The following is a 72,089-nucleotide window of genomic DNA, read 5'->3' as shown; positions in this document are numbered from 1 at the left end:
TCTTATATATTCCTTACTTATTGAGATTGAAGACTAGCTGGGAAGGCAAGAATATGAGATGCATGGCTGGGTGAATGATGAAGCAATGATGGGTGGAAGGACAACAGCCTGGGTGGGTGACACAGAAACTGTATGTGTCCATATACCTGGATCATGCTACTATCTGACTCTTAGATAGCATATGTGTATCTAGAGCAGGGGTACTCATAGTACGGCCCGTGGGCCGGTGGTGGCCCGGCAAGCCTTCCTTGGCGGTGCGCAGACCTTGCAGACAATCACTGCTCCCCCGGCCCCCACAGAGCAGAGGCTTTTTTGTAAAAGTTTGTGAGTACCCATGATCTAGAGAGAGTAGACGGTCAGTGGATGAACTAAGTGTAACTTTGAAGAGCATGTAACACTGCACCCGCACGTCCGTTCCAGTGTAGGAAAGGCAAGGAGAAGAAGTTTTAATTTTGTCCAAATACTACCATCAATAGTAGCAGTAGTTTGTATTGCAAGCACAGCATAGATCCGGTTATTAGGGTGGCCACTCCCTACCTCTCTTAATAAGTTTAGTAGTACTCAGTCATTCATGTGTGGATGTATCACTGGTCACTCAATAAAAAGCAAAGCACCTAAAGTCATCCCATATATAAGCAAAAACATCCCATGTGAAGTGATAGATAATCTGATTATTTATTTTCTTCAATTTTCCATTTCTAGTACTCATTTCCACTGTAGGGTGAAAGTTAAATTAATTAAGCAGTAGCCCTTGAGTTGTAACAGAGTATTCTCAGTGCCACCCGTAATAGAAAAGTAAGAGCTTCACCACCTGCATGTACTGGACGGGTACAGTAACGCAACGCAAGTCTAGGTCACTCCTCATGGCATGCGTCTCTTTTTCTCGGGTGCAAGTTTACTGCGCTGGCATTATGCCGGCTTGCAGAAGATAACGTACCAATTTTCCTAAACAAGAGACAAGAAGAAGAATAAGACTGGTGTACTTTCATAGTCGACTCCAATGGAAGTCCATAGTGCTCGTAGAATTTGTTCCTTAAACTCCCACTAATGTTAGAGCAAGCATGAAGAAGTGTGAGGTTAGATAGATACTGGCCTCAATAGTTATGTAATGCGTTTGCAAGTTGCTAGTTGTAGTGCAACACAAATTTCTGCTGAATGATTGAGTTAATCTTAAGGAGCATTGGTTACAGACTATGTCTTTCTTTCTTCATATAGGTTCTCCTTCCAAACGAACAAGGAGGAAGGAGCTGGCTAGAGCGGCCTGGCAACGGAGGATCGATGCCACTGTGGCCGAATATCGGCGGCTGGTGGCCCTGGAGGACGAAGAAAGTGTGCAGTCGACCACAACAACTACGTCGTCTGCATCGGCCTCCGTTCCCCCACGGGCTGCCAGTGCCACCCAGCACAGTGGTCCACCCAGACTGAGCCGGGCTGCCAAAGCCAAACGCCACCGCCGAGTAGCAAGGACAACAGCTACAGCTTCCTCTCACAGCCGTTGCACCTACAAGGCATTGAAGGCACGCCTGCGCCGCAGTACCCTGATGGTGTCCTGCCTCCAGCAGGAGCTCCACCACTTTTTGGGCCAGGAGCATGATGCCCTGGCCCAAAAAGTTGACAGCATCCGCCCATAGTGACCCTTGCCCCTTTTTTAGAGACTTTTGGGGGGTGGGAATTGGGAGTTGGGTTTTTGGGGACTTTTGAAGGACAATCGTTGGGGTTAGGGAGGGTCTTGCAGGAGATTATTTTGTTAGGGATATAAATATACTTTTTCAAACTTTATCTGAGCATACCCGTTTCTTACTGCTTGCCTGGTGGGTGGGGGTTTAACGTTGACTTTGTTTTCCTGAAAGTTTAGTTCCATTTTCTTCCTTTAAGTCTAAATGCCCAAATGTTTTCAACACTAAGTGCCTCTCACAGACAAAGTGAATCCAAGAGTCCTAGGACTTTAGTAGTACTACCTTCAGTCTCTCGTCTCTCGTACTATTACTCCATTATACCCCCAAACCACCAAATGCTTATCTTACCTGTAATTTGTGTTTGAAAGTAGGGCTAGACCCAGGGCTGGCTCCACGGGAAACAGCGAATATGGTTGGCAATCTTGGTCGGATAAAATTTCCTCATAGCGGTGGTACTAGTGGTGTGACACAGTGGCAGTTGCATGCCTATGAAAAAAAAGAAAATGAAATCTGGTTTGTCCTCCTGAGCAATTCAACGGTACAACTGAGAATATAGCAGGTGACAGAAGTACAGTAGAACAGTGCCACATTGTAGCCTAACAAATGGTAAAGTATAACTACTAATTCGGTTGAAGTTCTTTCACATTAGCAATGGTTCTTTGTCAAGCAGAGTAAGAATATATCCTCGGATTTCTTCACCAGCCTGTTGCTATCACCTTATCCTCCCCAGCAAGTGTGTGGATTTATTGCTGTCATTTAGTCACACACCAATCAAAACCACACAGCCCGGGGGAAGAGGGTTAGGGTTTGAAAAATGGATGGGTACGGGGGTTTTTGGGAAAGGTTTTGGGAGACAAGAAAAAATAGCACAGCATAGACAAACAATTGTGAACATAAACAAATCTTTGGGTACAAACCTATCCATAAATCTTTGAAAGTGCATGCACTACTGCATACATGTCAGTGAAAAGTAAGTAGTACATTCGACAACTGTGGAAGAAAGAATGCGACAGTACAGGGCCTGTGTGGAATTATTGATAACGATATTCAACATAAAGTCTCTGTACTTAGCCAGATACCCGAGAGCCTTGCTGGTCACTATAAATCCATTCACAACAACACTCAATGGGGTTGGTCTGGAAGGTATAGTAGATAGAAAAGGAGAAATTGCTTTTTTTCTAGGTGTCCCCTCACTCACCAGGGTTGCCCCTTGGTGACATGCTTCATCATTGGGGCCATCCCAGTCCTCTACGGCCTGGGGCGTGCTGCGACTTGCGAATTACGTAGGAGCACTTACAAATGACTATCCGCCTGATTCATCATGCTCCCGTTTTGCGAGGCCCTAATAGCGATTCATAGCGAATCGCTATTAAGGACTCGCAAAACGGGATTCAAGTAGGAATATGCAATAAAAATGCGATTCCTTACAATTCCTTATTTGCGATTAGCTAATTGCTAATCGCAAATAAGGAATAACTCGCCATTCATTCCTATGGGCCAAAAGGCCCATAGGAATGAATGGGGAGTATTCCTTATTTGCGATTAGCAATTAGCTAATCGCAAATAAGATTGCGATTTGAAGGGTGCCAGGGGTGTCCACAGGACACCCTGTAGCACCCCTCAAATGAAATTTCACACAGGTGTTGCACACACACATGTCCAAAGGACATGTGTGTGCGCAACATGCAACTTAGAAAAATGCTTTTAAAAGCATTTTTCTAAGTTTTTGCTATTTACCGAGAGGTCTGACCTCTCGGTAAATAGCGGCCCGAAATTGCGAATTAGCAATTTAAAAATAGTTGATGAATTGCATTTAAGGAATCTCAAATAGAGATTCCTTAAATGTAATTCCTCGCAATTTAGCGAATTAGCAATTACCGATTTTTGCATTTGGGATGATGAATCCCAAATGCAAAAATAGCGCTCGCAAAGGGCCAGATTCTCAGAATCTGACCCTTTGCGAGCCGATTTCAGCTTGATGAATCAGGCTGTATGTGTGGTGCAGATGTGATAGTGGAGTGGACTAAGTGATGTGTTAAGGGATCAATTTAGAAGCAGAGAGAGATCCAAGAAATGCAGTCACAGTCAGAGAAAAAGGCAAGGGATACTGTATCTATGTGGTTGTAGTGGTCCTGTTGGAAGTGGTAAGTAAGTTGCCTGCAGAAAAAAAATCCTCCTTTTAGCGGCACTCCTCCATTGCAGCCGACGCTTCGTCCATCGATGTTGGTCACCAGAAGACACCCTGTAAAAAAAAGCACAGCATAGACAAACAATGGAACATAAACAATTCTTTGGGTACAAACCTATCCATCAATCTTTGAAAGTGCATGCACTACTGCATGCATGTCAGTGAAAAGTAAGTAGTACATTCGACAACTGTGGAAGAAAGAATGCGACAGTACAGGGCCTGTGTGGAATTATTGATAACGATATTCAACATAAGGTCTCTGTACTTAGCCAGATACCCGAGAGCCTTGCTGGTCACTATAAATCCATTCACAACAACACTCAGTGGGGTTGGTCTGGAAGGTATAGTAGATAGAAAAGGAGAAATTGCTTGTTTTCTAGGTGTCCCCTCACTCACCAGGGTTGCCCCTTGGTGACATGCTTCATCATTGGGGCCATCCCAGTCCTCTACGGCCTGGGGCGTGCTGCGACTTGCGAATTACGTAGGAGCACTTACAAATGACTATGTGTGGTGCAGATGTGATAGTGGAGTGGACTAAGTGATGTGTTAAGGGATCAATTTAGAAGCAGAGAGAGATCCAAGAAATGCAGTCACAGTCAGAGAAAAAGGCAAGGGATACTGTATCTATGTGGTTGTAGTGGTCCTGTTGGAAGTGGTAAGTAAGTTGCCTGCAGAAAAAAAATCCTCCTTTTAGCGGCACTCCTCCATTGCAGCCGACGCTTCGTCCATCGATGTTGGTCACCAGAAGACACCCTGTCCACTGCCTGCCTGATGCTGAATTGTGGCTCGCTACTGTGAAGCCTGACTCCATCCTTTTTTTCCCATTGCAGAGACTGAAACCCGGCCTGTAATTATTCAACGAAAAACAGGAAGTGATATAATATTACAACACCACTGATAAATAAATATAAGGTATGTAGGCTGTGGAGTGCAAAAAGTCACAATTTGATTTTCCTAGTAGACAGTACAATATTTTTGAAAGTGCGTACTCTGAGTCACCTTTTGAAGGATAAATAAGTATGGGCAAATTAATGTAGCGGATCTTGCCCCTCAAGCTAGGTGTACTGTAAACTGTGTTTTAGAACAAAATTAGATCTTCCTAGCAGTGCTCCCACCCAGACCCTTACTAAAGCCAGTCGCAAAAATGTAGAAGACCCCCAATCAAATCTCAAAAAACGAGGCCTAGCAGAAAACTGGTGACAAAACTTACTTTGAAAGTAAAAGTAGGCCGAAGTACCCCCTTCCTAATTACCCCTTACCCACCGTGGATTGCATTCAAACCACTTGCAAGCAACCAAGCAAAAGTAGCCATAGCCAGCATCGCTCCAAGACTCGAAATCCCCCCCACTCAAACACATGCAATAGAAATACTGCTAACCCTAACGAACCCTAAGTTAAGAATAGTGGCAAAGGCTTTCTTTAACTATGCCAAATCCCCCCTTTCCCACCATGGATTTTCTTCAAATGACTTGCAACCAAAATTACACATTCTCACGAGTGCTCTAAGACCCCAGAACTCAGTTGCAAAAATCTAGAACACCCCGAAACACATGCAATCCTGCTGCTAGGGCTAACCCTAACGAACCCTAAGTTACAAAAAGTGCCAAAAGGCTTTTCCGCGAGGATTTTGTCCCAACCACTTCTACCCGGTATTAGACCTTCCCAGGAATGCCCCAAGACACGCCAACCCACCCGCCAAGAAGCATAACACCCCCAAACAGGCCAAAAGCATAATCTCATACTTGCAATATTTCTCGGCCTTCGGTCCAAACGCGCTGCGTAGCTAGGCCATAAGTCGGGGTTGCCACGACGGATTTCCTGAAAAGCAAATGCAATCAAGATTAGAGTGTCCCAGCAGTGCTCCCAGACCACGAAACTCACCCACAAACACCAGGAAGCCCCCCAAACAGGCCCCCGAAAACGCTACATTGAGCAAAATGTCAGAAATAGCCAAAAAAAAATTGGCCTGGATTTTGTCCCAACCACTTCTACCCGGTATTAGACCTTCCCAGGAATGCCCCAAGACACGCCAACCCACCCGCCAAGAAGCATAACACCCCCAAACAGGCCAAAAGCAAAATCTCATACTTGCAATATTTCTCGGCCTTCGGTCCAAACGCACTGCGTAGCTAGGCCATAAGTCGGGGTTGCCACGACGGATTTCCTGAAAAGCAAATGCAATCAAGATTAGAGTGTCCCAGCAGTGCTCCCAGACCACGAAAGTCACCCACAAACACCAGGAAGCCCCCCAAACAGGCCCCCGAAAACGCTACATTGAGCAAAGTGTCAGAAATAGCCCAAAAAAAATCGGCCTGGATTTTGTCCCAACCACTTCTACCCGGTATTAGACCTTCCCAGGAATGCCCCAAGACACGCCAACCCACCCGCCAAGAAGCATAACACCCCCAAACAGGCCAAAAGCAAAATCTCATACTTGCAATATTTCTCGGCCTTCGGTCCAAACGCACTGCGTAGCTAGGCCATAAGTCGGGGTTGCCACGACGGATTTCCTGAAAAGCAAATGCAATCAAGATTAGAGTGTCCCAGCAGTGCTCCCAGACCACGAAAGTCACCCACAAACACCAGGAAGCCCCCCAAACAGGCCCCCGAAAATGCTACATTGAGCAAAATGTCAGAAATAGCCAAAAAAAAATCGGCCTGGATTTTGTCCCAACCACTTCTACCCGGTATTAGACCTTCCCAGGAATGCCCCAAGACACGCCAACCCACCCGCCAAGAAGCATAACACCCCCAAACAGGCCAAAAGCTAAATCTCATACTTGCAATATTTCTCGGCCTTCGGTCCAAACGCGCTGCGTAGCTAGGCCATAAGTCGGGGTTGCCACGACGGATTTCCTGAAAAGCAAATGCAATCAAGATTAGAGTATCCCAGCAGTGCTTCCAGAGCACGAAACTCACCCACAAACAGACGGAACCCCCCCTAAGAGCACCTCAAAGGCAAGCAAGTCATCAAAAACACTAAAAAATTTCCGCCTGGGATTTGGTCCAAAACACTTTTATCCGGTATTAGAGCTTCCCAGCAATGGCCCCAGAGCCGTCAACCCAGGCGAAAACTAGTAGAAGACCCCCAAACAGCCAAAGAGCAAAAGTACAAAAATGGGGACTTAGTCAATTTTTCACAAATTTCCCAAATCACTCCGCGCGCGCTCTGCAGCTAGGCCCTAACTCCCCTCTGCCACCATGGATTTGCTTCAAACCTCTTGCAAAGTAAAGTATATATAGCCAGCAGTGAGCCCAGACCCCGAAACACACCCACAAACACCAGGAAGCCCCCCAAACAGGCCCACGAAAACGCTACATTGAGCAAAATGTCAGAAATAGCCAAAAAAAAATTCGGCCTGGATTTTGTCCCAACCACTTCTACCCGGTATTAGACCATCCCAGGAATGCCCCAAGACCCGCCAACCCACTCGCCAAGAAGCATAACACCCCCAAACAGGCCAAAAGCAAAATCTCATACTTGCAATATTTCTCGGCCTTCGGTCCAAACGCGCTGCGTAGCTAGGCCATAAGTCGGGGTTGCCACGACGGATTTCCTGAAAAGCAAATGCAATCAAGATTAGAGTGTCCCAGCAGTGCTTCCAGAGCACGAAACTCACCCACAAACAGACGGAACCCCCCCTAAGAGCACCTCAAAGGCAAGCAAGTCATCAAAAACACTAAAAATTTTCCGCCTGGGATTTGGTCCAAAACACTTTTATCCGGTATTAGAGCTTCCCAGCAATGGCCCCAGAGCCGTCAACCCAGGCGAAAACTAGTAGAAGACCCCCAAACAGCCAAAGAGCAAAAGTACAAAAATGGGGACTTAGTCAATTTTTCACAAATTTCCCAAATCACTCCGCGCGCGCTCTGCAGCTAGGCCCTAACTCCCCTCTGCCACCATGGATTTGCTTCAAACCTCTTGCAAAGTAAAGTATATATAGCCAGCAGTGAGCCCAGACCCCGAAACACACCCACAAACACCAGGAAGCCCCCCAAACAGGCCCCCGAAAACGCTACATTGAGCAAAATGTCAGAAATAGCCAAAAAAAAATTCGGCCTGGATTTTGTCCCAACCACTTCTACCCGGTATTAGACCATCCCAGGAATGCCCCAAGACCCGCCAACCCACCCGCCAAGACGCATAACACCCCCAAACAGGCCAAAAGCAAAATCTCATACTTGCAATATTTCTCGGCCTTCTGTCCAAACGCGCTGCGTAGCTAGGCCATAAGTCGGGGTTGCCACGACGGATTTCCTGAAAAGCAAATGCAATCAAGATTAGAGTGTCCCAGCAGTGCTCCCAGACCACGAAACTCACCCACAAACACCAGGAAGCCCCCCTAAGAGCACCTCAAAGGCAAGCAAGTCATCAAAAACACAAATAATTTTCCGCCTGGGATTTGGTCCAAAACACTTTTATCCGGTATTAGAGCTTCCCAGCAATGGCCCCAGAGCCGTCAACTCACCTGCATAGAGGTACAACAACACCCCCACAAGTGCTGAGTCTTTCTTCATAGGGCGTAAACCAGCCCTCTGGTTTGATGGAAATAGGAGTCTGGAGGAGGAGGATAGAGGAGCATGTTCTTCTGAAATTGTGAACCTGAGGAATGCAGACTGCGGCAACTTCAAATCAATTAGCAAACCAGTGAAGACAGTTCTGCTGATGGGCTTGATTTTGTGATTATCTGATTAAAGTTTGTAATATATTAACTGTGCACAACAAAGAAAGACAGACAGACAGGAATAAAAGTGAATAGGGACGAAAAAGAAAGTTATTGATTCGTTGTCTCATTTTCAGGGCTCGGTATCACGGTCCAGGAATAAGAATAAGGCTTCGTCATCATACTCTGCGAATTCAGGCAGGGTGAGCTCAGTGTCACCTGACAGAGTAGAAATTCCCTCATCTATGTTGCTGGCCACCTCCTCTTCATCCGGCACGCTTTCTCGTACTCTGAAATCTGGTGGTATGAGGTGCTGATTCATCTTGATCATTGTTAACCTCTCCACATTTTTGGGCGAGAGGCGGCTCCGTTTGGGAGTTACAATGCCACCAGCAGCACTGAAAACCCGTTCAGAAGACACGCTTGCGAGTGGGCAAGACAAGTAGTTTAAAGCCAGGTTGGTGAGCTGTGGCCACAATTCTTTTTTCCCATGCCAATACGCCAATGGGTCAGAATTAACATAGACCTCTGTTGAGTCATTCAGATAGTCCTTCACCATCGACTCAAGGTCCTCTTCCAAGGTTCCTCCACTTTGCTTAGCTCTTGCTGTGCCTCTGACCTTTTGAGAACCAAACCCATGCAGAGCTAGCCAATCCTCTTCAGCCTCCAATGTTTCTGTTGTGTCTCGTGCAGATGATCCGGTTGCCGGTGTCTTTAACGGCTGAGAGGTCACTTGTGCCACAGCCACAGGTGCAGAAGTGGATTGTTTTGACTGGGGATGGCCTGCTGATGTACTGCCATTTCCTTCAATTTTCAGCCGTTCTGTTTCAAACTTCTTGGCTGACAAGGCTAGCCAACGTTTGTACTTTGGAACATGTTCATCATCAAAAGGAAAGAATGCTTGGCCTGCCAGCGCCTTTTTGTAGCGTGGATCAAGAATAGTAGCACAAATGTAATGCTGTTCTGAGTGGATCTTTTTAAGACGTTCATCACCTTGTAGGAGCTCTAATAATTGCTCAGCCAGAAGCAAAGAGTCTTGGTTTTTGTCATCTTTTTCAAACACAGAACACACCTCCTTCAGTTGGTCCTCCAGCATGTACAACAATGGGATAGCTTTTCCCAAATTAGAGTCCTCCTTGCTGACTGCACGCGTGAAGAACTCAAAAGGACGAAGCATGCGTGTCAGGCCTTGAACTATGTTCCATTGCGGCCCACCCATCCTCAGCTCCTCTGTACCCTCTGTAAGGAAATATTGATCGAGTTCCATATACTGCTCATACAGACGCTCAAGCATGTAGAAGGTTGAGTTCCAACGTGTTACCACCTCCTGGATGAGTGCTTTCACTGGCATTTTACGTTGATATAGCAGGCTCCTCAGCTGCTTCCGGGCCTTAAAAGAATGGCTGAAATGCTTGCACATTTTTCGGCAGGTGTCCAATACACTGTACGCTGCACTGGCTTTATTAGCCAAGAATTTTTGGACAACCAGGTTTATACAGTGCGCCAAACACGGCACTCTGAAATAGTAACCGTCCCTCATGGCCTTAACTATATTGGCGCCATTGTCCGTGGAAACATAACCAACCTGGCGTTTTAGTGGGGACAGCCAGTTAAGGACCTTTGTGTTAAAGACATCCAAAATGTTTTCTGCTGTGTGACGTTTCTCCAAACCAAACATGGCTAGTGTTGCATGTTTCCGAGCAGCTTTAAAAACAATGTCCGTGTCAACACCTGCGTTTAGCTTTGCTTTAGCCCCTGAAAAAGAGACCCAGTGTGCAGTGATGCACATGTAATCAGCGCCTGCGCCACTGGTCCACATGTCTGTTGTCAGATGTATAGTGTGAACAGCACTCTTCTGCAAAGCTGCCCCAATCACCTTCAGAACATCTTCATGTAGTGCTGGAACCGCAACTCGGGCAAAATAGAACCGGCTAGGAACCTTCCATTTAGGGCAGAGCGCTGCCACTAATTCTAGAAAACCAACCCCTTCTACAAAAGAAAAAGGGAGAAGGTCCAGAGCTAGCATTTTAGCCAGCTTAGTGTTATACAGACGCGTCATTGGGTGGTTGCGTTCATATTGCGCTTCTGTAAACAACATCTTTTTAATGTTGCCCTGGACCAAGGATTTACGGGATGATGATGATATCTTCGACCCAGTTACGCTCGCTGATGAACTTTTCCACATTGATGTCTCACTCTCTCCCACACTCTTAGTGTGGCTCACATGGGGTGTGCTGCTGACAGGGGTACTGGGTGTAAGTGAAGTGTTTGAATCATCTTCTTCCTCCTCGTCATTATCAGATGAAACAGCATTACGTGCAATTCCGGCATCCTCGATCGCCTGTAGGTGCGCAAACCATTTGACAGTGTGCTTTCTTTCAAGATGACCTCTCTGGCCTCCGGTACCATAGTTGGAACCCAACTTACCACGACTAACTCGAAGCTTACACATGCTACAAATGGCTATGGTTTCATTTTTTGGGCAAACACTAAAGAAGTCCCAAACTGCAGACTTGAAATGTCTTTGGGGGCCGGAGGAGGCGGCGATACTGGTGGTGGTGGTCCTGCTGCTAATGCCAGATGAAGTGGAGGATGTGGATTGCCGAACTTCAGTACGTTTTGCACTTTCACCACCACGAATTGAGGTCGAGGACGAGGTGGGTACCTTCTTGCGAGGAAGAAATATGGAAGCGGTAGGTTTTGGTGTACTACTTAACTCCAAATCTAATGATTCCATTTCCATTGCCTCCTCGCCGACATCATCATCACGCTCAGCAGCTTCTCGGGATAGGGTCAAAATGTCTCTTTGCTGCATGCCCGGTGGGGCTGCAGTGACCTTTGTGATGACTGGCTCGTCGTCATCGTGAGAGGCTTCATCACCAGCAGTATCTGTCACTTCTTGTTGAGCCTCATCACACTCCATAGGTATGAGTTTTTGGACGACCTTCCTTTTACGCTTAGGTACCTGTGTCAGATCATGGTGTGCCTCACTGTCAGACCGCAGTTGTGGTTCCCAAGACAGATCACTTGCATCAGAACAAGGTGGGCTTGAAGATGATGTAGACACCCCCCTTGATCTTTTCCTTGCTAGGGATGTGGAAGACAATGAATGATCATCAGGAGGAGTGGCTTCCAATGATACCTCGGCTTCATTGTCGATTTCCTGATGTGCCCCTACTTCGGGAGGAACAACTATTGTGGGCACTTGTGAACCTCCATGCACCTTTGCTTGCGCATCTCCTTTTGCTGCCTCTCCTTCCACATGTACTTGGGCGTGTACTTGCACATGGTGTTGTTGTTGCGGCTGTGGTTGTTCAACACTTGTCAGATGAGTTACAACAACCTGTGTTGATTCAGGGACATTGCTGCTACTTTCTTGTGATGAGCCAACATCACTGGTCGATGGTGATTGGAGAAGTACACTGACTGCCTCTGAAGCACTCAAGGGCTTTGACTTAAGTTGGCGTGGTGGTGGAGGCACTGAACCCAATGGAGCAGGGGTGCTGCTCCCAGCTTGTTCCCCAGCAGATCCTGCTGCTGCAGGCGTACTTTTTTTTTTTCTCCCAAAAAACGTGGCGGGTGGCACACCAGCCTCCTTGGTAACTTGCTTCTTCTGCTCCTTACTAGCAACTATCTTGCTAGAGGAGCTACGGAGACCTTTCTTTGGGGCCATCTTCTTCAGAGCAGGTCAGACAGCAGGCCGCAGTTGCACGAATTGTAGAGTTGTCTGAGGCCAGACGTGACGTCGCGTGACCTTATGCTGCACACACACACCGCTGCAGGACTTCTTCCTGGCACTGGTGGTTCTCTTGAGTCTTGTGCACCTAAAAAAAATGGAAGACAGAGGAACATCAGTTCAGTTATACAGCACAAAAAAATCGAATAACACTGCAAAATCAGCACAATCCCAATCCATCCATGCCCTCCATAATGTTTAAATTCAAGACAACCCACAGAAAGACTAGGCCCATGCAAGACTCACTACCCCTGGGCATAAATAAAGGTTGAAAAGTAGGCAAAATGGTTGCAGGCCTAACAACAAAGCCTGCATTCAAAATGGCCACTTGCCTGCCAGCACATGGCCAGTGCCTGTAGCTGCACTCAAAATGGCCACCAGCCACATGGCCTGTCCCTCCCCATGAACACCCCCAAAAATCGAAAAACACTGCAAAATCAGCACAATCCCATTCCATCCATGCCCTCCATGATGTTTAAGTTCAAGACAACCCACAGAAAGACTAGGCCCATGCAAGACTCACTACCCCTGGGCATAAATAAAGGTTGAAAAGTAGGCAAAATGGTTGGAGGCCTAACAACAAAGCCTGCATTCAAAATGGCCACTTGCCTGCCAGCACATGGCCAGTGCCTGTAGCTGCACTCAAAATGGCCACCAGCCACATGGCCTGTCCCTCCCCATGAACACCCCCAAAAATCGAAAAACACTGCAAAATCAGCACAATCCCATTCCATCCATGCCCTCCATGATGTTTAAGTTCAAGACAACCCACAGAAAGACTAGGCCCATGCAAGACTCACTACCCCTGGGCATAAATAAAGGTTGAAAAGTAGGCAAAATGGTTGGAGGCCTAACAACAAAGCCTGCATTCAAAATGGCCACTTGCCTGCCAGCACATGGCCAGTGCCTGTAGCTGCACTCAAAATGGCCACCAGCCACATGGCCTGTCCCTCCCCATGAACACCCCCAAAAATCGAAAAACACTGCAAAATCAGCACAATCCCATTCCATCCATGCCCTCCATGATGTTTAAGTTCAAGACAGCCCACAGAAAGACTAGGCCCATGCTAGACTCAAATACCCCTGGTGAAAAGGCCACAAGTACAGGCCCAAAAAACGAAAATCACTGAAAAATCAGCACAATCCCATTCCATCCATGGCCTCCATGATGTTTAAATTCAAGACAACCCACAGAAAGACTAGGCCCATGCAAGACTCACTACCCCTGGGCATAAATAAAGGTTGAAAAGTAGGCAAAATGGTTGCAGGCCTAACAACAAAGCCTGCATTCAAAATGGCCACTTGCCTGCCAGCACATGGCCAGTGCCTGTAGCTGCACTCAAAATGGCCACCAGCCACATGGCCTGTCCCTCCCCATGAACACCCCCAAAAATCGAAAAACACTGCAAAATCAGCACAATCCCATTCCATCCATGCCCTCCATGATGTTTAAGTTCAAGACAGCCCACAGAAAGACTAGGCCCATGCTAGACTCAAATACCCCTGGTGAAAAGGCCACAAGTACAGGCCCAAAAAACGAAAATCACTGAAAAATCAGCACAATCCCATTCCATCCATGGCCTCCATGATGTTTAAATTCAAGACAACCCACAGAAAGACTAGGCCCATGCAAGACTCACTACCCCTGGGCATAAATAAAGGTTGAAAAGTAGGCAAAATGGTTGCAGGCCTAACAACAAAGCCTGCATTCAAAATGGCCACTTGCCTGCCAGCACATGGCCAGTGCCTGTAGCTGCACTCAAAATGGCCACCAGCCACATGGCCTGTCCCTCCCCATGAACACCCCCAAAAATCGAAAAACACTGCAAAATCAGCACAATCCCATTCCATCCATGCCATCCATGATGTTTAAGTTCAAGACAGCCCACAGAAAGACTAGGCCCATGCTAGACTCAAATACCCCTGGTGAAAAGGCCACAAGTACAGGCCCAAAAAACGAAAATCACTGAAAAATCAGCACAATCCCATTCCATCCATGGCATCCATGATGTTTAAATTCAAGACAACCCACAGAAAGACTAGGCCCATGCAAGACTCACTACCCCTGGGCATAAATAAAGGTTGAAAAGTAGGCAAAATGGTTGCAGGCCTAACAACAAAGCCTGCATTCAAAATGGCCACTTGCCTGCCAGCACATGGCCAGTGCCTGTAGCTGCACTCAAAATGGCCACCAGCCACATGGCCTGTCCCTCCCCATGAACACCCCCAACAATCGAAAAACACTGCAAAATCAGCACAATCCCATTCCATCCATGCCCTCCATGATGTTTAAGTTCAAGACAGCCCACAGAAAGACTAGGCCCATGCTAGACTCAAATACCCCTGGTGAAAAGGCCACAAGTACAGCCCCAAAAAACGAAAATCACTAAAAAATCACCACAATCCAATGCCATCCATGCCCTCCATGATGTTTACATTAAAGAGACCCCACAGAAAGACTCAGTCCATGCACCACTCACTACCCCTGGGCAAAAGGCCCCAACAGCAGCCAAAAAAATCGAAAAACACACTAAAATCAGCACAATCCCATGCCACCCATGCCCTCCATGATGTTCACATTAAAGAGACCCCTCAGAAAGACTCAGTCCACCCACCACAGAGTACCCCTGGGCAAAAGGCCCCAAAACAGCCCAAAAATCGAACATTCCAAAATTTTTGTTGCAGCAACTGTAATGCCCCAAACAAACTTACTTGTAAAATTTCTAATCCAACAATGATCCAAAGAAAGTCAAAAAGGCCTCAAATCCAAATATCCAGCAGCATCCACAAAAAGTATTCCTTCCAGCTCCAGACCCAAATGAAAAGTGACCAGGAGATGGACAAAGCACTGGGAGGAGCCTGCTGGACAGGAACAGGAAGTTGAAGACTGTGGGGCACTTCCTTCCTCCCACCCCCCTCCCCCCTCCCCAAAATGGACTCCTCGCTAAAAAAGTGCATGCAAATGTCAACCTAAGGAGTTATTCAGATAAAAATCATCATTTAAAGAAGGTTTATGCTGCTTGCTGGTGGATTTCTTGTGCAGAATTGCAAATTTTATATTTTCGTTTGTGCGAGATTCTTGCTGCATCTCAAATCTCGCAATTGCGAAGTACCGCGAGACGTGATCTCGCTGTACTCGCGTTGACAAACTCTCGCTCGCAAGCCGCGATGACGTAATCGCGCTCGCCAAATCCCGCGGGATCACACAGCAAGATCCAAAATGGCGCAGCACTCGCAAACTATCGAGAAAAACAACCCGGCAAACGATGATAAACGCCGCGCGCCGCAAAAATTGTATCACCAACGCCGCGCGCCGCAAAAAAAATCCGCTGCGTGCGAATTTGCGGATTTTGCGAGAAATTCGCAAATCTCGCGGATTGCGAATTTCCCGAAAATCCGCAAAATCCGCGAGCGTAACGGATTTTCCGCCCATGCTTAATTTTTTTCCATGTTTACTGATAATTTTCTTAATATTGTGAAAAAACATATGAATAATGTAAAATATACAATAATATTTTAATATAATTATGTATTAATTATTTATTGTATATTAAAATATGTTTTTGATTGTTAAATATTTTTCTCTGATGTTCAAAAACAAGCACTATATTATGTACATATTTTTGAAAAATACAATGACATGTAAATTAATTAACATATTAAGTTTTAATAAATAATATTAACATTTAATATACTAATTAATGTAGAAAAAAGTGTATATATGTTAAAAATTGCAATTTAATTTGTAAACAAATAATTAGTTAAATTTGTAATCAAATCATAAAAATGTTTGCATTAACAAATGAAAGTATGAATAAAAAATGATTGTACAAAACTAAATAACTACTTTATTTAATACATGTTGAAACTTGTCATATGTATGTAAAAATGTTTCAAAAATGTATTACATTTTTATTGTTTAAATTAATATTACAACATGACATATATTATTATTATTATAACTTTTAAATATATATTTTTTAAAAATATAATGGACAGTAAACCATAATAATTTACTATTCTAACTCCTAATATAACATTACTCAGGGAAAGTGCTGGATAGTAAACATTATGAATTTACTATTCTAACTCCAATCCAACATAATTCAGGGAAAGTGCTGGATAGTAAACCATAATAATTTACTATTCTAACTCCAAACATAACATAACTCAGGGAAAGTGCTGGATAGTAAACATTATTAATTTACTATTCTAACTCCAATCCAACATAATTCAGGGAAAGTGCTGGATAGTAAACCATAATATTTTACTATTCTAACTCCAAACATAACATAACTCAGGGAAAGTGCTGGATAGTAAAGTATAATAAATTACTATTCTAACTCCAATCCAACATAATTCAGGGAAAGTGCTGGATAGTAAACCATAATAATTTACTATTCTAACTCAAAACATAACATAACTTAGGGAAAGTGCTGGATAGTAAAGCATAATAAATTACTATTCTAACTCCAATCCAACATAACTCAGGGAAAGTGCTGGATAGTAAACCATAATAATTTACTATTCTAACTCCAAACATAACATAACTCAGGGAAAGTGCTGGATAGTAAAGCATAATAAATTACTATTCTAACTCCAATCCAACATAACTCAGGGAAAGTGCTGGATAGTAAACCATAATAATTTACTATTCTAACTCCAAACATAACATAACTCAGGGAAAGTGCTGGATAGTAAAGCATAATAAATTACTATTCTAACTCCAACCCAACATAACTCAGGCAAAGTGCAGGATAGTAAATCATAATAATTTAATATTCTAACTCCAAACATAACCTAACTCAGGGAAAGTGCTGGATAGTAAAGCATAATAAATTACTATTCTAACTCCAATCCAACATAACTCAGGTAAAGTGCTGGATAGTAAAGCATAATAAATTACTATTCTAACTCCAACACAACATAACTCAGAGAAAGTGCTGGATAGTAAACCATAATTATTTACTATTCTAACACCAAACATAACATAACTCAGAGAAAGTGCTGGATACTAAAGCATAATAAATTACTCTTCTAACTCCAACCCAACATAACTCAGGGAAAGTGCTGGATAGTAAATCATAATAATTTACTATTCTGACTCCAAACATAACATAACTCATGGAAAGTGCTGGATAGTAAAGCATAATAATTTACTATTCTAACTTCAAGCTTAACATAACTCAGGGAAAGTGCTGGATAGTAAAGCATAATAAATCACTATTCTAACTCCAACACAACATAACTCAGGGAAAGTGCTGGATAGTAAACCATAATAAATTACTATTCTAACTCCAATCCAACATAACTCTGGGAAAGTGCTGGATAGTAAACCATAATAAAATACTATTCTAACTCCAAACATAACATAACTCAGGGAAAGTGCTGGATAGTAAAGCATAATCAATTACTATTCTAACTCCAACCCAACATAACTCAGGGAAAGTGCTGGATAGTAAACCATAATAATTTACTATTCTAACTCCAATCCAACATAACTCATTGAAAGTGCTGGATAGTAAACCATAATAATTTACTATTCTAACTCCAAACATAACATAACTCAGGGAAAGTGCTGGATAGTAAACCATAATAATTTACTATTCTACTCCAACTGTACAATATTCAAATTTTATAATAACAATAAATAATATTTGTGATAATATTTTTTTACAATTTCGATTTTTTTGTTTACATTAAATTTAATATTTTATTTATCTTTCAATTTTTAATATTATTGTTATTAATTATTACCATATATTATACCTAAAACACATCAATAAATACTACAAATATAAATTATTTAATTATTAATTGAGAAATTTCGATTTATAAATTAATTTCTAAATTTTCACAATTTAAATTTTCGAATTTCGCATTTTTAATTTATTTATTTACTTTTGAACATTACATTTCATTATTCCCACAATGTATTTGAATAATATTACATATTATCCAAAATTGAAAACTACCAAAAACTAAAAATTAGTTTTCGAAATTATTTTTTTTTACAAGTAAATTTACAATTCTTATCACTTATTATAATATACTACCCATCCTTATCCCCTGTGGCAACAACAACCCACTAAATTTTTTTTTACATTTTTAATTTTATAATAAAAATTTAAATTTCTTTTTTAAAATATAAATTTCGAATTTCAAATTTAAAATTTTAATATAATTCAATATAGTTAGTATTCTATACAAATTATTTACACAACATTTTTAAATTACTACCCACCCTTATCCCCTATAATACCAATAACCCGCTCCTAGAATTTTTACTATTACTTTTTTTTTTAATACATTTTAGACACATATTAATACTAGTAGACATTTTTTAATATTTTTTAAAACATAATACATACTTTAAAACACTTATATAACACATTCTATTATTTTGTCTATACTATATACAACGATATTTTACTAAACGATATTCTGTTCGACGATATTTTATTTTGACGATATTTTTGTTATTCTTAAAAAACGATATTTATTACAACGATATTTACTACTACGATATTTTTACTAGTCGATATTCTTACCTCGATATTTCTGCTAGTCGATATTATCCCGTCGATATTCATGCTTTATACCTATCTTAATATCTATCAGGTTTTCTTAAATTATCCCTATTTCTAAGGTTATACCTTTTTTAAGAGTGCTCCTTTTGAGGAGATCTATCTCTGGATTGAGAACGCTTCTCTTTAGGAAGTGACTGTCTACTATTTTCCCATTTCTTTTTAGTTGTAGTGAGATTGTTTTTGATAAAAACTTTTTCAGGATTTTCTGTTAGTTCAGGCTTTACTGGTTTCCCTCCCAAACTGTCTCTACCTAGTTCTTCAAAGTATTTTTCTATTATCTTGGCAAGTTCATGCGTTTGCTCAGTTACATCAAGTTCTTTTACTTTTTTGCGGATTGCCACGGATGCTGCTTCACCTTTAATGTTAGCTAATAATATAGCTGAGACCTGTTTGAAATCTTTCAGTAATTTCATACCAAGATTCAAGGCAGATTCTGGTCTGTATTCATTTTGAATCTATTTCAGAACGTCAGGTATTGCCGCCATAGACAGAACACCATGTGTTTTTGTGTAGATTGAAGCAAAGACTGTACCCCAAGTGTAACAGTCCTCCACGTGTGGTGCTATCCCCATTGGTAAACAGATTGTTATGTTAAAATCCTGTGTTTCTCATGAGGTGTACTATCCGGAAATACTGCCTCTATTTGAGTAATTTTTTGAGCTAACCAGAATGGAATTTGTTCCTTTTTTGCGGGCAATTTACCAGTGACTGATTGTATAGTCTGTGGTGTAATTTTGTTTGTGTTCCCTTGATGAGGGGTGTGCTTTGGAATTCTTATAGCAGGTTGGACTGTTAAAGTCCGCATGACATATTGTACCAATTGTCTATGTATTTTGATTAATTGTTTTAGTTGAGCTAACAATTTGGGACCTGTCATTTGTTTTTTGGCAGGATGTGGTGAATAGCTAGCTAGTACCGGCCATGTTGCTCCTGGTCTACCTAGTGGACCGAGCCTAGTAATGTGATTTTGATGTTGTAGGGCGCCTTTAAACCAGAGCTAATGCTCTTGGTAAGTTAGTGGAATCTCAATGTCCTCGAAAGGAGCGTATTCCTCTGGAGGTTCCTCCATCTTGTGGAAGTAAAACACATTTGTTGTTGGATTTGCTTGTGGAAAGATAATCCATGAATAGAATACCTCTGTCTGCCGATATTCATGTGCCTCTATGACAAATATGACTCTACCTCCTCTTGCTGATAGGCCATTTTCTATGAGCTTTATAGCTATGGTTTTCCTTACATTTTCCGGGATGTTTATGGCATCCACGTCGTCTTTATTAAACACTGTGGTATCAAAACCTGGTCGGGCTGCAGTTCCTGCAGCTCCACCGTTCTCGGAGTCGCTATTCGACATTTTGTTGAAAGTCTTGCAGAGCAAGTTTCAAGGAAATAAAGAAAAGGTGCACAATATTTTGGAACACTGTATCCTTCAACATTAAACAAAACCAAAAACTAATACATAGGATTTTTTCCTCCTACTTAGTTCTTAGTTATGGCAGATATGTTATTTTTTAACCCACTCCAGACGTCTATTGGAGTTTTTACGGGATAGAGGGGTCTCTGTGAAAAGCACAACTGAGTAACTCTAGTATCTAGCGTTAAATTAGTGCCTTACCAAATGTTGGGTGCCATGTAGTTTAGTTCCTACATTCCCAACAGGCTCTGCGCATTGGAATAATATATCCTATAGATCAGACGTAGGACTGAGGTCGACTAGGTCTCTATCGAATATATTGAACATAATTGTGAGTGCCAGCTAGCTCAGAGGTCACTAGAAACTTTCTCGAATAAACAAGAAGGGATTAGTTTCTGACAACCGCATAAACATGACAACTTTGTTTCCCCAAGATAAAACTGATCTTCAGAGTCATGGAAACAACAGATAGATATTTCACTCAGTCAATCGTGCATTCTTCGTTTCACCAGAGGTACAGAGAAATAGATAGACAGGCGTTTTCAATAAAAGGACTTATTGCACAGTCTTCTTTCTCAAGCATAAGAAATGAACTGCTACAATTGTAAGACTGGTTGTAAAATATAATGCATACAGCAAAAAGAGTAGAATAAAATAATACTGTAAGAGCATTGTATGGTTCCTAAACCATAGTTAAATACATACATAAATAACAGAGGCTAAAAGTACTCAACTGGTGCTTCTAAGATATGCCTACCCCAATGTACCTAACCTAAGCTCAGTATGACGGAAGAAGTAAGTGAGGTGTAGCATAAATGTAGTATTCTTTTGCCAAGAATCTGTCCAAGATATCTCTTAGGGTCTAATCAGCTCCGTACCTTGATTTGGAATGAAGAAGGTCAGGCTCAGGACTCGATTTTCCAACAACCCCCAAGGGTAGCTTGGAAACACAGGAGCTGGATTTCTCGGCAGGAGAAAAGACAGCGTCTCTCTTAGTGCATCTGCTGGAGGGTCAGCTTCCTTCTGCACTTGCAATAGCAGGGCGCGTTGGGCATGTAGATAGCCGAACTGCTCAAAACCACTGTGTGTTTGCTATGGCAAGTGTGGGCATTTTTATACCTTGAAGGTACCGAGTTTGACGTAAAGGTGGACATAATAACATCATCAAAGAGTCTCAGGTCTAGATGTAGGTAATTTTATTTTACCACTTCTTAAATACCGAATTTTACCGATTCGGTATTTAAGAAGTGGTAAAATAGAGGGGGCGGGATGTAGGTATTACAGAATCGGTAAATACCGAATCGTTAAGATTCGGTATTTACCGATTTTGTAAATATAGATTCGGTAATGCCCATTGATTCCTATGGGCATTGAAGCCCATAGGAATCAATGGGCATTACCGAATCGGTATTTACCGATTCGGTAAATACCGATTCCAGCAAGGGTGCAGGGGGTGTCACTTTGACACCCTCTAGCACCCCAAATACAGGCATGTGTGCCATGTGGCACACAGACATGCCCTAAGGGCATGTCTGTCTGTCATATGGCATAGGTGTGCATGCACACATGTGCATGCACACCTGGATTCGGTATTTTACCACCCAATTGGATTGGGTAGTAAAAAACCGAATCTGAAAGGCCTGTGGTACTCTCAGTCGTGTCACCTACATATGGATTTACCGATTTGGCATTTTACAGAATCGGTATATTTGCCGAATCAGTAAAATTACCGATTCTTAAAATCACATGCCCCTACATCTGAAAACCCTAATAACGGTCGGAAACGGCTGAAATCGGCCGTTTCCGACCGATATTAGGGCTCCTACATCTGGCCCTCAGTTCTTTGAAAACTCAATGAGTTCTTGGACAAGTCAGTTTTCGAGCAAGGGGATGTCCTTAGCTGCTGAAGCAGAGTTTTCCAAGAAATCGTTTGTAGATTTTCGGAACTAGTGGAAGTAGCCCTGCATGAGCTATGTCTAAATACGGTTATGATTCTTATGCCTATATAAGGATATGGTGATTTATACCTATATAAGGGCATGAATTGGGAAAATTACAATAGGGTCCTAAAATGTTATACAACACTCTGGTCATCCTGACTTTTTGCACATCTCTTGTGGCTTATTTCCTCCCTGGGACCCCACTCTCTTATATGGGGAGGTGACTTTAATACAGCTCTAGTGCAGACACTTGACCTGCCTGGCGGCACGCGCATTCAGACGGCTACAAGAGAGCCCCTGTGTTTTGGGCTCACAGGACTCATGCTCTCGTCTTGATTTGTGGTTCATCACGTGTGACATATCCTCCTGGATCACTTCAGTGGATCACATGGCCCGCATCTTCACTGACCATACCCCTGTACGTCTGAGCCTGCGTTTTCTGCTCGCACAGCCCCCAATGTTCGCTTAGTATTTGCCCCCCAATGTCCTTTGGGATGCTACTTTCCGCAAATAGATTCGCTGTGCCATAACCACCTATTTTGAACGCAACGTTGGGTTGGTAGAGTCGCCCTAAACTCTTTGGGAGGGTTTTAAGGCTGTCATCTGGGGTGAGTGTATTGCCAGGCAGTCTGGGGTGCTCAGATCTATCCTGGGCACTCTCGACCGTTTGGAGCATGAGATTAAAACTCTGGATCTTCAGCAGTCTTGAGACCCCTTCCCCACCACACTCATGCTGATCAGAACTAAGCTTTCTGAATTTCATGAGCAGGCTGATAGGGTGATTGCATTTTTGGGTAGGGAGGCCCGTGCCCAATGCTACGGCATGGGAGAGCAGCCTGGGAATCCTCTCACGAACCTCCTCAGACAACCACATACTTCCTTTTACATCACAGCACTCAGCAACTAATCCGCTGGCAGAACTACCCCCTTCTGAAATCACTGCCAACATCTCCACTTTCTACTCCCAGCTATACTCTGCTGGTGAGGCAGGACCCCTGGAGGTTATGGATCAATACTTTGATACCATTGAACTTCTCTGGCTCAGCAACTGTCACCGGGAATATCGTGACGAGCCGTTTACTCAGGAGTCCAAACTTTGTCCGTAAAATGCAGTTATTACATACACAACCTACAGCCTGCATGAGGGTGAATGGGCAGGTAACCCATCCTTTTGTCATCTTGAGGGATACCAGGCCATGGACCCACTTGCTGCATGCCTGCCCCAGCATCACACTCCACAGGCATTGGCTTTTAGGTACACGCCCTTGTTACATCCATGTACATGGATGATGTTACCTTGTATGTCTGTGATCCGAAGAAAATCCTGCTCCCATGACTAATGAGGTTCTGCGATTTTGGATTTCGTCCCGTATCTAGCCGCCATTTTGTGTCCTGTCACTATTTTGTGTTGCCCTCACTCAGGCGGCACGGCGAACGCGAAGATTCTGCTTTTCCAGTTGCTACGTGTCCTTAGTTAAAAAGTAACTCTATTGTTCTTGTTCATGAAACCCGATGTCAGGGTCTGGCTGAGTTTGTTAATCCATGTCTGGTTCGATTGATCCCTGTCTCAGCCGACTATTTGCCCTCTCCTATTCTTCCCTTATACTATCTTATCCGACTGGGCTTCGCTATTCTCTCCTTGTATGCTCCTATTACACAACTATCCTTTTAGACACACTAGCATGTCCTGCCACCTGCGAAAGGGGATTGTGAACACCATTACTGATTAATTTGTTGGGAGGGGTGACACACGGGGTCTGAGAAAGAGGCTTATACTGGGATACCTGATAACTTGTTTTCCAACTCTACCTATTGGTTCGTTTTGTGTGTGCGGGGAGTGGGATATCGTAAATGTGTTTTGTATAAGAGATTGTACGCCACGGATTGAAGTGGCAGTCTCCTCAGAACTTACACTCTGCATGTACTTCTAGAAAAACTGTGCTTAGCTGCAGCTAATAAATCTGTCTTCCACGCTCAACAGAGTGTCTTGTGTCTCTGTTAGTAACAAGGCAGGTGAGCCTGGGGATTAAGGCGTGCCCTGCGCCACCCAGCCCATAAGGCCCTGTTCTCCAACTGGCGCCCAACGTGGGGCGGTTTCAGTGGTAGCGGTTCAGCCCGAGGGTCGTGAGTAGCCCCGCAAGAAAATTCCGGAGGATTCGCGAGCCACACCAAGCGACCCCTGTATGTCGAAGTGGACCGAAGGTCTTTTACAGCGCGGCTACTCCTTTTCGAAGGCTGCTGATGACTGCTGCCCTGACTACCGCCCTGCCTTGGACCCTCTGGTGATGAATGGTATCGCGAGACGTTAGACGGACCCCCATTGGCGTGAGAAGACCATCTAGTTAAGTATTCGTGGGTAGCACCCACTTCTTTTTTTGGTTTTTGTTATTCACCTGTTGCAATAGTCGAAGCCGAGGGGTGAGTACTTTTGTACTGTGTTCTTTGCTTTCACTCCTCGAAGTTAGTGAACGGATCAGTGTGCTTGAAATGCCTGGTCTGAGCGGACTTAGGAAACTCTGTTGTTTTTGCTGTTGTAGGGATTCCCGGCTTGAGGAATCATGTCCGATTCCTCTGGTTGGAACTCCCACTTATGAGCTCTATTCTAAGCATGGTGTTGGTTCTATTGCTTTTAAAGATGCATGGATTCGATACACAAAGAAAAATGGTGTCTTACGGTGGCCACAAAATGGTAGCTTTGAGCCTGACATATTAGATAATTTGGAGTCGATTCTGTTTAAAAGAAAAGCCCGGCCGGCAATGTTTGACTCTTTCCGCCTTTGGCGTAAGAAAGCCAAACAGAGAGAAATTAAGCAAGCAAAACGAGATAGGAAAATTAAAGATATGATGATTAAGCAGGCTGCCCAGCAATTTAAAGACGATGACCTGATCGAGCGATTGAGGTCTCGGATAGGCAGCATCGGATGGCAATAGATAGGTGCTATCCTGTGTTACCCCCACAACGTAAAGATCTTGAAGAAGATCCTTTAATGTCACATTTACTGAAATTGCCTCCACCTTATGCGCCAGGCACTAATGCACCAGTGTTGTTGCCACCCGCGCAGCAACCTGTTCTTCAGCCTGGAGCTCCGGCTCCTGCACCCTTGGCTCTTCCGATGATACCACCAGCACCTCTTTTGCCACAATATTCTGTACCTCAGTCTCCTTTGGCTTTTGTATCTCTTGGAACAGGTAGCCCTTCTCTGCCTTTGCTTAATACTTCGTCTCCATTTTTACTCCCCACTTCTTCTCCGATGCGTAATAGGTTAGTTGATACTGTTTCTGGTCTTTTCTCACCTCTCTTTGGTTTGTTTAATAGGACTCCTGCTTTTTCTCAAAGAAAATCTCGTAGTCAACTCCCAGATTCTGAGGAACGGGTTGTGTTTGACTCCCTTGCTCATAGATGGATGATGAATGGTCCATTATATAGTATACCCGATATTTTGAGTACCTTTCTTCAATGGAATGCGCCTATGCAAAGATACGTTTTTAATGTTATGTGTGATGCGCTCATTAAAGGATGGGAGGATATGGAGTTGGACCTAACTCCTCAGGGTTTGTTGGAGATACAGGATAAGTTTGATAAGGGACTTATAGTGGGTTCTGATGTTCAGGACGCCATACAGACACTTGTTACTTTTAGGACCTTGTATTCTTCCCGGAATATTCCCGAACCTGATCCTGCAGTTAGACAGAAATTGAAGAATTATCCTATGAGAGAAGTTCCTCCAGTTTGGAGGGAAGCGGTTCCCTAAGCAGGTAATGTTCCACCTGTCCCTACTCATTTTCAGCATGTATGGGTACATGTTCCTTGGAAGAGAGCTGAATTTTTAGCACTTAAGCAGTCTTTGCCAGACCCTCGTAAAAATCCTGCTGGTTATTATAAAGAGTTGTCCCAGACTGTTGATGCATGTCTTATGAATCTGGCCGATATTGATATGCTGATGGGAAATGTGGTTCCACAAGCATTATGGGCTCAGACTCGTAGAGAGGATCACGACCAAGCTTTAGGTGGTACTTGGAATGATATAGTTGCCTCGGATGCAGCACAAGTGGGTGGTGCTAAGCCAGATGATTTGATTACACAGTTGCCTGGAAGAATTATAACTTTAATGAAGACAATGATGCCTGCCTTACACGTCAACTGGGATAAGTTGGCTGCGTGCAAGCAGAAGAAGGATGAGAGTGTTTCCGATTTCTTTACTCGGTTCGAAGAGACGTTTATTGACCATAGTGGTCAGGACTTGAGTACTGAAGGGGGATAGCGATGATTTATGGATAAATTTGTTTTCAATCTGCTTCCTGAATTGTCTCATAAACTAAAGGATTCGGAAAGTTCTTGGGCTGTTTCTTCATCTGCTCAAATATTGGCTACTGCTCAATATTATAAGAATAGGGACAAGGAGGAAAAAGATAAAGCTGAGAAGAAGACTAAGGATTTAAAAACGAAAGTTCTTCTTCAACAGGCTTATCCTCCCCGTTCCGGTCAGCGTCAGTTCCAGCAACCTATTCAGTCTCAAAGGTTTCTGCAGAAAAATTGGCCTTTTGTTCCGCGACCTTTCCTGGGTCCTAATCAGTGCGCCTATTGTGAAGAGGAAGGCCATTTTGAGAATAGCTGTCTGGTTTTATTGCAGCGTAATGGTGGATTTCAAGGGCCTCGAGCCCGTGGTGGTTTTCAATCAGCACCTAGAGGTAGAGGGAGAGGTGCGTTGCCTCAAGGACAGTGTTCCTTTCCTCCTCAGAACTCGTCAAAATATTTTGATCAGCAGAATACTCAGTCTGCGCAATATTACAATGATGATTATTGTGTTGAAGGTGAGGTTCAGGATTTTCATTCTAGTTAGGACAGCCATGGACAAAGAAAGGGGGTCGTATCAGTTCCAGTGGATCAAAATGGGCCTTATGTTGAGGTAGTTGCTTTGGGTGTTGCAGAGCCATTTCATTTGGATAATGGTGCAATGAGAAGTTCTATGATTCATTCAAAACTCCCTGGGGCACCTTTGTCTGGCTTAACAAACATTTCTGTAGGATTTCTGGCACCCCAGTTGCTAACCCAGTTTCTTGTCCTTTGCCTCTTTCAATTGGTCCTTACAATCTGGAAGCTCCACTTATTTTAACGACTGGTTGCGGAGAGAATTTGTTGGGTTTAGATCTGTTGAAACTTCTACATGCAAAGCTGTACTGTTCCCCCTCTGGTGTGCATCTTACTTTGGGTAAGAAATTGGTTTCTCCCATATATCTGTCGAAGGATAGTTTTCCACCCTAGTTGCAGTCTCTTCCTCCTACGCTTTGGGCTACAGGTCCGAACGATGTTGGTTTGTTACAGATTCCTTTTTATGTGGTAACTATTAAGCCTAATGTTAAACTGCCACGTATTCCACAATACAAGGTCTCTAACGATGGTGAGTGAGCCTTGATGGCTATTATCTATGATCTGGTTCAGAAGGGCGTGGTTGAGGAAACTAGAGGTAATGTTTGCAACAGCCCTGTTCTCCCTGTTCTTAAATGTAGCGATCCCTCTCAACCACCTGTATATCGTTTTGTGATTGATCTTCGGGAGGTCAACAAGATTGTTGTCCCCCAGTTTCCTGTTGTTCCAGATATTACTGCTTTGCTTACTATGATACCCGCCTCAGCGGCATGGTTTTCTGTTATCAATCTGAAGAATGCTTTCTTTAGTATTCCCATTGCTGAGAAAAGCAGAGATATTTTTGGCTTCTCTCTTGGAGGCCGAAGCTTCCGATTCAAGCGTGCTCCTCAAGGTTATTGTGAAAGTCCCTCTATCCACAGTCAAGCTTTGAAATCTCAGCTTGATGTGTTTACTTTGCCTTCAGGAGCTACTTTGATCCAATACGTTGACGATTTGCTGATTGCTGCTGACTCAAAGGATGTTTGTAAGGATGTGACTTTTTTTTGTTGCGTCATTTGTCTGATTTACATCATAAAGTGTCCCCTTCTAAGTTGCATTATTGTCGCCAAGAGGTTACCTACTTAGGTCATCTCTTGTCGAAGGAGGGAAGACAATTGACCCCAGAACGAATTCAAGCGATTGCACAAATGTCTGAGCCAACCACACAGAGGGAGGTACGTGCCTTTCTGGGCATTATCTCATATTGTAGGCAATGGATTCCGAATTTTTCTTTGTTAGCTAAACCCTTGCTGGCGCTTACGTTGAAAGATACGCCACAACCTCTCCCTTGGACTGATGAATGCCAAAAGAGTTTCTCTGATTTACGTAATGCCTTGTGTTCTGCACCTGTGCTAGGTACTCCGGATTACAGGAAGCCTTTTACACTCTACGTTCATGAAAGAGAAGATTGTGCATTGTCAGTTTTAACACAACAATTTGGAGACAAATAACGGCCATGTGCCTATTTTTCGGCTACTTTGGATCCAGTAGCCAAGGCATTGCCTAGTTGTCTCAGAGCTACAGCAGCGGCAGCAATTTCTATTTGTCAGTCTGCTGGATTGGTATTGGACAACACCCTTGTTGTTATGGTACCACATACAATAGATACTCTTTTGAACACAACTAAGACACAACACTTGACGAGTGCTCACTTGTCTGGATATGAGCTAACGCTTTTGGCTAGTCATATACATATTAAGCGGTGCAATACTCTGAACCCAGTGACATTGTTGCCCATACCAGATGAGAAAGGCATTCAGGAACAGCATGATTGTTTTCTCCGAACAGAGGAGGAGACGAAAGGCAGAATAGATCTGAAAGATACACCACTTGTGGATCCGGATGTGATCCTATGGGTAAATGGATCTTGTTTCAAGCTTCCGAATGGAGAGACAACTGCAGCGTATGCTGTCACTACTTTGCATACTGTAGTGGAGACAGCACGGATTGCACAGAATTCAGCCTAAGCAGCTGAGTTAATTGCTTTACCAAGAGCGTGTGTTTTGGTGAAAGGAAGGAGAGTAAACATCTACACCAATAGCCAATATGCTTTTGGTGTAGCTCATAGTTTTGGTCGCTTGTGGAAGGAAAGAGGATTCTTTACTTCACATGGGACTAAAAAACAGCATGGTCAGTTGGTGACTGATCTTCTTGATTCACTTGCTTTGCCTAAACAAATAGCAATAATCAAGTGTAGCGCTCACAAAAAGATTATTTATGATGTGGGTCGTGGGAATGCTTTTGCAGATGAGGTAGCGAAAGAGACAGCAAGAGATGTTACGAGTCGAATGTATGTTGCGGGCCCTGCGAGGTGGATCAGAGAAGGGAGAATGTGCGAGGACACAATAGAAAGTGTGATAATGATTCAAGAAGAGGCTACTGAGAAAGAGTTGAGTAAGTGGAAAGAAAGCATGGGAATGTTGGACATGACTGGGTGTTGTACGGAGTTGTCAGAGCATCAACGATGGCTGTTACCAGATGCCTATGTACTACCTGTAGTTACTATGGCACATGGTCCAGCCCATATTAGTGTGAAGGGCATTTGTAAAGTTTTGGCCCCAGTATGGCAGAATGAGGGAATTCCGAAATGTGCAGAAAACGTAGTGAAGCACTGCATTGTTTGTCTAATGCATAATCCAGGAAAGGGAACCTCAACTCCAGCAGGTCATTTTGCTCCCCCTACGTATCCTTTCGAAGTATTGCAAATTGATTTCATTCATATGGATCGTTGCAATAACCTCAAATATGTTCTGGTGGTGGTTTGTGCCTTTTCCAGATGGATAGAGGCCTACCCCATAAAGGACAATACTGCCTTATCTACTGCTAAAGTTCTTTTGAAGGAGTTTTTCCCGAGGTTTGTTTTGCCGCGCATTGTCTGGTCCGACAATGGAAGTGAATTCCTGGGCGAGATTATGCAGAAGGTATGTGCAGGTCTCGGTATCAAACAGAAATTTCATGCTGCAAACCACCCTCAGTCAGTGGGATTGGTAAAGTGTTATAATGGTACTCTCAAGCTCAAATTGGCAAAGATTCAGGCGAGCACAGGTCTCGCTTGGCCTGATGCCTTACCATTAGCACTTCTTTCTACAAGAACTACTGCTCATTCCAGTTTAGGTATAAGTCCGTATGAGGTCGTCTTTGGGTGACCAGCAAATGTCTGGGGAGTGCCTCGTCCTAAGAAATACTCCGATATTCCATACCCAATGTTGATTGACTATTTGCATGACCTCACCACTAAATTGCGTGTTCTTCACCAACAGGTTCAAAACGCTTTGCCTGAGGCCTCCGCAGACCCAGATCATTCCATCCAACCTGGCCACTTGGTCTGTGAGAAGAATTTTTAGCGGAAGCGGAATCTGGAACCTCGTTGGGGCCCACCACATCAAGTGCTGTTAACCACGAGGCACGGCAGTGAAGGTTTCTGGGAAAAAGAGCTGGGTCCACGGCGTGCACTGTAAAAAGATACCCCTGACTTTGCCTGTTGACCAATGGGTTTGAGAGGGTATAGCGGACAATGAAAGTGAGACAGTGCCCAGATTTGAACCATTTAGTAGTGCACGCCTGGACCAGACGTACTGTGAGAAAGAAGACGACGATGTGTTACAGGAGGCTGTTCCAACACATCTGCGTTTCAATACTGTGAATCCAGAAACCTTGTTTAAGGACCAGACGATCCCCAATAAGACTCGATATAATTTACGACCAAGAAGGGTCGAGAATAATTGAATTTTTATGATTTTTCTGGTCATACCTTTTTGTTTTGAAAAGACATTTTGTGCATGTATTTTCTTCCACCATCCATCAAGTTGCAGGGTCACGGTATGAGTCTTAAGCTGTGACCTGAGTAGTGACCTAGGTTCCACAGGACTTGCAGTGTCATAGGACGGCTAACAGCCACAGCTAAGTGATCTAGGAAGATTACCGTGAGCAACGCCTTTAGAGTAATGGGTGCGGAAGAGGAAGTTATTGATCAGATGGTAAATATGAAACACCGATTTAAGAAACTGATGGTTAGTCCATGTGGGATAACCTTATGTATTTTCATATGCTTATGTACTCTATTAGCGTGTGGAAGCTGGATTGTTTATGTCTTACAGCCGTTACCTGTTCCTACTTCTGTCCCCGTATCTTTTTCTGCTACTGCCTCCCCCACCGGGTCTATACACTTTCACCACACGAACAGATTAGGAGGTCCAAATATTTCAACAATTCATTTATTCAGTTATTACACCAACATCAGTTAGTAATGAATAGTACTGATTGTTGGGTTTGCGGGATCATGCCTCTTAATGCAGAGAGATGCAAAAACCACAGTTGATGGACAGAATGCAGAACAATGTCATACATTCACCCCAGTACAGAGATCTGGGCCCAAATCCATCGTTTTTTTTGCACTCCACACCACCCCAGTTCAGACATGGCCATATGCAGATCAGTCTGACCCTGTGCCTCATGGGAACAGTCCAGCCCGAACTGCCAAGCCATGCCTTCCCTGGACCGGAAACAAGCTTCCGAGGACCGGTTTCTGGCATTCCAGCCGTCTTCAGTCCAGCTTGCTTGAATCCAGTGGTGTGGAGTGCATGGGACTCACATCTGAGCATACCCATCCCACTCGGGGTGACAAATGCAAAAACCACAGTTGATGGACAGAATGCAGAACAATGTCATAAATTCACCCGAGTACAGAGATCTGGGCCCAAATACATCGGTTTTTTTGCACTCCACACCACCCCAGTTCAGACATGGCCATATGCAAATCAGTCTGACCCTGTGCCTCATGGGAACAGTCCAACCCAAACTGCCAAGCCATGCCTTCCCTGGACTGGAAACAAGCTTCCGAGGACTGATTGACTTGAGTCCCTGGTGTATTGTCTGAGTAATGGCAAAAGGAGGGTCTGCGGTTCTGCGATTTTAGATTTTGTCCCGTATCTAGCCACCATTTTGTGTCCTGTCGCCATTTTGTGTTGCCCTCACTCAGGCGGCACGGGGAACGCGAAGTTTCTGCTTTTCCAGTTGCTACGTGGAGAAGTGTGGCTCAATAGTTAGAGCGGCAGACCCTGATGCAGAGGTCTGCCCGGGACCAGGGTTCAATTCCCCGCCTCGGCGGGTCTTGGGCTCAAAATTCCACGGACCTGATAATTCTCGCCTCGGTGCCTATTCCAATCATGGAGTCCCACTCTGCAACTCTGGGCAATAGCTTGCTTAATCTCCACAACGGCCCCCACAACGCTAAGGATGCCTGGCCTCCACCTTTGGGGTGCCCAGGAGTGGACGCCTCACAGGGAAAGCCAGGATGGGTTCCACAGCGGTATTCGTACAGGCGCCTTGAGACCCTTGCGGGTGAGTAGTGCGCTATACAAGTATCAATTTACATTTACAATTTACATTTACGTGTCCTTTTAGTTAAAAAGTAACTCTATTGTCCTTGTTCATGAAACCCGATGTCAGGGTCTGGCTGAGTTTGTTAATCCATGTCTTGTTCGATTGATCCCTGTCTTAGCCGACTATTTGCCCTCTCCTATTCTTCCCTTATACTTCTTATCCGACTGGCCTTCGCTATTCTCTCCTTGTATGCTCCTATTACACAACTATCCTTTGAGACACACTAGCATGTCCTGCCACCTGCGAGAGTGGATTGTGAACACCATTACTGATTAATTTGTTGGGAAGGGTGAAACACGGGGTCCGAGAAAGAGGCGTATACTAGGATACCTGATAACTTGTTTTCCAACTCTTCCTATTGGTTCGTTTTGTGTGTGCGGGGAGTGTGATATCGTAAATGTGTTTTGTATAAGAGATTGTACGCCACGGATTGAAGTGGCAGTCTCCTCAGAACTTACACTCTGCATGTACTTCTAGGACAACTGTGCCTAGCTGCAGCTAATAAATCTGGCTTCCACGCTCAACGGAGTGTCTCGTGTCTCTGTTAGTAACAAGGCAGGTGAGCCCGGGGATTAAGGCGTGCCCTGCGCCGCCGGGCCCATGAGGCCCGGTTCTCCACTAGGGAGGTTGTGCGCTATGGGTGCCTCTCTGGTATCCAGGTCAACTGGAGCAAATCGATTTGTTTCTCCCTCACGAATGCTACAAAGCCATTCACTCCTGACTATCCCTTTGTTTGGGCGTCTGGTCCTACTTGGTATCTCGGAATCTGGTTGAGCAGGGACGTTGACAGGGCTCTAGAGGTCTATTTTGGCTGGGAGATGTACTGGCTGGAGACTAAGGTCCGTATGTGGCAAAAGCTCCCCTTGTCGTTAGCTGGACGCATTGCCATTGCCAAGATGGTGGTACTCCCGAAATTTCTCTATACGCCCAAGTCTGTTTTCTCCACTTCTGGCAGCATCACACACCATTCAGCCCCACACTTTGGTTGAGGCTGACCTTGCTGCCCCATGGCTGCTTCACACATCACTATTCCTTCCACCTAAGCCTCCCCTTGGTGAGATCAACACGGTTGAATGTTTGTGCTGGGCATGGGACGGGCTGTTTAAATACACCGGCGCTATTTCTCTGCACGCACCCTCCATGAGACTCGTTGATAACCCTGCGTACCCCCCGTTGCAGACTCAACTGGGCCTCAGCACTGTAACAGAACTCTACCCTGACAACACATTCTTGTCCCTCCCCGAAGGTGCGACTCCTCTAGACAAGTTGCTATATTACCAAATTAGGACATGTAGGGAAACTAATCCTGCGTTCCCGCAGGCTCCCACAGCTAACTCTGCCCTTGAGTTTGTTCACTCATCCATTTCCCTACAGAAGTTGGGCACTAGATTAAACGCCCTCACCTTGGCCACCTCCCTTAACAGCACAGAGCGCGCCCGCGCAACATGTAGTGAGGACTCAGGCAGAGACCTCTCTCCTGAACGGTGGCTTTACTGCTGCAATCAGACTAAGTGCCTCTCTCCAAATTACCATCTGGGACTCATCCATGTAAAATATTTACATAGGCTCTATCACACCCCTGTATCCCTGCACAAGATGGGATTGACTAGCTATGATAGATGTGTGCGCTGTGCGGCTCCAGGCACGGAATTTGCGCATCTGACCAGGGTGTGTCCCAGGGAGGCACTGTTCTGGCAGGGGGTGTGATCCATCACACTTGAGCGTATCGCCAGGACCTGTTGTTGTGCCTCCTGGGTTACGTTAAGCACATCTCTGATGCCAACCGTAAGCTGATTGTAATGCTGCTGGTGCTTGCCCAACGTAGGGTTGCCATGCACTGGGGTCGTATAATGGCTCCCATGGTTATAAATTGGTTGGATGATGCAACCCACTGTCAGACACAACTGGACGAATTTTGGGATCTGATGCCTGCACCTAGCAGGCCCCCTGACATTTGTGCCCCCCTTGTTTCGGACCTCCAGCGCATGGCCGCCCCAGATGACTCTGCACCGTCTTCCACTATTGCTGATGCACAAAACTCCCAGATTATTAATGCTGATTCCATCTCCCCCACTATGCCAGACTATTTGCGCCTTGATTATTATACAATAAATGTTGGACTGTATTTGTGTGTATCTTTGCCCTCATTTCTCTGTTAATTGTAATCATATTGGAAAGTATTACCAATGCTTTACTGCTGTGATGTCACTCTGTAAAGTGCTTCGTGTTCCTTTGTTTAATAAAGGTTTTTGACAAATAAAATAAAAACACGAAAAACAAAGCAGGTTTAGTCATTCTTCTTTTGTCCCGGTGTCCGTTCAAATTAATGGGCGCAAATGTAAAGACTTTTTAACCATACTGATGCCTTTCCTAAATTTATATTGAACTTTTGTGAAGTCATTGGTCTCCTCTGCCCTAATTTCCCGTCTGCGGAGTACAAAGTGCCCTGCAACCTTCACCACAGAATCCGAGAGAGATATCAGACTGTAACATTTTGAATTGTCTCTATTATATTTTTTTTAAGTGGGATAAATATCAATTGCACTAAGAGGAGCAGACTTGGCCTTTGAATTAAGAATATTTGTCAGCAAAGGTGCCCAAAGCTCCATATTATATTCTAATAAATGGAGTTCAACTCCATTAGGGCCAGGTGCTTTTTCACTATGGCTTCTTTTTAGTGCTAGGCAGAACTCTTGATACTCAAAGGTTAACAGCTGATTTGTGGTTACTCAGTTGGAGGGGTTGGGATTTGTGATAGCCAATTCTAAATTAGACTTCGAGTAGATACTTTCAAGGTGCTTAAACCAACTATTAGTAGTGATATTAACCTCTATTGTGGTCACTGAAACCTCCTTAACGTAGGACAAATGAATGACCTTTCAAAAGACTGCAGTATACTACTAGCAACTACTAATGAGCATACCCAGGCATCTTTTCTGATAGAGGCCCTCTGGGCTTCAATGCTCGTGTGTACTCAAGTCTACATCGACGCACTTCTTCTAGATGCTTAGGAGACCTTGCAAGAGCCAATCGTTTGTATTCATTAGAAGCATGCACAGTCAAAGCAGCCTATCTGTACTGACATTAGCTTCATACCTGAGTTGACAATAGCATCAAGTGCACTCCAAATCTCTTTCTTATCTAATTCTGGTGTTACACATGTCATAAAATCCCAATAGGTCAACGAAATGAAATACTTTAATGAAAACACATTATTTATGCCACCCCATCAAATCCAACAGCAAATTTAAAGTTACAGTACTACAGTCACTAGTGTAGTTTGTATAAATATTAAAATCGTAGGCATTGGTGCACAAATTATTAGTCAAATAAATAAATTCTATTGTCCTGGAAGATCGTCCCTTAAAATACTCTGGTGGAAGTGACACAGAGCAAGGCAAAAGGCAAACATCAAGTGCAAACATAAAATTAAATGTAGCAATCACGTTTTTACAGCTGCCACATGGCCATCACATATAAAATGTAATTGATCCTCCCATAGAATTATTTTAGACAACATACCTGCTTTGGTGGCAAGTTGCGTAGATGGGTGTTAACATTTCCTGCCCAGATTATACCACACACTATATCTTTATCAGATAAAAGGTCCCCAAGGATATCTCTAAATATTTAATAACAGCAGCACTATGTGAGCTAAATATATTATTATAATAACTTTATTACCACCTAATGAGGTCCCTCAATTGGTGTCAACCCCAGAAATTGATAATAAAGGGAGTTCAGGTCTGACCAAGGGGTTTTCCTCGACAAAAGTGGTGGATGCTAATATGGCAAGGCCGCCCTTAGCTCTTCCTGCATTAGACGGAAGTCCAGATGAGTTAAAGTCAAATATCCATCTACATGGAAAGTATCTTGAGCGCAAGTCTCCTGAAAGCATAGCAGGTTGAAGTTTCTTATAAAGGACATCCAATCCTGGTTATCTGTTATAGTATGTATCCCCACCACATTCCAGGAATCTAAGCTGATCTGGTGATATTCATTATGGTCGCCCCCAATAGGAATAACATTCACCTCTTGCCCAATAATCAAAGATGGTATTGTGATAATGAATGTAGAAAATAAATAAGGCCTAATCATGTCAATGCAAGCATCAGCAGAACAACATGTGGAAATGTATTTGTAAAGGAAAAATACAGGTCTAAACTGTCTTCAATGGCACACTAAAGAGCACAAATGGAGTCGGGCCTGGGGCGAGGGAAGTAGACACAAGGTTTAGTAGAATAGAGAAATACAATTAGTTAACACAACAGAATGGAAGGTTGCAGTGCACACCACAGTCATGCAGTGCAACAGCACATCTCTGGGAAAATATGTAGATAGGAGTTGCAGAACAGTAGACGTGTAGGGAGTAGGGCATTGCCAGGCTTCAAAGTCCGAGATAAGCCAAGGACACCGGTAGTGCAGTGGTGGTGTGAAAATGATTAAATAGCACATGCACTTGAATCACATTCATAAAGATGTGGTTAGATGTTTTTGCAGAAACTATTGCTTTTGCTGAAATGTTAAAAGATAACGATGTGTTTGAACAAATGCTTGATTTTATATGTTAGTAATGTATGACATATTTTTTGTGGGCGCTAGAGGGCGCCGAGCAAGATGGCCGCACGTATGTGAGGCTCTGCTGCGACCGTTGAAAATCTGCATTAATATCCTGCATATTCCAGCTTTCCAGTGCCTTGGCTCGATGGCAAATGATAGCGAAGGAGACTGAGCAAAAGGAAAGGCGCTTTCCCTGAACCGGGACGACTGTGTGAGCCGCTTTCTGTGGGGCGGTGTTTGGTGCCGGAGCGGAGGACGGACTGGAGCGGCCCTGATATCGGCACCCGGCGGAAGCCTGCAGGCCTGACGACTTCTTCCCTGCTCGTCGTCCCTCCCAGCGGTGAAGGGCAGCCCGCGCTGCAGGCGGCGAGGACATCGGGATCGAGCAGAGACAGCCTGTGGGCTGGGCGGATTGGACCCTGACCCTGCTGGTCGCGGTGAGTGGGGCGGGGAACTAGGTGAGCCTGGGGCTGCGGAGGCGGCGCTGGGCCGCACTGGGCCGCGCCGCGCGAGCTGTGGCTGGTGGGGACGGGGGGGACAAGTGCGCAGCGCTGTGCAGGAGCTGGGCACCGCTGCTTCTAACGGGCTTACCGCTCACTACGGCAGACATTGGGGAAAGTGGCCTGGCGCTGGCACTACCCTCTGGGTGGTTGATGCTGCCTTTCTGCACGTGGAACGGACCGCGGAGGTGACGGGCGGTGGTCTGGTGGTGTACTGCTCCCACGCGCCTTGGGCACTGCTGGTGATTGCGCCGAGAATGACATTGGCAGCGCTTGACCCACAGACTGTGGAGCCTGGGCTGAGCCGCGGAAATAAAGGGAGCCATGGGCAGGCCGGAAAGAAACCAGCCGAAAATTACATTTGAAACGAGGAAGACTGCACTATTTTCCTCACACAGGCCTACAGACTCGGACCCGGCTGGAGCGGTTGGGGGCACCCCAAACCTAGAGGCCACATTGGTAGCAATGCAAAAGATGCTATAGTCCATTGAAGGCACCATGGAGGCGGTTAATCACAGGTTGGACCATATGGCGTCGCAATTCGACCGCCAAAATGAACGAATGGGGGAAGTGGAGCAGAGGGTGTCCGCCACGGAAGATGGATTGACCACGGTGACGGCCAAGGTATTTAACATGGAGAGAGTCTTGTCGGTGATACAGGCGAAGAATGAGGAATTGGAAGGGAGATCGAGGCGCAATAATATACGCATCACGGGCCTGCCGGAATCCACGAATGTAGGTCGAATGGAGGACTTCATGGAGCGCATGCTGGTGGACATCTTTGGTTCCGACCAACTGTCACGAGTCTTCATCGTGGAGCGGGCTCATCGTTCTCTGGCGAAACGGCCGGTGCCTGGGGCCCAACCGCGTCCTATCATCGCCCGCATTCTCAACTATCGCGACAGGGATGTCATATTGCGTCTTGCGAGAGAGAAGGGCACCTTTGAATATCAAGGGAACAGACTTGAATTTTATCCTGATTTCACCGTGGCAGTGCAAATGGCACGCAAGGAATTCACGGCGGTGAAGCAGCTACTTCGCGCCGAAAACATTCCGTACGCCATGTTGTATCCGGTGCGTCTTCGTATTGGCCTCCCGGCAGACAACAAGACCTTTGCCTCCCCTAAATCGGCCATGGATTACGCAAAGAAACAAAAAAACGCAAGAGGGACTGGAATGTGCGACAGGATGAAGAGGAGGTCCTGCAGGATGAGGTGGCTTAGGGACTTCATTTCTGGCTGCTATCCAATTGGAGATATCCGAGCGCTGTGGAGTGGGCTACCGCCCGGATTCAAACTGCTTCTCTCACCGATTACACTCCTTCCCTTGCAATATGTGGAGCAACATTTGATTCATGGCACTGACCACCTGCGGGAACTGGATTTTACTGTGTGACTACCGCTCGAACATTGATTTTCCTGCAGGTGTATTTCCTAGTCCTTGGATCCTGCGGGCTATGAGTATCTCTGAGGGCCTACACGGTAACGTTCGAGGCGCGGACATGCGCCATTGCAATGAACTGTTTGACCATGATATACTCTATGTACACTGGGAGGTGTCTTGAGGCGCAACAGGATTGTTGGTGTATCTGAAGTTATATATTGGGTGCCTTTTCCTGCTCTGATTCTTATTACTGGGAAGCCGGGGCTGGGGGAGTTGGGATGCTCTATTGATCAGCACGGTCTGCATTCTCGTTGGTTTTCTGGCGGGAGTTGTGTGCCACTGCGCCCCCTCGTATGGGAGAACCCCACACTCTTTCATGTGCACTGTTGGGATTGTTGGGGGGGGATGGGGGACAGCTTTGGCAGGTTGGGGATGCTGAAGTGGGAGGCGGGGGGACATAGGGTTTCTGGAGTTCTAGGGGAGGGTTGTTGGGGTTCCTGATCTATGGTGGGAGGTTTGTACAGAGGTTGCAGCACTGCTGGTTGATGCACTGTTTGAATTACGGGGTGCTACTGCATAACATTTGGTCAATAATGTGTTGTATGAAATGTGCCTTTGGCAGCCCTTTGGGTTGGTACTATGGTTTTTGGGACATATTTCAACATTGGATGCATGGATAGGGGAGGTAAACTTACCTGTGTTACTTGGAATGTCAGAGGGTTGAATCGCCCACAAAAAACTAGACAAATGTTGGCGTTCCTGAACAGGCATGGCGCTCAAGTGGTGTTTCTTCAGGAAACGCATCTTAGTGGAAGGGCAGCAGACATTGTGGGTTAGCAATGGGCGGGTGTTAGACTGGCGACCACTTATTCATCCTATGCACGAGGTGTGATGATCCTGATAAAAAAAAATGTGCCGTTTGTTATTCAGCACCAAGAGATTGACGAGGATGGTCGGTATATTATAGCACATGGTAACCTATGCGGTACTCTGGTGACCCTTCTTAATGTATATGGTCCTAATGTTGATGATCCTGACTTCTATGTTACGCTTTGGAACAAAATTTACATGCTGCCTCCCTCAGCGGTAATATGTGGTGGGGATTTGAATGTTGCTCTAGATGGGAAAATGGACAGAAAACAAGATAGGCCTGGTGTGCGAAAGAAGGCGGCTGATGCGGTGTGTGAGGGGATGAGAGGTCTGGGGCTGGTGGATGTGTGGCGCTTGCGATATCCCAGTAGGCGGGAGGGCACCTGTTACACGTCGGCCCATGACACATGGTCCAGATTGGACTATTGGCTGGTAACCAGAGATGTTTGCGGATGGGTGATAGATGTGGGACACCTGACGCGTACACTTTCAGATCATGCCCCGGTATGCTTGGAGGTGCGAATGCCGGCGCACACACCGGCTCCTTTCACTTGGCGCTTATCGCCGGGGACTTTGACAGAGCAGGTGTTGCGTGAACGTCTCAGGGGGATTATTGAGGAGTTATTTGCTAAGAATGTTGGGTCAATAGACAGTAGGTGCACGGTGTGGGAGGCCTTCAAAGTGACTGTACGTGGGGCATGTATTGGTCTTCAATCTGGAGTCCTCAAATAACTCAGAGACCATGTCTAGTCTGGAGAGAGACTTGTCGAGGCTTGAACGTCAATTGGAAGAGTGCCCGGATGAGACCCTGCTAGCTGCCATCAGATCAAAGGTTACAGAATATAATGAACTGGCAGATCAGGAGGTGAAATTCCTATCCAAACGCACTAGGGCGAGATACTATGGCGAAGGGGGTAGACCAGGGAAAGGATTGGCGGATCGTATCAGAGAACCCTGGGCTAGGCACTGTACTGTGCAAGAGATAGAAGATGGGGAGGACACCGTGACTAGCACTGCTGGCATTCTGGACTGTTTTACCAAGTATTATGAGCAAATGTATGAATATAAGGCAACGGCGGAAGAAAGGGAAATAGACCAGTATTTAGAAGACATTGCATTGGTCTGGCTATCAAGGGGACAGCAGGAATTCCTTATGCATCATATCACGGAGGGGGAATTTCGAGATGCGATAGCAGCCCTTCCAAATGGAAAGGCGGCTGGTACAGATGGGCTGCCATCCGAATTCTATAAAGAATACGTTGATCTTTTGCTTCCGCATTTGGCTATGGTGCTGGAGGAAGCGGTAGAACAGGGCCAGTTCCCAACTACAATGAGAGAAGCACTGCTTGTGGCACTGCCGAAACCGGGCAAACCTCTTAACAAATGCGAATCATACCGTCCTCTGTCTCTCATGAACACCGATGTAAAAACTATAGCTAAAGTACTGGCGACCAGGCTGCGATTACTTCTTCCAGTCATGGTGCTGCCGGACCAGTCAGGATTTATTCCACTCTGGTCCACCACCCACAATTTTAGGACGCTGTTTGCGGTGCTTCATCTGCTCAAGTCGGACTTGCCTGCAGTGGCAGTCATGCTCGATGCCGCAAAGGCCTTCGATTCAGTTGCATGGAGATACATGATGGCAATCTTGCACAGGATGGGGGTGCCCTTCTTTTTTACATCACTGATAACCCTTCTTTACACTAATCCCATAGCGCGAGTGAGGGTCAATGGACATGTTTCGGGCTTGTTTCCTGTGCAAAGAGGGACGAGACAGGGCTGTCCGCTCTCGCCTTTACTATTTGCTATCGTGATGGAGCCCCTGGCTTGCATTTACGGCAGAGATACGCGGGCGCAGCTCTAAAGTTCCCTCTTTGGTCTTTGGCGGTTTCCATGTATGCTGATGACATGGTTCTATATGTGCGTGAACCTGCTCAATATCTCGAACCTATACTCAGAGAGTTTATCCGTTTTGGTCAGCATTCCGGGCTCTCCATCAACTGGGAAAAATCCGTCATGCTCCCTCTTACAGATGCTACTCTCCCCTTTCCCTTAGAGTTCCCGCTGGAGTGGGCAACAGAACCAGTGCGTTATCTTGGAATCTGGATGCACCGGGATAGTCAGGAGGTTATCACGGCTAACTATGGGGTGGCTATGTCCAAGTTGGAAGATCAGGTAGCAGGTTGGATCCGGCTACCACTCACCCTGGCTGATCATGTATCGCTAATTAAAATGGTGGTGCTGTCGAAATTTTTGTATCTTTTTGTTAATATCCCACTCCCGTTAAAATCGCACTTTTTTGCTAGGATGCGGTCCTTACTGATCACTTTAACCTGAGCTGGTAAGAAACCGAGAGTGACGTGGGAAGTCATGATTAAGCCGTATGCCTTGGAAGGTTTTGCTATACCAGATATGAAATTGTATTACTTATGTGCTCAGGCGCACTTTGCCACCTACTGGCTTTCAGCCCCTCCGTACACCCCACACGTGGCGCTTGAAGCCAGTGCAGTTCTGCCGAATCCACTAAGGGCCATGATAGTTAATACTCATTCGGTGTTCGAGAAGGAAGAGGTGGACACGGTACGAACCACCGCCAATGCTTGGCGGGAGCTGGGTAGGCGGGCGAATAAGTTGCCGTTGTACGCCCCTGATATGCCACTGCTGTATCACTCGGAGATCTCGGTGTCAGGTGAAATTGGGGGTTTGCAGGTTCTACAGGGTGCCTGACTCCATACCATGGGGAATCTTTACCCCGGGGCCTCATTCCTCTCCTTACAGGCCACGATGGACAGATCCACCAATGCAGTTATGTCCACCTTTATCTATGTCAGGCTCAGGGCTGCAATACATTCCTTATATCCTACTTACCCAGGGGAACCACCGGCACTCGGCGCCTTGCAGTTGCTCTATAGGGCCAAGTTACTCTCTAGATTATACCGTGCTGCACAAGAGGACGAAGGGGAAGGCGCAGTGCTGGCTAGGGCCAGATGGGAAAAGTGCCTTCCAGAGCCACTGACTGATGAAGAGTGGAATGAATGTTGCTCCATGACTGGGGGGTATGCAGCGAATGGTAATTTTCATCTCCTTCATTACAAATTTGTGCATCAGTGCAACTGCTCCGTTACGGTCTCCGTGCCACTGCACAATGCGTTCGTTGTGGTGAGGATGATGCTGATTTTGTGCACCTAGCCTGGGGATGTGCAAGTGTGTATGCCTTTTGGGGGGCCGTGACTGCTGCACTGACTGCCATGACGTTAACTGAGGTTGTGTTGGATATCCACCTGTGTTTGCTAGGAATAGCCGCTGGACTGCCAACGAAAGTGCGACGTTTGATTATATTGGCGTTACAGCTTGCTAAACGGAGGGTTGCTATGGCATGGGGGGGCCGGAGGGCGCCTGACGTTTAACTGTGGCTGAAGGATATGGCATATTGCAGGGACCAACTGACTTGTTACTATGAGGACTTGCCAACGGCATCACGACCAGCGGACATATGGACCCCATACACAATGTATATGTTATCTCTGGCTGATGATGACAGCACTGGTAATGAGAGTGGGGGACCGTCGGCGGGTGGGGGAGGGTCTATGTGATTACTGGTATATGCAACCTTACTGTGATAGACTCTGAGGTATATTACCTGAACTCTAGCATGCGGGAGGCCCTTCAGAGCATGTCTGTTACACTAGGTCAACAATCCCTTTGACAACCAATAGTTACCGACACGTGCAGGGTCTAACAGCCAGGGGCTACGCAACATGTTTGTATGTTATTATGCTTTTCGGCAAGTTGAATGTTGCTTCACAACTCTGAGATGAACCACACGATCTTACTGTGACCAGGAACCGGGACAGTTTGGGTGGGGGGTTGGGGGAGGGCGTTGTTGGGTATTAAATGAAAAATCATAAAATGAGACCATGCTCTGATATCTGCACTATGACGACAGGACATGAGTTGTGTCTGACAAGTTGATGATTGATGGCTTTTGCATTGTATCAAATGGTATTGCTACATGCCGTAGGATGAACGCTCTGCACTATTTGATACTGTACAGTTTGCAGCCGGCCCTGGCATCGGGTTGTAGGCACACTGCTGTGTATATGTTTTACTTGCAATAAAGGTCTCGCAAAAAATTAAAAAAAATAAAAAAAATAAAAAATGTATGACATATTTGTGCTTTAAAAAATATATAGGAATCTGCCTGTCACATTGTGAGTTGGAGTTCAGTTGTCAGTTCCAAAGAGCTGACTGACCTCCAGCACGGAAATGATATACTCTATAGTATATTGCCAACAGAAGTCGTGTTGTCTTTTACTTTCACCAGGCAAAATTTGGCAAACCAGCCAGGAGTTCATCTCAAGTTTTCCAACTGCGGCGGAGAGAGATGCTGCTTGCCCTGATTTGAATTGATTATATCAGGTAAGAAGACACCTGGGGCCAGATGTAGGTAATCCCAATTTACCTATTCTTAAATATCGAATTTTACCGATTTGGTATTTAAGAATAGGTAAATGGGATGTAGATACATTTTCGGTAAAAATTACTGAATCAGTAAGATTTGGTATTTACTGAATCGGTACTTACCGATTCGGTAATTGCCATTCATTCCTATGGGCCTGGAATGGCAATTACTGAATCGGTAAATACCGATTCGGTTAAATGGGGTAAGCATTCAAGGGTGTCAGGGTGTCACTTTGACACCTGTTGCACCCCTGAATCATGCTTGTGTGCAGATGTGGCACACATACATGCCCTAAGGGCATGTATGTCTGCCACATGGCACAGTTGAAAATGCACAGATTTGTATTTTCAAAGGTATTCCTTATTTGCCACCAACTTATAGTTGGTGGTAAATAACGAATCCTAAAATGGGAAAAGCACTCATTTGAGTGCTCCCTACATTGCAAATTCGGTAATTTACCGATTTGGTATTTTAAGGAATCGGTAATTTACTGATTCCTTAAAATACCGAATCGGTAAATTACCAAATTTGCAATTTAGGCCACCTACATCCCAAATGCCCAATACCGGTCGGTAACGGCCGAAATTCGGTAATTTCGGCCGTTACCGACCGGAATTGGGCCACCTACATCTGGGCCTAAAAGTGGTACATTAAAGTCTGCCTATTAAAACAGGCGGGTAAGGTTTCCTGGGTGACCATAAAAAGGGGGAGGAGAGATCAGACTTTGCACCTTAAAATTCTAATTGCCTGATTCTTTGATAATCACAATAAGGAAATGCATGCATGGGGTTTTCTTTGTCTTTTTTTCAGGATGCAATGATATGTGGTGATTTCCATATACACCAGAACACTGGCTAGTGTGAATTATTCTTTGAAATAGAAGGGAAGAATAACAGGCAGCAGTATATTACCCAGGGGAAGCTCCTGGAAGATACATTCCTTCATGGGACGGTCTAGCAGGCAGTAATGTATTACCCAGCGGACAGCTCATGGAAGGGACATTCCTTTGGAGAGTGCCCACAGATATTCACAGATATCCCGATTAGATCCGGAGGGCTAGTGTAGAAATGGTGAGATGGGACTGGGTAACAAGTGTGTAAAGTCTGATGTAATAAAGAGATGGTCATTTGATCAGGACCATCAGCCCTTACTATGAATAAGTCAGAAGCCTATCTCTCAAATGTCCTGATTTTAGATATCTTAAAGGTGTCTTTAAGGAAGAGCAACAGAGGCTGAGGCATCAGTTGAAGAGTCTGACGGTTAGGAAAGGGGACAGTCGGCTGGTGTCAATTGACTGGGTCCTGAGCACGGCAAGACTCTTGGTTGCAACCCCAAAAGAACATTCTTTGAAAGAAGATATACCTCCAGGAATAAGGAGGATGACATAAAGAGAACACTATTTCATAATCTTAAGGGGCAAATCAAAGAGAAGTGACAGGGTTCACTGCCAGTTGACATAAATTCTGGTATAAGCAAGGAAGAAAGACAGCAAGATCATTGCAAAAAATGTTGTCTTTCAATACAAAGCCCTAGGATGTCCTGGAAGTGGGGAACATTGTCTCAGGTAAAAACGCAGGGAACCAAAGTAAACCATCCTAAGACAAGTTTAAAGATTAATATTAATTCCCAACGAGTGAGACTGATGATTCACAGTGGCAGGCAACAGTTGAGATTGAAATGTATATTTCTATGGGCCTTTGGATAACTCCTGTGTGCATGTAGACCTTTTCTGTGCCATTTTTTTGCAAAATTCTGTTTGCCTGCACCCTGGAACGCTGCTACAACCTCGGAGGAAACTCGGAAGGAGTGAGGGCCACACCGTTTAGCCTGCAGTCTCGGCTACACTCTGGGGACGACTTCAACCCCCAGAGTGCCTCACCTGCCCTCACAGCTGCTCTGAGAGCCACGAGCAAGAGGGAGGTGGGGTCATCGCGCTTGAGATGCGCGCGGTGCGCGCGGGACGAAGCACGGATGAAGCCCGGACCAAGCGTGGACCCGTCTGAGCCTGTCCGAGACTGGAAGAGACTGGACTGGGCCACGGCATTGACATTTTTATTAAGAGCATTTGGTCCCATTATTGATTGCTATTTATGTTATTGTTACAATAGCGAACCATCCCCTAGTGGTTAGTTATTATATCTTCTAGAAATACCCCCAAAAGAATTTGGCTAATTACAATTCAAGAATACTCTTATAATCCCAGAGAACGCAATATAATAAGGAAGTGAAAATCCCTCACTGGGTAGGGTTGGTTGGGACCCTAGACGCTTTTATGCAAAGGACTGAGTCGGTCCTAATGCATGAAATTAACATTACTGAACGCAGGTTATCACTCGATCCACAAGTTGAAACTATGTGCCCATTAATTCACCAATCAGAAGCACTAGCAATCTCCATAGCATTCCCCCCAGGCCTGCCTTGCCTAAAGAGGCGGCACTGTCTACCCTGCCCTTGGGGGAAGTAACCATGCTGCCATCACCAGTCCCACTAGTTCCACCCTCAACTGTGCATTAAGTATCCTGGCAGGTTGTAACTAACAAACTTAACATTCAGACGAGAGGCCAAAAAATGAAGTTGACCCAGGGCAAAAGATCAGCACCTCCACGAAAAAAAGTAGCGGCTAATGACCAAATACCCACAAAACTCCACATTATAAGTACAATAATCGAGGGTCTGTGCAAACAAATTTAAGTCCAGCCACACTAATAGTGGTCCATGAGCCTGAGGGGGCCGCCTGTATAACGGGGGGAGATAGCAGACGCAAATCAGCCACATTTCTCGGAATAACTAGAGAGCATCTTCTCAACCCTTATCAGACCCGTGCTAATCGAAATATCTGCCATAGATGAACGGCTACAGGGTCTAGAGGAGGCTGTTAAACTTTCACTAGACGTGAGATACCCTCCTGATCGGACATGCTGTGCTACAGAGCCTAGAGATAAAATCACCCATGATCGCTCTGTACTGAACACTGAACACAATTCTCATGTAATGAACAGTGTACCAGCAGATAGGCCCACATATAATTCAGAGCGCAAAGCAACATCCATGTTGCTTGATATCCGGCCCACCTCACAGCCCAACCAATCCGTTATAGAGTCCGGTGGTGGGACCAGTAGTGAAGCAACCAGCCCTGCATGTACTATTCCTCAGGCGAACTGCGCAAACTCAAAAAGACAACACTCTAAGGACCATCTAAGGGAGGCCAATGGGAGTCAGAAAGATAGGTGATCATCTAAGCCGACCTACCTTTATCTCCCTCCAGAGGCTACACCCTACACTGTTACCCCTATACAACAGGGAGACTTTGAGCATTGGTCCTCCCTGAAAAACAAGGCCCTACACGCTCTCTCTATCAAGACGGGCCACACTCAAGTGTTTTTCTCTGAATTTAAGATGGCTCGTCGAATCCCCTGGGTAGGCTCTACACCTAAATCATTGGCAGGAGACTGTGTCGTGCTCACTTTCAGATCGCCGGACCTGGTTAGAAGCATCCTAGATGTGTCAAGGCATCGCATGGCCAGAAAAGAGGGAATGGATGTAGTTCCTGTGGGTTTTGTTTATCAACCAACCTGGAGGCCAGAGAATGTCCCTGTACTTGAATAGAGGTTACACACAATATAGATATGATGTCCCAACATGTAACTTTTTTGAGCCCCTGTATAGTTTGGATGGGGTGGACTGACTGGCACAATCTTCAAGTAATACAGAAGAAAAGAGGGAAGGTCAAGAAACTACCACCTTGGTCACCACTCACCACTCAGGAAATGGGTCAACCATTGAATGAGGAGCAAACTAGGTCCCTAAACCACAAGCGCATAGATCTGTGTATAAGTGGGAAGATAGTCTCGGGGGAGATAGTGCACTCCAATGAACAGAACGATGAACAATCAGGGGCAACAATAGTTTCCAATAGGGTTCTCTTAACCGCCACACGGTTGTTCGGGACCTCACCTCTGACACCATTAGACTCCACAGGGTGCTTAGTGGTGTCCAAGAATATCTCTGGGCTACGTGACAAGGTCATGAACCCAATTTGGGAAGCTTTTGTGGGGGTTCTAGACATCGCAGGAGACATGGGCAATTGAACCTATACACATCAATGGCTACAGAACATTCAAAGGCCAAAAGGTGGAATCTCCACATATATATCCAATAAGTTGCCCTCAAGTAGGATCATGTTCCACCCTGGGAGGAGTTATTTTCATGTGGTTGAGCTATATTTTACTGCAAAACACTGCATATTGTTGATTAATTTATATAATAATACTACCCGCAATGATCTGGATGAGTGGAGAAGTGTGGCTCAGGGGTTAGAGGCGGCAGACCCGGAAACTGAGATCGGCCCTGGACCAGGGTTCAATTCCCCGCCTCGGTGGGTCTTGGGCTCAAAAAATTCCACGGACTCGATAATTCTCGCTCCGGTGCCTTCTCAACTCACGGGTTCCCACTCTGCGACTCTGGGCAATAGCTTGCTTAATCTCCACAACGGCCCCTCGCGGCGGGATGCCTGGCTTTCACGTTGTGGATACCCTGCCGGGGTTATCTCACAGGGGAATACCAGGACGGGTTCCCTAAGCAAGCGCCGGGAAACCCTTTGTGGGTAGCTGTGCGCTATATAAGCTCAAATACATTTACACATTTACATCTTGACCTAGTAGCGAAAGGTATCTTGGCAACAGTCCTAAAAATATCAAACAGGAAAGAAATAGATACCATGGGCCTATTGATGGGCGACTTTAATTGCGGCCTATGTAATCATCTTGATAGATTGTGTGGTATCTCTAATGAAGTAGATAGTTGCACCCATTTTAACCACTCCAAGGCAAGGGAAATATTTAATGACCTTGTCTTTAAATTAGATCTTGGGTTTGCAAATGAGATTCTGACTCCGCCAGTAGGCTTTTTGCCCACCTTTAATGGGAGAGACCACGCCATGCCTATTGATCATATATTGATCTCACCCACGTATGCGCATCTGGCTGTTTCTTTTGAAGTGGGTGATATTGTCATAAGCGATCATTACCCCCTCCTTTTTAAGTTTAAGGCTCACATGTATTTCCCAAACATTCCCTCGTATGCTGGAAACTGTAGAACTAAATAAAGTAAATGGATTCTCTTTAAAGGTGCAAAGGTTTATGCAGACCAGCTAACTAAAAATGTATTAGTAAAATGTAAATATGAGATAGGCAACTGTCTAAGTGAGGATACTTTGGATACAACAATAGCGAACTGCTCTGAAGATATTATGAGGGTGGTTAAAAACGTATTAACTGTTCCGTTTAGTAATCACCCTAAATCTACAGGATGGTTCGATAAAAAATGCTCTCTGGCTTATGCCAATTCAAAAAGGGCATTACATACGAAGCCAAAATCCTTACCCAAAGTCCTTCAAGCCGATTAGATTATAGAAGGGCATTAAAAGAAAGAAAACAAACCCTTCGAAATGAGGTTTGGGAATCTACATAATGCTGCTGAGCAAAAAGACAGCACAACCTTTTGGAAGGTTCTGATAACCCCCTTCGTAACTTAATGTAAGGGTCCCTCTGTGGAGATAGCCATTACTGAAGAATCATGGTTTACCCACTACTCCAAGCTCTATCAAGATCAAGGGGACTCAGTGAGACATTCGGATAATTACCTTAGTGATCACTGAGAACATACTGATTTAGCAATCACCCTGGAGGAAGTGATTAGGGCTCTGGAACATAGCACAGGTGGTAAAGCACCTGGGCCTGACGGGGCAACAGTTGATCTGTATAAACACAATGTCAATCTCTGGGGGCCTACTTTGACACAGGCTATCAATGCCAGTGTAAGATCTACCCTCCCTCAGACATGGGCACAATCCTTAATAATACCAATTTTCAAAAAGGGCAACCGTGAAGACCCAGGATGCTATAGACCTATTTCCCTCCTAGACTCCACGGTCAAAGTGCTAAGGAGGGTTCTGTTGGAACATCTAGCCGACTGGGCCGAGGAAAAACAGATCTTGTCCGACCTGCAGTATGGATTTCGTGACGACCTCAGTACCATTGAACAATCTCTGAACCTTACGATACTAATTGGTAAATACACTTGAGCGAAAAAAGGCAGCTTATACATGGCCTTTATTGACCTCACTGCGGCCTTTGACTCGGTAAAGCATAATAGACTGTAGGAGGTCTTAGAGGTGATTGGGGTAGACGGGTCATTTATTATGCACCTCCGATGTTTGTATAGTGAAGCATCAGAGAGTGTGCGTTTTGGCCAGAAGGGAGAATGCATAGAATCTTTCCTAATCAGGAGGAGGGTCAGACAAGGTTGTGTCCCGACCCCTTTCCCTTTTAATCTATATATAAATGGACTTGAAGACACACTGCTCCGCCATGGCAAAGATTTTCCTCAAGCTGGTGGACGGCCTATTCCTGCACTTCTTTATGCAGACAATGCCGTATTGATGGCCCATACGCAAAATGGCCTCCAGCGAGCCCTGGATATTTTAAGCACATTTATGAGCAATCTTGGACTAGAAGCAAATATATCCAAGACATATATTATGAGGTTTAAGCAAGGGGCGCAGAAGACCCGTGAAATGTTTATAGATAGGAAAAAGCTAGCGACCACTAAAAGTTTCTCATATCTTGGTGTCCTTTTTAATCATCACGATTCGTGGGCCCCAGCCATTCCTGCTAAAAAATTAGCTTTCGCTAGGCCTACGGCTGCAATATCAACTTTTGCTAAAAAGCTAGGTAGGAATCCACCTACTGAACTGCTCCATATATATAAAGCAAAGTGTGTTACTATGACAACCTATGGGGCAGGGGTGTGGGGTTTTGCGGACACATATCCCCTACAAATAATTGAAAATGAATTTACAAGTTGCATTCTCTCTGCCCCCCACCCAACACACCCACTTTTATTTTTCACAAGAAGTTAGCTCTGCACTACATTGCAGATTTGAAAAAACTAGAGCCGATCCTTCTCTGGCACAGAATCTGGTTTAAGGATCAGACAGAGTTGAATAGAGAGATCTTAAAAGACAATTTAGGAATGGAAGGGGCCCTCACAATCCCATTGATTCAATTTGTACGGGATTTCATGATCAAACTGGGACATCCTGAATATCTCTAAACCCCCACATTAATTATGGGGTTCTCTAGAAAGGCTCTAAAGAAAGAGTCAAGTCAAGTCAAGTCAATAGATTTATATAGCGCGCTACATACCCAGAGTGTCTCAAGGCGCTTGAAGAAGGGTGGGGAATTACTTGTCGAATATCCACGTTTTAAGTTGCTTTCTGAATGCTAGGTGGTTCTGAGTAAGGCGAAGGTGAGTGGGAAGTGAGTTCCAGGTTTTAGCTGCCAGATAGGAGAAGGATCTACCTCCCATGGTGGTTTTGTTGATGCGAGGTACAGTGGCAAGGGCTTGGTTGGAGGATCGTAGCTGGCGGGAGGGGGTGTAGAAGGACAGTCGTGTGTTGAGGCATTCGGGTCCGATTTCGTAGAGTGCTTTGTGTGCGTGGGTTAGGAGGCGGAAAGTAATCCTCTTATTGACGGGGAGCCAGTGGAGGTTTTTCAGGTGACCAGAGATGTGTTCTTTACGCTGGATGTCTAATATGAGCCTGGCTGAAGTGTTCTGGATGCGTTGGAGTTTTTTCTGGAGTTTTGCGGTGGTACCTGCGTATAGGGTGTTTCCGTAGTCCAGGCGGCTCGTGACCAGTGCGTGGGTGACCGTTTTTCTAGTTTCGGTGGGGATCCAGCGAAATGTTTTTTTGAGCATGCGAAGAATATTGAAGCAAGATGACGAAACGGCGTTGACTTGTCTGTTCATCGAGAGTGAGGAATCCAGGATGACGCCCAGGTTCCGTGCGTGGTCTGTCGGGGTGGGTGCTTTTCCAAGGGCCTCTGGCCACCAAGAGTCATCCCAGGCGGAGAGGGAGGTGCCTAGGATGAGGACTTCTGTTTTGTCTGAGTTCAGTTTCAGACGGCTGTGCTTCATCCATTCGGCTACTTCTTTCATTCCTTCATGCAGGTTGGTTTTGGCAGTGTTAGGGTCTCTGGTGAGTGATAGGATCAGTTGAGTGTCATCGGCGTAGGAGATGATGTTGAGGTTGTGTTGGCGTGCGATGAGCGCGAGGGGGCTCATGTATACGTTGAAGAGGGTGGGGCTGAGTGAAGATCCTTGTGGTACGCCACAGATGACTTCAGTGGCCTCTGACTTGAATGGTGGAAGGCGGACTCTCTGGGTTCTTTCGGTGAGAAACGAGGTGATCCATTCCAGTGCTTTTCCTTGGATTCCGACGTTTTTGAGGCGCTGTAAGAGGGTGCTATGACAGACTGTGTCGAAGGCTGCGGAGAGATCGAGGAGGATGAGGGCGACTGTGTCTCCATTATCCAGTAGAGTTCGAATGTCGTCTGTTGCTGCGATGAGGGCAGTTTCAGTGCTGTGTTTGGCCCGGAAGCCGGACTGTGAGGAGTCGAGGGATTTGTTGGTTTCGAGGAAGGCGGCGAGCTGGTTGTTGACCGCTTTCTCGATGACTTTTGCCGGGAATGGAAGGAGTGAGATAGGGCGGTAGTTTTTGAGTTCGGTGGGGTCAGCTGTGGGTTTCTTCAGGAGGGCGCTGAGTTCGGCATGTTTCCAGCTTTCCGGGAAGGTTGCGGAATTGAGGGAGCAGTTGATGACGTCTCGGAGGTGCGGTGCTATAATGGCGTCTGCTTTGTTAAAGATGTGGTGAGGGCATGGGTCTGTGGGGGATCCTGAATGGATAGAGTTCATCAGACGTTGGTGTCCTCAGTGGAGATTGGGTTCCAGTCATTGAGGATGTTCAAGGGGGGTGGGGGTCCTGCAGAGGGTTGGGTGGGTTGGTCTTCGGGTCGGTTGTCGAAGCTGTTGTGGATGTCTGCAATTTTGTTGTGGAAGAACGAAGCTAGGGAGTCGCAGAGGGCTTGAGATGGGGTGATGTCGTTGGAGTTGGCTGAGGGGTTGGTAAATTCCTTGACGATGTTGAATAATTCCTTGCTGTTGTGGGCATTGCTATCTAGTCGGTCCTTGAAAGCGGCTTTCTTGGCATTCCGGATCAGTTGGTGGTGTATGCGGGTGGCGTTTTTGAAGGCGTCCTTGGTGCTGGTATTTGTTTATTTATTTTTTCCAGGCCTTCTCAAGGGAGCGACAGAGTTTCTTGGATTTCTTAAGATCATCGTTGAACCAGGAGGCCTTCTTGCTGCCTAGTTTGATTTGTCGTTTTTTCAGTGGTGCTAGGATGTCGGCGCTGTTGGATAGCCATTGGGTGAGGTTAGTGGCTGCTTGGTCGGGGTTTGAGGAGTGGGCGGGGGGGTTTTGAAGAAGCGATGAGGAGATCTGGTCGATGGTGATTTTGTTCCAGTTTCTTCGCAGAGTGGGTTGGGGGTGGTTGTTGGATGTGGACTTGTTGTAGGTAAAGTGAACGCAGCTGTGGCCAGTCCAAAGGAGAGCTGTGGTGTGGCTGAAGGAGACATGTTTGCTGGAGGTGAAGATAGGGTCGAGTGTGTGACCTGCGATGTGGGTGGGGGTAGTGACAAGTTGTTTAAGTCCGAGGTTGGCGAGGTTGTCCAAAAGGGTGGTGGTGTTGCGGTCGTTGTTCTTTTCAAGGTGAAAGTTGAGGTCTCCCAAAAGGATGTAATCCTCGGATGGGAGCGCGTGTGGGGTGATGAAGTCCGTGATGTCTTCACTAAATAGTGCGCGGGGTCCTGGTGGCCCCAGAGGGCATCCAGCTTCTGGAAACTAAAAGATTCGATAGAGAATCTACAGCAAAAATAACTGTACGACAACACCAATTGCTACATATGACTGTGGGGATGGAACCCTATCTATCATTTGTTCCACGGAGTTTTGATAGATTTCTCCTTACTAGGTTAAGATTGGGTATTATCCACAGATTGCTGACATTTCCTAATATGAAAGACTGGTATTGTATTCTAATTTCGTGCCCTGGTGATACAATTTCTGATCAAACCACCATGCATCTTGTCCTATTTTGTCAATTTTATTCAGAGCAAAGGAAAGTCTGGATTATACCTTTTTTAAGACAACTTGGGCTCAGACAGACAAGCTATGATGATACTCCAACTAATAGCGAACGAGCACATAGCATGGAGGGTAGCTCAGTTCCTAAAAACTGCACTGTATATAAGGAAAAGTATTTTATTGGAACAGCTTAGTATATACAAAGCTTTGCTTTTTTTACATTTGAAATTAATTGTACTATTTATATTGTGTAAGTAATAGGTTGTGTGTTTGATTATATGTGCTTTTATGACTGTTTTGTAATGCAGCCGAATAAAGCTTTCCTTGAACCATGAACCATGTAATACCCCTGAAATTCATACAATAACAGAGTCACCAATCTTATTAGAGGTTCTCCTTGATGCATCCCTCACAGATATTTATGATTCAGGAGTTTGAAACATGAATGGGAGACCACATCCCACACCCTTAATCCAGACAACCCTATTTTGCCTCACATGGGCTATCCGACCTGAGTACTGCCCACCCAAATACTGTTCCCAGCATGGCTCCTCCTTTACCACGCCCTCCCTCTTATCTTGTGTCCCCATTGTCACCCATTGCATGCTCCAACAGCTGGGGTGCTGGGCACCACTCCAACATTAACAAACAGGATAGCGCTGGTATTCTCCCCTTAGACTCAGGATCTTCTAATTCTAGGGCTCGGAATCTCGTTGTTGTCTCCAGTCCGATGACCTGTAACATGCTCTCACCCTCTCACGCCTTACATGCTACACCTACTGACTCTCCTAAATCCATTCTGCATGCCTCTATTCCCACTCTGGACTCTGATTCCAGTCTCAAGCATGACCTTATCTCCACCTGTATCTGTGGTAAGGGTCTTACTCAACCCTCTTTTACCCCTCTTGCTGCTGGGTCAGTCCAAGCATCTCATTTTGGTTCTGGGACAAAGGACAATAACATGCCCTCCATGGAGGAGAAGTTTGCTGATTTCAAGCTCGATCTATTGGCTGTTAAAAGTGATTGTGCAGAGCATACTACAGTTCTCCTTGAAGATGGAGAAGCTCTGTATTACTCCCCCCGCCCAGAGGAATGATAAATACAACACTCAGAATTTGATCTTCAAACTTACCACAACCTTTCCTCTGTCCACTACCCTCTTAGTTGGAGCTCTAGGCCTTTACCTAACCATCACATAAGGCCCCATAGACTCCTGCCTCAGCTAACTGAGGAGGATATTCTCTCCCTTCCATTCTCCTACACTGACTCGAGGACTTTCTCCTCATCCTACCCTACTCTCAACATCCCTTCCATCATCTCGGATCCTGACAAGGAACCGAGTCAATTAATCAATCAATCAATCAATCAATCAATCAACCAGTCAATCAATACATTCTTTATTCGGTTTAAGCATTTTAAACCATAAAAGTATACCTGATAAAAATAGAACAAAATGTATGATAAAAACAGCACAATTCATTTCAAACAGATTTTAAAATAAAAAGGTAGCCTCTTAGACAAGCTAAAATTCTAATGCAGATATTGACTTAAGTGCCAAAACTGCGATTTTCAGAAACAAGATGACACAATTAATAATGCCCTCTTCATCAAATCAAAGCAGTGCATCATTAGAGTCTCTGAAATCACTAAAGTGTTGCTTCATGATCAAGGGGAGAAGGATAGGTTTAGTGTATATATAAAACTACAACACAATAAAAAGTGCAGCATCGATTGGCCGTATTTCCCATCACAGGAGCAGGGACGGGTGTCTAAGTTAGCTTGGAAGCCTAATGGGAAGTTCAGTAAGTATTTTATAGTGCCTTCTCTAAAACGGAAGAGTACACTGCGCTCCCAATGACTCATATTACCAATTAAGTAACTTTTAGGTGAACCTGTTCGTCCCTGATTCCTACTTAGATAGCCCGATACTCTGGGTTTTGCTATCTCCCTCTTTATTGTCTCTTCCTGCACATGTTGGTACCAACACGCCTGCAGCTGTTTCTTAGTAATAGAACAAGGGCCCTCAGGATTTTCAAATAGTTGGTTAAGACTAATCATGAGCAGAAAGGAGTTGATGTACTTTATCCATGGGATTTTTCTACCATTGGGACATGCTAGGCAATTTTTTATGATGTCTTTTGTAAGTGCTCCCTCTGTATTTTGCCAAATGGTTACCTGAAAATCGGGGGCCGGGCACTGATATAATCCTCAAAAAAGGTAAGACCTAGCTCTTTGTGGCAAATAAACTAGAGCTAGAGTTCGGAGCTCTCAGCATCTTTCCTCAGAATCTATTTTCCTGTAATTGTACTGAGAGACTACTCTCAGTCCCCCAAACCTCTGCCCCATAAGCTGCAGATGGCAGACACTCCGATCTATAAATCTGCAGTAAGGGAATTAAAACATTCCTTTTCTTATGGCGTGGCAAACTGAATAGCAAACCTACTGCTCTAGACAATTTGATCCCATTATTACCTAAGTGTGTTTTCCAGGAGCCAATATCATTGAAAGTCATGCCTAGATAGGTGATGATGATCATGATGATACAAGATTTGTGTAGCGCACTATCACTCCAAGGAGCATCTTGGCGAAATCACTCAACTAAGCTGATGAGGATGTCCCCAGCTATACTGTCTCCAGAGAAAGAAAATTCACATCAATAATTTGCATTCTGAATCCGACCGACTATATACCCAGGTCTTTAGGGATTTCCTGAACCCTTGTTCGGATGTGATCTCACGTAGCTGGTAAGGTAGTTTATTACGTGCCCTTGCGCCAATCACTGCAAGGGATTTACCACCCTCCGTTGAAAGTCTAAATTTAGAGACAATAAGCAGGTTGGCAGTAGCGGACCTGAGATTTCGAGAAGGGTGCTATCGTGCAAAACTTTTCCAGAGGTACATCGAGCCCTGCATGTGAAAGGCCCTATAGGTAATAGTTAGGATCTTAAACAAAATGCGTTTGTGGATAGGAAGTCAGTGAAGGGCATTCAATGCGGCAGAGGCTGAGGACTTTCTAGGCCATCTAAGTACTAGTCTAGCGGCCGCATGCTGGACCATATGAAGTCTGTGCAGGGCCAATTTGTTTGACCCTGCATACAGGCTGTTACAGTAGTCTAGTCTTGATGTAAATAACGCTACTGTGACCGTGCGCCTGGCTGCCAGGGGGGAGCAGATCAAAAAATTTCCTTAGGCCCTTTATGATGGTAAAGCAGGCGCCTGCTACCCCCGGTAGGTAAAAGCGCCTGTGCTTAATAATGTTTGCACGCCTGCCTTAATTGAAGGTGTATTATATTTCTTATGGCCCCAGAACATAATGAAAGATTTCGTAAAGTTCATCTGTAAGTCAAATAATGCCATAAATTTAACAAAACTGTTCACTAAAAGAGAAAGAGCCTTTGGTGTACGGGTCATCCGGGTACATAACAATGAGCTTCTAATCAGTGGTAATAGTAGTTAAAAAGCAGTGGAGATCATTTATATATAAAATAAATAAAAGTGGCGCTAAAACACAACCTTGTCTCACACCTCTAAAAATACTGATATCATTTGAGACCTCACCACTGATGTTGATCCTTACTCTGGCTTTCATTCCTCAGTGCAAATACGCAAAAAATTGAACTAGTGCTTCATCTAGGGCAAGAGAAATTAATAGAGACCTGTTAATCCTATCAAACGCTGTTGATAGGTCCATGAAAGCCAGGTACAGAGGGGAGCTTTTTGCCACTACACACGTTCCTATAATCAATTTGACATTTAGGCACTGCTCTATAGTACCCACTTTAGGTCTAAAGCCATACTGGCTGGGATGCAATATCACTTTTCTTGTGTCCAGTCATTTATACGTTTATATAAAACTCTGCCCAATATATTTAGAGTAGTGTCTATTAGAGAGATAGGTCAGTAACAACTCAGCAGATAATGGTCCCCTTTTCAAAAAATTGGGACTATGATCGATGTCGACCAGGATTCTGAAATGGGAGTAACAGCCAGGGATGGGCATAATTTGCGTAATAGTGCCATGTAAAGTTCCGCGAAACAGCAAAAAATCTCCGCGAGCACACAGAATTCCGCATGCTCAGGGAATTTCTTGTTCCCCCCATTGAGGTTTAAATTTTGTGACAGGAGCATCTTGACAAAATGAATCCTGCCCTGCATATTTATCCAAGAATATGCCAACTGGAGTACCTTCTACTGGCAAATCAATAAGTGCTGCCTCGTTGGGTAAATGTATGGTGCCTTTCCTACACTATAGCTGCGTAAAGGACCAGAATAATTGCCTCCACTGACCTTGTGTGTCTGTAACTTCTAACTTTGCCACGGCAGGGGTTCATTGATTAAGCTGTTCATCATTCTTGGAAAAGAGCAGGAAGACGTTGCATACCGATGGTGTGTGGGGCGGGGGGGCGGCTCAAATCGGGTCGAGTTAGTACGCGCTATATAATACAGCAAAAAAAAAAGGTTTTCCAGGGGCTAAGATGCCCCACAAAGGTTTTGAAGAGTGACCCAAAACTTTACAAGGGACCAGTACAACAAGGGAAAAAATACCCGGTGGTCGATTACAAATTATAAAAGAATACATAAATCCAAACACGTTCCAGGATGGTGCTCCCATTCCTGACACTCAATTCGCGCTCAATAATTTATACTCAGAGGTGCTAGTGTAAAATATCACAAAGATGAGCTGCTATATTCATATTTAGAAATGTACGCACACACAATATATTTATATGTCGTATACTTGTAAAGCACACAGCTGCCCCAGCAAAGGGGCATCCTGGCTCTGTATACTGCTGGGGAACCCATCCTGGCTTTCCCTGTGATATGGTCCCTCCTGGGCATCTCCAAGGTGAAGACAAGCATCCCCGGCGCTGATGGGGCTGTTAGTAGAGATTAAGCAAGCTATTGCCCAGAGTGGCTGAGTGGGACCCATAATTGGAGAAGGCACTGAGGCGAGAATTATCGAGTACGCTGACCATGGCCCAAGACCCTGCTGCATCAGGAATCGAACCCTGGTCCCAGGCTGACCTCTGCTTCCGGGTCTGCCGCCTCTAACCAGTGAGCCACACCACTATATCTCCATTCGAATTCGAAAGCAGGCACTGACAGAATGGGATGGAAGTCAATTTCCTTTTTTATTTACTGGTGAAAAGACAAAGACAACGCCTTTCAGTGGAAACCTCCACCCTGCTTACATATATATATTTATGAGTGTATGTGGATAAAATATAAATATTCATGCATGTGTTAAGTCCTACGCGCCTTTTAAATATGTCCGGCACCACTGTATACCTTGCACAGACATTCATTTTTTGATATAAACACAAATATTGTGTGGTGAAAGTTATTAATATTTTTGCATGCAGAATGTACCCACAACAGTTCGTCTCGTATTGCTATTTTGAAAGTTGAATGATTTCAACGTCTCGCACCAGTACCAGAGAGCACAACCTGTTTTTTTTTCTATACAGCTCCACGAAGCTGCTGCACTCAAGAAGCCTATTGTGTGCATGCAGCCGCGTCCCATGGAGGGAGTTCTGTGGGGCAGACAGGCGGGGCGGGGGAGGGGCAGGGTGGGGGGGTGGTAAACACTGGAATATGGATGATTGCAGGTAAGTAAACAATTAAATTAATAAAAAGAATTTCGTAGCATGCCCTGCATCGCATTTTGCGATGCAGGGCACACAACAAAATTTGTTTATTTTATGTAATTATCTACAATGTGAATTAGTGCAGTTTCAGCTCTGTGCCCAGTTCTGAAAGCTGACTGATGGGGTTCAAGGAGTTGATACTTCTCAATGTGGTTGCAGAGCTGCGTGGGGGCGTATTTTTCGAAAGATTTAGCTAGTGTCATAATGCAGGTGATAGGTCTGAAGTTGGTAGGAACTAACAGGTCCACGATGGGCTTCTTGGGAATAGGAGTAACTTGCCCAACCTTGAGACAGTCAGGTATCTTTCCCTGTAAGAGGGATTCATGAATGATCCTATACTAAAGAGAGAGAATGGCTGAATTGAGCTGTTTAAAAAGCTTAGCAGGTAAAGGATCGTTGAAATGGTTGGAGGGTTTAAGGTATATCATGTTGTGTAGAAGCTCCATGACATCTGGGAAGTGCACGGATTTCCAAGAGGTGTTATTTTTGAGCAAGCATCTTAAGGGCGAGGATATTGTTGATGATTCTGCCACCTCAGCTGATAATGCGGATGGTGTCAGAGGCCTCAGAGTTTGGGTGACAGGTAGTAGCTCGGCTCAATTTTCCTTGCTTTTTCAGAGAAGTGAACTGTGAAATCATCACCACTAGGAAGCAAGGATACCGGAGTAGTGATAGGGTTGGAAGAATGGTTAGCTTGTTCCTTGATGATTTCAAGGAGCTTCTTGGGTCTATTTTTGGCTCCATCCAGCTGAGTCCTGAAGTGGTCTATTTGAGCCAAGCGGATGTGTTTGTTGTAAGTACTTCTCACTTTCCTAAGTTGAGTGAGACTAGTGGTGGATGCGTTTTACTCCAGAGCCTCTCTGAGAGTCTAAGATTGCGCCGCTCATCTTTTAGGGCACCATTAAACCAAACTTTGGATTATTTGACAGGAATCCTTTTGAGTTGCTTCAGTGCAATAGTATCAAGAATGTTAGACATTGTGTTAATGTAGTGATTGGAGAGATCGTCAAGGTTGGTCATGTTGGGGGTGCTGTAGTCTATTTGTGGTGATTGAGGTTAGAAAATTGCCCAGGCCCTTTTCCAAGATGAGAAAGGGAATTTTATGATAAGTTCGAGAGTGACACCCTTATTGTGTGTAGGCCTGGGCGCTAAATTCCGTCCCGCTCACGGAATTTGGGTAATTTCACGTTCCGCAGAGAACGCAAAATTGCCCAAAATTCTGTGTTTTGCGACTTCGTGAAATTTTTTGCTTGTTTGCGTTCTCAAATGCGTGTTTGTGAGATATTTCCCCCCGAGCACGCAAACAGCGATTGCGAACAGTAAAAAAGCATTGCGAACAAGCAATTCCTCGTGTTCGCAGATATTTTTTACCATTTAGCGGAGATTTGCATAATGCGATTACACAAATTCCGCCCACCCCTATTGTGTGTAAGGTCTTTACAGAACTGTGAGATGTTAAGGTCAGAGAGGAAAGTCTTAAAGGAACAGACTATCGGATAATTTGCATAATTCCAGTGAAGGTTAAAGTCTTCAAGGAAGATGCGGTAGAGTTGATCCGAGCTTGAGCTAATGACCTTCATGATTTCCTGGTAAAAAAACTGCTAGAACAAGTAGAAAAAACAGATGCTGAGTACCATAGATTGGAACAGAACAAAAAATCAAATAAAATTAAAAAAGATATTAAATCATATAACACCGAGATTACCTACCTGTACCTCCACAACGATTTCTACACCAATAGGTCTTACTCTAACACTCAAAACAACAGACCGTGGGGTAAATTTAATAGACGCCAACAATTGGTTGGTTTCTCTGACACATCTGCTGATTCATCTGACACCTCTGACCCAGACGAGGGAGGCAGCTCAGGAAGACGTGGCGAAGCAAATTCCAACACTTTTTTTATCCAGAGGCCAATCCGAAAACCCACAACGGGGCAGGGTCAAGGAAGTACAGAGATGGCACAATCCACCCGGGGAACGAAAAACCAGGAACAACTATTACCAATGGTAAATCAAGCTATTCCCATCTTTAACCTTTCTAATCATTTGCTATCTGGGGATGAACTATCTTTACTCAAGAAAGGACTATCATTTGTCCCGACAATTCCTCCAAATTTTATGGAACTTCAAACAGAACTACTCAGGTTCTTTAGGCGCATCTGCCTTAAAGAATTCTTCCAAATCCACCCCACCCCTGAAACCATCACGAACACCCCTTTTCGCGCCTAATCTATATTTTTGCCATCAGTATGAATGATTGCATCAGAAATCCTTACATTTGAAAAGCTGGTCTTAAAGGATCTATCTAAACTACAGAATACCAAAAGATTCACTCCCTACAACATTTCATTGAATGAAAAGAAAGCGATTGGATCTCTAAAAATGAATGATACACTCATAATCAAGAGTGCAGATAAAGGGGGTTGAATAGTACTACAGAAGGAGACGCCTACTCAGCAGAAATCCAAAGACAGCTAGATAAAAAAGATCACTATCTGAGACTAGCCTCTGACCCAACTAAAGAAATCCAAGATATAATCCACAGAGTCACCACTCAGGGAATAACAGAGGGTTTCTTAAGCGCAAAAGAATTTAACTTCCTGGACGTGAAATGTCCACGTACTCCAGTTATATATACACTCCCAAAAATTCACAAAAACATCACTAGTCCCCCAGGTCGCCCGATTGTTTCAGCTTGCGGCTCCATCTTGGAACCCTTAGGGTCCTACGTGGATTTTTTAATCAAATAATTTGTTCCCCTGACCAAATGCTACATTAGGGATTCTATGGCCATGATAAATTTGATTGAACATCACCCCTATGATCCTTCATCTGACACACTATGTACTATGGACGTAGAGTCCTTGTACACCAAAATTCCACAAACAGCAGCATTATTGGTGATACAAAGGACATTAGACTCACGCCCACACCCCAATGCAGTCTCCACTTCCTTTACTTGACAACTTTTGGAAATCTGTTTGATACACAACTTCTTTACATTCAACAACCTATTTTATCAAAAAATTAAAGATACAGCTATGGGGGCAATTTTTGCTCCAAATCTAGCAGTGTTGTTTATGGACCAACTAGAAACCAATGCCATCCTGACATCCATATAATGGTGTCTGTGTAGTGGCAAATTCTTGCCTCCCAAGATGGTGCCCCCACAAGAGTCACTCTAGTTATCCATGAAGAATCCTGGGTTTCCTGTCCCATTTATTTTCTTTGATTTCAGCGTGCATGGCAATTTTATACAATGATTTTTATTGGGGGACACTTCCCTAGTTTGCCTATCCAGGGATTGATTGAAAAAACCAAAGTTTGATTGAAAATTTTGATTCAACCAATTTCAGGTTTAAAAAATACCATACTTGTGCCCATGGTATGGTTAAGTCTCCCTTCCCAAGGTGGTGCCCATGTAGATGCCAGTTTAGGTACTCGTGATGAACTCTGGGTCATAGGAAGCATGTTACTTCTGTTTAAGAAGTGCCGTTTCCGGGTGTTAGCAGGGATATGTCTTCTCAGAAGATCAGCCTTCACGACAGATATGATGGGTTAGCCTGGTTTGCGCAAATAGGTGTCTATGGGGGACATAGGTAGTTATTGGGAGTTCTACTTGTACTGGTGGCTTCTTTTTATACTATTTTTTCTATTTGGATTTGTAAATGAGGTTCCGTTTTTGAGTGCCTCAGTGAGTTGATGTGATAAGAAGCAGGTTTGGTACACAGTGATAAGAAGCTCCCTTTTTTCTAGTTCTTGCGATAGAACACACAACATATCTAAAGTCCCTTGATACAGATCAATCGGTGCAATGTTATTTTAGAGCTTTCAGGGGGAAATGAAGATTCTTTTACTTTGGGAATCAAGATGTTGAGTATCTGTGTAATCTGTGGTGTCCACTGTCTGCTGCATATAGGCTGAGCTAATTAGCATGTTTGGCGTTGGCCTGTTTTCTCAATGTGTCTTTCTTTATAACAACTATTTATTTTTCCTTCTTTTTTAAATAACTCTGTTACAGGTGGTGGCAGAAAAGGCACTATTTTTTTATGATGTCCTCTGGTATGTAAATGCTTGGGGGCATTCAGTAAATATTAAGTATGTGACAAATCTTTTTGGGTGAGATTTGTTCACATATATTTTGTCACACTGTTGTTTGAACACCCTAACTGGCCTTTGGTTTTGCTTCCTCTCTCTGTCAAGGTGCAAGGTAAAATGGGTGTTTACCTAGCCCTCTGGCCCTGATGAATTTGCATAAAGATATGGTGGCAATAAAACATATTGGCCTGCTATAAATTTTTTAGAACATGAGTGTGTGTTTTTTAATCATGTGCCCGGGTCTGGATGACTAAATAAATGAATGGTATGTTCCTCCAGACACACTTGTAACTCTTTGTGAGTGTAAGGTGTGCACTCAGGTCTATCAGGGAGCTTCTTGATGTACCAACAGCAAGGTTTTCTTAGCAGGGAGAGTGTAGGTGATTCATTACCTTTCCTCTAGGCCAGATGAAGTTACTGATTGAGGATCACAATAAGGTTCTGTCACACTTTTATGAGTGCCTTCTTTGCATGTAGGAACTCTGCATATGATGAAAAGCTGAAGCTAGTGGGATTGTTACGCAATGGCTCATGCTGGAAGTTTACATAGACGACTCCTATTTTATACTTCAATTTGCTGAGAAACCATGTACCTAGCTTGTTTGTTTTGTTTTTTGGCCTTAATCCTCACCTCCACGCCCCGGTCTTTTTTAATCAGACGATAAAACTGGATGGCCCCTGTACCGTGAAATTTAATGATTTATGAAAGGAAAAAGATTCCTATGGCTGTCGTAAATTGTTTATTTTTTATTTTTTGTTGCATCATATAGATTTTAATTGGGGCCTGGGTCAAAACAGTTCCATTTATATCTGGGGTACTCAGGTTTTCATGCTTTGTTGATTTTACGCCTTTTATCTATTTTGATATTATTCAGTGGTTATTGCTTCCAGGGGGCTTTCTTTAACCTGCAGGTAACGTTTGAAGATAAAGAGTTCAGTCATGGTTATACCTATCCTTCGAATTACGTAGACATCTGTGATGAGAGTCTTAGAAGATATTTTGAGCAGCATTTAATCGATTACTTTCTTTTTTGGATAATGGAATTGTTGAGCAGCAGTCCCGAACTCTACGGGCAATCATTCAAGATCTGATATGTGCTCCTCCAGTGTTTTATTACAGTGGTGTATGGAAAGACTGTACTGTGCCCTCCTGGGAGTTGGGGTTTGGAGGTATACCAATGCCAGACCAACATTCATTCGAACAGGCAGTTTCTTTGCAGAGTGTTTAAGAAAACGTATTTACAATCTTCATGCATTCAAACTGCAGCTGTTCACCAGTGATGAGTATGAAATGTGCGTTCTGTTGTTGAGGGTTGCGCCACTCATAATCATTGAATGCATGGACTCATCCGAACTTTTTGTATGCTTATCCATCAGTTATCTTGCTTTTGTCAGTATACCAGAAGCAACTACATTAACTAAACACCAGAACTGCTTTCTCTGCCTCATACATCATCATTTACAATAATCATTAAACTCTCCTGAAAGAGTAGTCGTGTATTAAATAGCTATTTGGACTGAAAACAATACATCTCTGCCTGAGAGGAAAGTAAAATAACAGTTCCTTTTATTCGTCAGCTTAGTTCACACTTTTGAAGGAAAGATTATACATTACCAAAATATTTTTAGTCAGGAAAGAGTACAAACAAAACAATGGCATCTGAAGGCTTGCCAATATGTCTCTTACGCATGAAGCAATTATTTTGCACTTGGCAAATAGGTGTTTTCATGTTTGCATGGGGAATTGATTCCATTGAAATAAGTGAACACCTTTGCCCATTTGCATTTACCATACTACAGATGCAGGTTTTTTTTCCTGAAAAAATAGTAAAATGGTAAACTAACTGTGGACATGCAAAAATTAGAATGCTTTTTTGTGCGGCCCCTTGGCATTCTTTTTAAAAGGTTGGCGCCGTAACAATGGCATTGTTGTAAATTTCCATTGCAAGCCTTTCAGTGGAGTATTATTGCATTCCATCCACTACCGGGGATTTAAACGATCTCCACAATAACTGGGAAGGCCTTCAACTAAAGTCACTTGCTACAAAATGGAGTCAATATCGATCGGAAATGGGGCGTCCTCCACACACTATAAAGCTAGAACACACACTTAAATTAAGAGAAATATTGCTAAATAATAATCAGTAACTTTGAATTCGAGTGAATCAAGGTTTCATCATTAACGAGCTTGATTCTATTTTGTTTGATAATTAGAACTTGTCTCTTGCAACTATTACTGCATTGAATCAAGTACCAATGCTCTAGTGAGTGACAGACTAGTGTCCACAGGAGACTGACCTAACAGGACTGTCGCTAGTAAGCATAGACACAAAGGTTGCTGTGTCCCGGGCTTCTCATCTTTGGTGCTCGCTCAGCATGTGTGAATGGCCTGTCTAAGAGGGTGGGTTACACTGTCATCAATTCACTTGTAATCCTAATAGGATAAGCCTAAGACCAATCGATAGCTGACCCTATTATCGTAACTTGGTGGTTTGTATGAAAATAGGGGTGGTATTTGATGCTAAAGGTAGCGTGTCATCCCAGGGAGACATTTCAATTTTTTTTTTATTCACCAACCTTTTTGCTAATCGAGTTGTATGAGGAAGAAGTAACATTTGTGTATTGCATTGCCATTAGTACATGAAAACAATTGATCAGATCACTGCATGCCATGTATTGTTCAACGAAGATTGATACCTCAAAAATTCAACTTGTGACTTATTTTCTGTTGTAAAATTGCTAACAGACCTATCTGCATTTAGCAATATCATCACTCCTTCACAAGCTTTATGTGAAAGTGTTGGCAAATTTTTCAAACAAAGACACAATCTATCTGTATTTCCCATATTCCATTTGCCTGATTCTCCTTTACTTTTTCCTTCTACATTGGGTTCCCAGTTGACTGGGGTGTGAGCCCTGGTCAAGCAGTAACCACAATCCTAATCAGGGCTAGACACCTGCAATCCCAACTCAAATTGGCCCGTGCTCACCCTCTGGTAGCTTGGCCCAAAGCAGCCAAGCTTACCCTAGAAGCAATGAGTAAAGTATTTGTGCAGCACTTCAAACAGTAAGACCATGAAAACACCACACAAAAAGATCTTATGCCAGTTTAGAAAAATACCGTCTAATTTAATGAACAAAATAAGATCAAAATGACAAAAATTAGAACCGCAGACATTCATTTTGAAAGAATAAACTGCTACATACAGCCTAAAAGTTCAACACACCAACAGGGTATATCTAGTCACGCCAGACCGGGTCAAATCCAAAAATTCAAGCTGACCACATTGGCGCTTGCATTTCATACAGTCCTAGATTAGTCCCACTGAAGGTTTGCCTTCTAAAGTTATGTGCCAAGAGTCCCGTGCGCAGGGAAGAAGTTCACTGAGAGCAAGGAGAGCATCAGTGGCGATGGTCAGTACGGTTCAAAGTGCAGAGTGAATTCATCCTGATGACCAGATCCTGACTCTACCACATTCCACAGAATCAGGCAGTCTCCCGGATCCCTTTTCTTTCATATCATTCACATGCTTAAACTAGATTTGTCCTATTGTCACCAAGATCTGTGTAGATGGAGTTGACAAGCACCACAGTCCCAAACACAGAGATATAGGCCTTGGATGTCCCTATTTTAACCTCTTAAGTGCTGCGTCGGGGCGTTGGCCGATGGCAGCACTACCTCCCCAGTGCTGCGCACGACCATTGGACGTCCATTCAGCACTAGTTCCAATGGACAGCGCAGCACTGGGGAGGGATATTTGCGCCGCATCTAAGGTGTTAACAATTCCATGTACAGATCCTAGTATTATCACTAATTACTGATTAATTTCCTTTCTGCTAATGCCCGCTGTCAATGGCTTTTAAACCTGTCTCTTACGCTGTCCCCATTTCCCCTCTAACCTCAGACCCAAGCTATATTTGATTTCTCCTTTTCGATCTACCCCTCTTGTCTATTGCACTCTCATCCCCAAACACTCTTGTTTTTCAATCTATCAAGCAGACAGAGAGGCAAATATTTTGCCTGCAAATTGCCTAACACCCTTCCCTTTCAGATTAGCAAATTCTCTAAGCTTAGTCTCTTTAGGAAACAATTAAAACATGGTTCATACAGTTAGCTTCATCTCTTGTTGCCACAATGCCCTCAGATAATAGCAACACTTTACAAATCTAGCTTCATTTATTTTATAATCCATTTGTTCATTGAAGCAACATAGGCAGCCATTCAATATGTTGAGTGGCTTTAGTACTTCTTGTGAATTAGTGCATTAGGAAGAAGAAGATAATAGTTCAGTGGTCAGATTTCTCAAATTCCATTGCAAAACATCTTTATGCCACAGAAAAGGCTCCCAGCAAGACCAGCTGCAGTCATACAGGAGCGAAATGCCATCTTTCTTTTATCTTGTTGAGTACTTGTCATGATGCATTTCTCAATATTCCGTCATCTACAAGAAATTGGGTATGTTTGGGACCATTCACTCCAGTACCACAAGAGTACGAGATTCCCCAATCAGTACTTTGAATCAGTACTTTATCCTACCATTGGGTGTATTATGACTAGACCCATTTATGACTAGACCCAGAGCACAGCATTCATGCAATACAAACATTATTATTATTATTTTTTTTTTGGTCCTCATTTTCCACCATGATTTCAAGTGTAAATGTCAAGAGAAAGCGGCATACTGTCACAGTATAAAACTGGCAGCCATTGCTTGCATTTTGGAATTCCAACACCCATCAGCAATGTCGCTTACTCGAAAGACTAACACTAAAGAAACCAATAAAAAGGTGAAAGCTGCTACGGGCAACGCAGGGAAGTAGGACCACAGCAGCATATTCATAAGACCACAAAGGGGGGAAAAAAAACCCCGGTCAGTATATTAGACCCACTTCAACAAGTGCCAAAAGACTCTGACCAGATCCAACTTTTACGCTTGCAAAACAGAAGCACACCAGTCCATAAGGGAAGGTGGTATAGGGTCTTTCCAGTTTTTTGCAGATTTCCCTTCTGGCCAGTAAGATAGAATAAAAAAGAAGATTTTTAGCCGGGCTCTGGGCTCCATCGGTAACTCCAAAGATTGCAAGAGGAAGATCAATCGAAATCTGGAAACCCATAGAGTACATAAGGAGGTTACTTATAGAGATCCAAAATGAGCTCAAAAGAGGACTCTCAAAAAACATATGAGAGTCAGAGGCAGCTACTAGGCCACATCTGGCTTATGTCACTGGGGTACCTTGAGAAAAGTATAACAACCTCTGTGGGGAATAATAAGCTCTATGAAGAGTAAAAAGATGGTTCCTTCGAAGCCAGGCGGGCTTAACAATGTCCCACAACACCTTGAATGATGTAAGCCACAGATCTTGCACATTGTGACCAACCAGGGAGGGGCCCCACAGCTTATCTGGCAGTTGAAAATCACAATCCACTTCTTCTAGGATCAAGTTGTACCATAGGGAGATCTCCTTTTTGGACGGGGGTTTGTCAAGCAAAAGGGATTCCTGTTGACTGCCCCCACCTACTGGAAATATACTCCCAAAAGAAGATTGTGAGGTATAAGAATGGGCCCTACTAACAATTTTGCAATTTCAAAGCTTTATTCGACAACAGTCATAAAAGCAATTTTGCATTCTTACTTACACACTACAATAATTACTAAGACAAGGTTAAAATCAGCATCTTTTAAGAGACTTATTAAACATAATACTGTAGTTTACGAAATTAGCTACATAAAATCATAACAATCAACCGTGTCAATGATTACTTTAGACAGTGCCTAGCTGCTGTAAAGTGCGGGTGCGTATAATCCATGACCAACCTAGGAATTTAGCGACAGCAATCGCCAGGTAGGGTGTACAGTCTGATTCCAATATTCTTAGTGCCTCTGTGCACCTACGTGTTCCTAGATTTAGGCACACTGGTTTTATCCATTTGCGTCGTGGATTAACATATAAGGGGCAGACAAACAGTATATGAGCTGTATTCTCTATCAAATCTTTGCAATGGGGACATTTTTTGTCCTGGTTTGTCGACCATTTGCAAGTAAACGCCTTTATAGGAAGCGTCCCAATTCTAAATGGGAAATACAGTTTTCTGTCGAGTGGTCTTTCGATAATATCCCAATAAAGTTCACAAGATGGTACAGATTTAATATTCAAATAACGTTCTGTTAAATTTGTATTAAAGCCTGTACATTGGGTTGACGACCATACCATTTCCTAATACATGTTCTTTAACGTAGCCTTTGGTGGGAAACTTTCGACATTGGGAGAATTCCATAGATGATCTAGTTCAAGCTTGCTGAGCAATCCTCTTATTTCTTTTAACCACAAGATCGAATGGAAGCGATCTGCCCTTATGATATCCTTTAGGGCATTTGCAATGTGCACAAGTTCAGGCGTGGTCATTAGGCGTCTCCAGTATAGTAGCGGACGCAGCCGTGCCAAATCCTTGATATTTTTCCTGCCCAAATCATAGGCCAATGCTACGGTAGGAGTGCTTTGGGGGACCCCAATCAAACGGCGAAAAAAACTATTTTCCGCCATTGTTAGTTGTTTCAGGTTGGAGAAACCCCAAAGTTCTGAGCCGTATAAGGAGGCACTGACTAGCTTCATGTTGTAAATTTCTAGGGCAGGGGTAATGGGCCTGGTCAGTGAGATTTTGTGTTTGGGTGCCACTATACCTGCCAATTGATGAAACTTTAACAAAGCCATATCAATATGTTTTTTCCAACTCAGATTACTTTGGAGGCTTATTCCCAAGTATATTAGCAATCTGAATGTATTTAAATCTTGAAAAGTTTGGCCCAATTTTATCTTTTAGGAATTCCCATGTGTGGTATCGGGTTCCCAAGGCCTACATGCTCCGTAGATAACCCACTTACACTGAAAGAACTGTTGGCACGGAAACTGAAAAGTACAAAGAACAAGTTTATTAAGACCCCATGGGGTGGTGGTACATTCCTACAGCACCCTTCGGCAATGCAAGAAGTATCACACCGAACGTTGGTGTGAGTCCCTCTTTTATACAGTTTACAAGCAATAAAAGATAGGCGGCACAAGGTTACAGAGATTATGTACATATATGGTCATTTTTGGAGCACAGCCAACTCATGGGAGGGGTTACAACCCCACTGGTCACTTTGGCGCCACATTCCTGAGGGGTGACTGGTCAGTTGGAACTGCGCATGTACAGGCTTGACCGTTGCTAAAAATAGCCTATTGCTGGGCAAAGTTGAGTGGTCAGTGGCACGGACAACGGACAAAAGGGCATGCTGACCACGAGGCCGCTCATTCTCTAAAATGGCCGCCGTAATACACAAAATGGCGTTTTTCGAGTATAGTCAAGTTAAGGGGAAAAAACGTGTAGCACAGCTAAGCGCTAACTTGGCCATTGTCAAATTACGACAGACGACCTTTTTAGCGTTTAGCTGAAGCTACCTCATAGTGGACGTAATCGGGATGTTCATCTTCAATATCAATTAGCATTATTTGAGCTACTTCTTTATGAAGCATCATTTTGTTTTGAGCGAGAGCTCGCCTTGATGGTATGCAAGCCGATAAACTTATAAGGCTGGGCCACATTGTATACATAAACATACAGAGAACAGTACCCCAACAATGATACATAAAATCGTCAGCAGTTTCCAACCCCAAGTGGTAAGCATAGACCAGAACCACCCTGAAAGAGTCCAAGTTCCATTGTCCGGGTGTATTTCAGCTGCTATTTTGTGCAATTTTGAAATGGCATCATAAACAGAGGGCGAATTATCTGGTACGTACACACAGCAGCTACTTCCGATGATTCTACATGCCCCCCCACGGTCAGCTAGAACCACATCTAGAACCATACGGTTCTGGAGCGTAACAATCCTAGAAATTTGGAGTTCTTCTGTTATGTTCCCCAATGCAATAGCAGTATCATTGGCTACAGCCTCAACAACACGGGTCAGCCGTCGAATTTTCCGGCTATTCAATGCAGCCCCCACAAAAGAAAACAATCCCAAATTAAAGTCCACATATTGCTGTAAGGCAGTATCAGTCTGATCGATGTCATCTAACATCACGGCACGCTTAACACGATTTAGTACAAAGTC

This window comes from Lissotriton vulgaris, chromosome 5 (genome assembly GCF_964263255.1).
Source record: "Lissotriton vulgaris chromosome 5, aLisVul1.2, whole genome shotgun sequence".
NCBI lineage: Eukaryota > Metazoa > Chordata > Amphibia > Caudata > Salamandridae > Lissotriton > Lissotriton vulgaris.
This window is presented reverse-complemented; position numbering follows the sequence as displayed.